The sequence below is a fragment of the Pelmatolapia mariae genome, linkage group LG6 (assembly GCF_036321145.2).
Source record: "Pelmatolapia mariae isolate MD_Pm_ZW linkage group LG6, Pm_UMD_F_2, whole genome shotgun sequence".
Taxonomy (NCBI): Eukaryota; Metazoa; Chordata; class Actinopteri; order Cichliformes; family Cichlidae; genus Pelmatolapia; species Pelmatolapia mariae.
Genome location: NC_086232.1, coordinates 37487346 through 37539667, shown reverse-complemented (window position 1 = coordinate 37539667; position 52322 = coordinate 37487346). Strand labels below are relative to the sequence as shown.

Here is a 52322-nt window from a genome sequence, read left to right as displayed (position 1 = left end):
GAACAAGGGCAACCTTTTAAGGATGAAGGAGTATGTGACAAATGGATACCAGTAAACCCCATCCCTCCTACTTCCCTTTACTCCTGTGGCATTGAGGATCTCCCATTCGCCATTATCAAAGAAGTCTTTACGATCCACGTAGTGGTCCACCAGGACAAGATCCACCATATTTCCATCATAAGTCCAGGAACCGAACTTCATGGAGCAGTTCTGTCGGTCAAAGGGGAAGAAGGTGACATCCATGGTGCAGGACGACTTATAGCTGGCGGGTGGAGTCCATGTTATGGTGCCATCCCAGCGCACAATGGCTTTAGTCATTAGTGAACCTTCAAAGCGACCATCAGCACTGGGAGAAAATGGAAAGAAATGGAAAAGAGAGAGGAAAAAAGGCTGAAGTCACAAAAGTGAGGCAAGGTAATAACACACAAGGCAAAGGGATTAATAAATAAATTAAAAAAACAAAGCCTGAGCACTGCCTCAGAATGTGGTACCAATGTGTGTAGAGTGTTGTGCAACTCACTTTTCATACAGAACAATATCAGGCAGCCATATTGTCTCCGAAGGCACTCTGATAGACGTAATGCCCCCATAATCATCAGGGTTCCACTTCAGCTTCACATCAACCCACTCCTATAAAAACACAAACAATAACACAATGACCCACTCTGATACATTAAGCCTACAAGCTAAGTGCATGCAGTTTCTGCACACATGGTACTGTCCATGGTACCATCCATGCGCAGGACCATGGACAGCACCAGGCTGCTCGCTCAGCAGGAATGGAACGGACACTAGAATATGTTTTCCACCAGTATATTTCGCCTTATTTTTAAGGAGAAGTATACTGGTGATTTTACTTGCAAATACAATCTAAGAATATTTTTTTTTGCCCTTGTCATTGTGGTTTAAAAAAACGACTTTCTATTTCTATCAAGAGCTCACTAGCAGAATTTTTACTAAATAATTTATAATTAGAATAATTAACACTAAAGAAACTGTACAATGTGGCAGATATAAAGTAATGTTTACAATCAGGTGTAAACAGCAATAAGAATGGGGCCAATTCTTAATACTTTATTGCTGTTCTTTTGCTGATCTGACGTTTGATATCTCCAGTAGAAAGTAACATTAGTGTGACACATTTTAAAGGATGTATTGGGAATCATTAAAAGGTTATTACTGACAGGCTGAAAAGGGAAAAAAAGGCAAAAGCAGTATGTAACAGTTAAAACTACCATTATCTATTGTATATCTATGCATATTTATTATCTTTATCTATTATACATCTTGTGTCAGCCAATTTACTATTCACCAAGGCCAGAGATGTATTGTTCAGTGAGTCCAACACAAGTTTTAGAAGATCATCTCTCTCTGTAGCGCAGTCATCCAGGATCAACCCTCCTCTTAAATGTACTTCGAACCTCTCCAAATTTAATAAAATATACAAAAGCGAAATTTAACAGTGTGTTAAAGATGGGCACATTTCTTGCCTCTCCTCACAATGTGCCTCTAGAAATATGCGTAAATGGAAAATGTTTTATTGAGATTTATGTACTCAAGTTTTATTGTCTTTTAGCAAGATGACACTAATAATAATAAATCGATAATTACTCCATAATAATCATTATTTTATATACACGCAATGGTACATTTATACCTTTATTTAATCATGTACTCTCACTCATTTCTTCTTGTCAAGGGACGTCAAAAAAAAACCCTTATCAAAATGTGAATTATAACAGTAAAAATTAGCTTACTTCAAGAAAACTGAAAATTAAAGATCCTATAATTTGTAAGCAGTAGAGCTAGTATTCACCTGCCAGAGCCAAACATTTGTAGTCATTAGCTGGTTCTTTTCATCCTGCAAGACAAAAAAAGAATAAAATACCAAGTTCATTATTTATAAATCTACTTACTTGAAATGATAAGTGAAGCTAATGAGGAGGTGAGCAGCAAACCCAAAGCTGGAGACAAAAAGCTGAGTGGCATTAAAGAAAGGACATAAGCCTAAAAAGGTTGATGGGTTAATTGCTTCTTCAGCTTCCTACTTAATAAGTGCAGTGGAACAGCTTTTGGGGTCTCGCACATATTTTAGAGTTTCTCACTTTTGAGTACAAACAATATTAGACAAAAAAAAAGAGATAGGTTACTCCAAATGAACACTTTCACTTGGAAAATAGTATATAATAACAACATGGTTTACTATTCCTGCGATCTTACTCCTATCTTGTGCTATACAAAATAATGAAACCCACTGTATAAAAACACATTTGAGAGGGTGGTAGAGGATTACTAGGAGAAGGTCAAAGACAGAATACATGTCATGTGTAGTTTGAGAGCAGAAAAAGTATAAAGTATTAAGAAAGATGAAAATCTATGAAATCGATTTTGTCTACTCTTGTGAGCTTGTGAGGCATACCTGACTGCAACATTTAATTCATTTGGTATAAATATTTGCAGTTTAGACAGAAAACCAGAAGATGGCACTCTTCTAAATGTTATCTTTTCAGGGAGAAGTACAAATGTGAAATGCTGATGTAGTAAAACTGTTGCCCTCTTTAGACTTGGGGCAAGCAGCTTTGTGAGCGCATACTTGTGTGAATAATAAATGAAATCTGATTCCTCTCAGCTTGATGGCCTCATTACTTCCTCTCCCACTACATGTACAAGTCCACTTTGGACTTCACTTTTAGTCTTTCTTCTTTTCTCTTTGTTGTTACTCTTCCTTTTGAGGTCCTTTAAATCCCTCTTGACACCCTTCTCCTTGTTTATCCTCACTGAAGGCTTCATCTCTACAATAGTTCGTTTTTTACCTCCATATATAACATTTACACCTATTGTATGCTCCATCTGTCTATTGCCTTGCTTACCTATCTTCTAGTTCTCCTGCTGCTATCTCTCCTCTTTTCTTATTTCCACACACCCCTCTCTTGTTCCTGTGAATAACCTGTTTCTCCTCAGAAGATTATAACAGGATTGTATTAACCATATTACATATTAATCTATGTTAATTTATGCAAAGTCACAGACACAGCTGTGTATTCACCTGAATCTACTTTGCTCAAGAATTTGATCAATACCAACTGACAAAATTACCCAAATCCTTGTAATTGTAACCTAATATTATATAAAAATATTGGGTAGAGTAAGCAGTGTCAACAAGCAGAGGCAATTTATAAAGCAATTTAACTAAATTGACATTACTATACACACTGTATACCTCCTGCAGGTTTGTGGATGTGCATGTTATTTCCTCACCACATCAACCAGCTGTGAGATCTTTAGTCCAAAGCGTACAGTGATGGTGTCATTGGCGTGCTGAACAGGCCGCACCCACTTCTGGTAACCTCTGAAAAGGTTCCTCAGCAGAGAATCCTCCAACTCTGCCAGCGACACAAAATCTTCCTGGACTGGAAGGAGGGGAAGAAGGTAGTAGGGATAAGGCCAAAAAGGAAAAATGTAAGACTGTTGTATGTCGTAAAAAGCAGGAGAAGATGCAGCTGTCACACACTTGTAAAGGAATAGATGTGCTTCTGGAATCAATGCAGATGACTACACACATCACATAATTACTCATATTTCACACAGACTGTACCTGAACATTACATTTGACCCCCCCCCCCCTTTCCCTTTGATGTGTGTAAGTACAATGATTAAACTCAGCTCTTTATTTACCTAAATTAAGGTCATTTACACTCAGTGATTTCACATTCTTTTGACCATTGTGGCTTTCAATGCTGTTCTTCTAACATGCTGTTTCATTACTGTGCAGCTGTGCAAACCTTTTATAAGACACCGCCACACTAGCAGCTTAGTAAGGCTCAAAATGATGATATTTAACAGGTTTCATTTTTACAGTGTTCACATTTACACACTAACATGTCATAGCAAGTTCAGCACTTGGAATCATCTCCAGATATTTTATCTCCTTAATTGTCAAATTACTTTTGAGCCTCTGAAAATAGAGGACTATGTGTAAAAATGGCTGTCATGGGCTAGCCAGTTAATTTAACACTTGTGTCAGACCCTCTGAATTAATCCACTGTGGTGGCAAAATTATATATAAAAATGTCAATGTCCCAAACTTTGTTGACCTCATTGTACATCATAAAGTGCATTACTTAAAAGTAAAACTAGTTGAACCTCTAAACAGATGGCTACTTACCTCATATACACCCAACATTCATGTGCAAAACAGATCTGCACATAACTGTCACACTTTTCCAAGTTTTACATGTTTAAGTTATGCATGAAAAAGCTCTACCACATGTCTCCGGAGTCTCAAAAATAAGTGGGATAAAAAATTAAGTCAGGGCCTTAGAGTCAGGCATGCACACACAGTCAGCCTCGGACTGACAGCTGGTCATGGCCGAGCGAATGCATCTAAGCTCCCAAGGCTGACAAGATGATCATACTGACATGATCACCTCAGACAGAACAATCGCCAGGGGAAACAAAAAGAGCTCAGAGCGCTTTGTGCAGTCAGGCACAAGACATAATAGTCAGTTAAAGAGTGACGCTCATGCTGAACAGGAAACAGTGCAATGAAGGAACAGTGCATTCATTTCAACAAGCCAGGAGATGGGTTGTGTTTTTTTAGGTAAACAGTTATAGAGAAGAACATGCAAGATTATGATGTGAATTTCAGTTTAGTTCATCTTTGCTAAAAATACACGTGTATGAGTTTGAAACCTAAACTGAGTAGAAAAAAACTACTCTTTGTGTGTAACTAAGATGCAAATGACAGCAACATTCGTTGGACGCTCAGAGCATTATGTGGTATTTGTACTTGAGAGTCACACAAGAGCCTCCCACAGTAACTCTGTGGCTTTATCAGCTCAAAGCTCGGAGCAATTGTCTGCATAAGAGCCCGATATTTGGCACAGCCTATGGTAGTGTTGCAACAGAAGCTGATAGACAGAAAAGAGAAGTTTGAATCAACAGCCTCTAAAATGAGAGGAATGCTGCAGAGGAGTGGAGAGTGCTGATAAGAGAAAGAGTGAGACAGAGTGACCCAAAGCAATTCCCTCTAGAATATAAGAGAGACAGAAAAAGGGGGAAGGGGAGAGGTTGCTACAGAAGGGTACACTAACTGGGGCAAGGGGAATGAGAACAGACAGAAAAAAAGATAGAAGTGAGAAAACAAACTCCCACTTCCACTTGCATCTTAATGCAGCGACATTGCTCTCTGCTAAGCAATGCAATCTCCTTTTCGTCCTACATTTTGGTATACAGTCGTGATATAATATTTTAGCTGGAGAGGGAGATAAGAAGGGCATCCCTATTTATATAATTATTAATAAATAATATAGGAAACTGGGTTTATTTTAGATTGCATTTAAAATGTAATCTGCAATAATTTATTCTGTTTTTGACTATGTTTGAAATACAGCAATAAAAAATCTCAATAATATATAATGGCATAGTGAAGACATTTGCCTAGAAAATTTCTTGATATCATGGTGCAACACTGCATGTTGCTTTTTTCTGAGGCTTTTTGGGAGGGCCATGGTAAATAATGATCTAGTGGCCACAATAATTCGAGCCAAAATGACTTAGCAAGCAAGAACAGCCTTGTAATGCAAGATGACTAGAGACCTGACAGTTGCAGTAACAAAAGTTCAGAAGTCCTCTAAAGTGAAGAGAAAACCTGCCAGAATGACAACGCTTTCAACAGCTCAAGCTTTTATGGTAGAATGCCTAGACAGAAGTCACTTGAGTAAAAGAGACTTGTGAGACTGTCAACTCTTTTTATTTTATTTGGTCCTAAAAATCTTACAAACTTGGTTTCTAACCAGATACTCACTCTAGATTTCATTACATTGGCCTCTAGTAATTCTATGCAGAATCTTGGAGTCCATTTTGACCGGGACATGTCCTTCAACATGCATATTAAACTAATATGTAGGACTGCTTTCTTGCATTTGTGCAATATCTATAAAAGAAACAGACTGAGTGGGTCTGAAAGACAAACAGAACTATTTCAGCAGAACTCCAAGCTCCAAGCTCACTCCATGCTTTATTGACTCCCTTGTTGATTCCTTATCAATCATCTCTGAGCCAGAACACAATAAAGAAAAAGAGGAAAATGAAAGGCTTGTATATGACTATGCATATGCTTGCATATGTGCAAAGGCTCCACTGCTATGGTGGAAAAGCATGCTGGCACTGGTAAAAATAATAAAAGCTTGGAGTCATATCATTCAAATTAATTAGAAAATCTGGAAATGGTTTTCTACTCCCATCCCTACTCATTATCTGGTGGGTACAATCCATGCAATGAAATGTACTGTAGGAATGTGTCTCTGTGTCACGGACAGAGAAACGGGTGAAAGAATAGCAATGATTGCAGCCAAATGCAGAGAGGTCCTTGAAGAAGTTCTGAAATGGATATACCTCATGAAGTGGTGATGCTGAAACTTAAAGCATGACAGTGAAGTGAAGCATCCAGCTAGGTCAACACTTTCATGGCTTCATCATTAACCCTACCAAGAGTCTAAACCTAACCCTATACAATATTTGTAGAAAGACTAAAAGATAAGAGTTTACAGATGCTTCCCATTTAATATAATGGTGCCTGAGAAGAACACCTCGGAAGTATTTCAATAAATTGCCCTAGTTCAGGCATGTCCTGTAGCGACTTACCTGTACAGACTCAAAGCTGTCATTGAATCTATAATGATATGAATGAACATTCTGAATGTTTGTACATATAACAGATATAAATTTGCTTTTTAAAAAAATATGCAAACATTTGATAGTTATTGGTCATTAATTGAGGGAAAAAACATGCAAAAGACAAAAAAATACAGTGTGGGTAAAACGTGAAGGTTGTGTGTGCGTGCGTGCATGTGTGTGCATGGACACAAATATACCCTGTATTTTTTTCATTTTTAGATTCCTCTTGTTCTCTGTTGGGTGTGCTGCCATAAGTTAAAGCACATGCTGTGTTCAGACACAGACAGATTACCTACTATTGCATCAGATCCCCACTCAGTTTGTAGACTTGAAATGGGGCAACAACACACTCAGCTGAATCTATCTATCTCCCATCTCAACAGGAAGCAGCCCATCTTGAGATTCTCATCAACAAAACCCCAGGAGCCCCTGTAGTCAAACACCACAGGGATGGATTCCTCTACAAGGGCCAACGCCCTCCCTCAGAGAGACGCTTACTGACCCTGCACTATGTGAGTGTGTGCATATTTGACTGAGCAAAGGTAAAGAGGAAAGTATTGATCAGAACACACACACTGTGATGGTTGGAAGGATGCGGTTGTTTCTCTGTGGGGAAATTATAATGCATTAGGTCGAATGTGTGTGTGTGTGTCTGAGAGAGTAAAAGAGGTTTGTTGATGATTGATAGAGACAAAGGAGTGACCCAGCATGCAAACATGCACCCTGCCTCCTCCTCAATTTGAAGCACCCCATGGGTGACAACTGGTATGATCACCTTGACGTGACTACCATCTGTTCACATAGAGCCACAGCAGGATGCACCACTGCGAGGGGTAATATGAGAGAAGGAAACTGGAGGGGAACACATTTTTTGGTCACAAAACAGTGCATATGAACAGAGGTTTAACTTTATATTCTAACTCCACTGTCACTGTTTCAGTCTCAGCAAGTTGACAGAGGTTTTGATGTTTATTGGTTTGTCTGTGTGTCAACAGAATTATGCAAAAACACCCAAGCTGAACTTCTTAACATTCACCAGGTCACTCATGACATATATGGTAATCACTAGGATTTTCGGGGGGGGGGGGTCTTTTTTAATTCACATACTAAAGAATCATATTTATAGAAACTACAAGTTGTATCATTTAACCACTAGGGGACTAATAAAGGATTATCTTTTCATTGTTATAATAATGGAAGAGTAGGAAGCGAGCTTTGAATGCTGAGGGGTAATTTCAGTATTTCCCCTCAGCCATGAAAAGTGATTTAAGTGACTCTGAATGTGGCATGGCTGTTGATGCCAGACAGGCAGGTCTGAGTATTTCAGAAACTGCTGATCTACTGGGATTTCTACTGGGAAGGTTAACAGAGGATGGTATGAAAAAGATAAAATATCCCGTGAGCAGCAGTTCTCTGAGTAAAACTGCCAAGCTGACAGGAGAGCAACAGTAACTCAATTAACCATTCATTACAACCAAAGTATGCAGAAGAGCATCTTTACACACACTCACAAATGTTACAACTTGCACAGCCACTGCGACATTTAGATGGTAGGGTGAGAATTTGGCATAAATGACATGAAAGCATGGATCCATCCTGCCTTGCATTGGATATTTTCTTGGCACACTTTGAGCATCATTTAAACACTATGTCCTTCCTAAGCATTGTTGCTGACTGCATTCATACCTCTATCGACACAGTGTACCCATTTTGTGATGGTTTCTTCCAGCAGGATAATGTGCCACGTCACAAAGTTCATACATCGGATCTCATTCCAACTGAGCACCTTTGTTATATAATGGAATGGGAGATTCACATTCTTGATGCGCAACTGACATATCTGCAGCATGTAATAGATGCTATAATGTATGAGCCAAAATCTCTGAGGAAAGCTTCCAGCACCTTGTTCATCTAAACCATGAAGTATTAAGGCAAAAGGCCAAGGCCACTGAGATGAAGTGGATTTACACAGGCATGTGCACAAACACACAAACAGATAAACAACTTTAGATTGTTAATCTGTGTCTGTGTGTTAAAGTAATATCTGCCCACGCTCACACACACACACACACACATGACAGTAGGAAGAAGAGACAGCAGTTTGATCGTGGACTTCTGTTCTGCCATCTCTGTGCCACAGTATTTTGCTCAATATATTTCATATCAAATTCTATGAGGCATAGCCCGCTCACGGCTTTATTATGTAAGGGAATTCTTCTCTCCCATTGCTGTGAATATGTATTGTATTTATATCGTCCCTTATTGTTCTACTGTAGTGTTATAAAGCCCATTCTTAGTCACACATCCCAAGGGGGGCGCTGTGAACTCACTCTTTAATAAATCATAAACATGCTCTTTCACCTGACCCCATCGTTTTGTCCTGCGCCCTGATTAAAAACTATAATTATATTTAAACTACACAGCATGATCGCCTCTTTTTAAAACACCTTTCTCACTGGGCAGAGCCGTGGCACGTTAGCCAATTAGTGTGAATATTGAGGATATAACGTGTTTCGATTTAACTAGACACAATTCTCCTGCTTAATCTTCTGTCAGTTTGAGCTTTTGTTTTGTACAAATTAGATTTTCTGTCCTGACAGTTGTGCAGCTTCAGCAGTTTAAAGGCGAGTGTTTCCATATTCTTACCTTGCATCGTAGCTTTCCCAAGAGCCACGCAGAACCACAACACCGCAACCGCAAACTTCATCTTTCCTCCTGTCATCAACGAGACCGAGTGGATATTTCCACAGCGAAGATCAAATTATCTGACTGTTCATCCCTGCATGCATCTCAGCAGCCAAGTGGGACCTCCGGAGTGTCACCACCGTGATGTGCAGTTTAAATAATGAAGGACGGTCGGTTGTTGGTGGCTTTGTACAACACGCACCGCCTTCACGCTGCGAAACACCACCTTGTGTCGAATATGTGTGTGTGTGTCTTTTTGTTTTGTTTTTTTTTCCTTGTCTTGGTTCTGTCGCCTGTTGGGTTTCTCTGCACCTTCTTTTCGTGCGTGTCCCGTCGCAGAGATGGATCCTGCCCGAGCCGAGATGGGCTGAGGGCGGGACAGAAGAGGGCTGGCTTGTCATACTGTGGGATGTAGGGGGGAGGACAGATCTGGTCCCCAATCAGAGAAAAAAATAAAGAAATAAAAAATGAAAAAATACATTTCTGCGTGAGCAGTACTAGCCTCTATGATTGGGAAATTACATGCATAGTCTTATTATTAATGTTAAATATTCCAAAGTAGTGCAGCTCAGTGCAATTCGACACTCGTCAAATACGAATGATGCCAAAAAAAAAAAAAAAAAGCATAATAAAAAAGAAGATTAAACTTGGCTGTATTGTCTCCAGTTCAGAGTTACAAGTTGTTACATTTTTTATTCAGCGATGAGTGTGGTGGTGAGATGCTCGCTTGAATCTGTTACCCCACCACAAAGTGATGGCATGCTGCACTGACTGCACTTCATTGTCACTTACACGAATGTTGCAAGTGTAAGAAAGAGCGGTGGTTTGCATATTCAACAAGTAAGGTAACTCTAAAAACGTTATATAAACGACAAAACTTGAAATAAATACCAAGTAGGTTGTTCCAGAGCTGAATTTCTAGTACATAAAATCCTGTTTGAGTTTTAACAGACAGTGTTTGCTTGCTAAGCTATGACAGGAATAGTACAACAAAGAAGGAATTTAATAATGAGAAGACTAACTTTAAAAGATACACGCTAAGATACACACCAGCTGCTGAAGCGACCCACTTTTGTTTCCTTTCCTCAACCCTTCTGAAGTTACATGTTCACACAAGGAGCAAATAATTGTGATGGACTGCAGCACTTATTGCTTTACTTGCAATAGTGCTGATGTGGTGAAGCACTTTGGTTTATGATTAATGGCTTAAGATAATCTTTCAGGAAGCAGTGACCTGTAAGTTTCCAAGAAGCGCATTACACAGTTTTATAGGTAGTGCATTATCATTACTCATCAGAGAGCGGAACTGATGCTTCATTCATTCGACTAGACAGAAAAAGACACTTACGCTATGCAAGCCATGTTATGTCCATATACATATGCATGCCGTGCTCCGATCTTTTTGGCTGGGTGTGGCTGTATAACACAAAGAAACGGAATCAATCATAATAATATAAATACACTGAGCAGGGGATGATAAAAGCATCCGGTGACTGGAACTATGCTGTAGACTCTGGCACATCACTTCCTGAAACTAAATCTGATTAGAGGTTATAATGTATGTGGGCATCGTAGACCTTGATTAGAGCCTGAATCCACAAGGCTGAAGATACTCGTGCAATTATTTTTATGTATTTTCTTATTCCAAAGCTATCACCTTTCACTTATAAAAGGTAAAGTAGGAGAAGAGCACTTACTGCAGCACAATCTATCTAATTACTTGCAGTACAAGCTGAGCAGATGAGATGATCTAACTATCGATTTTTTAAAAATTCTATACACTATTTGGATACTGAGAAATATCTATCGCCTTTAGTTATAATCACGTCACTACCAGTTGTCAGCAGTGTAACAGACAGAGAATTTGACCTATTGACAATGACCAGGCTTCCCAATAGGTCAAGCAATTTTACCCTTCTCATGTGTAATATAAAATGCATTGTGTCACTGTTTAAAAGACAACTAGTAGAGAACAAATAGAGTGTGAAGAATGGGGTTGATTTATTGAGGCACAACAGGCCAGAAGCCAGCCCATCTGACACAGAGCAGACATTTCGGATTCATTTGCTTTGTGTCATTTATTCAGGCAATCAAATAAGCAGTTGGTTGACTCGTAAACAACTCATGGTGATTTAGTGAAGAAGATGGAATCCCACTCTCTCTGCTAATTAAGTTTGAGCTAACAGCAGCTGGAAGAAGAACTGTAAGGTGAATCATCCTGCACCTACACACATGCAGGTCACATGCTTGAAAATCTGCCACTCGGCTGCTTTTGTTGGCTTTGTATGTCTCATTAAATGCCATCTTATGCCAGCACCTGATCACTGCTCTGGTATTGCCAAGATTTGCCCGGGGGGACAGCCCAGCCTATCTGTCTCAAACACACATAAACAAACACATTCCTGTCAAGTAAGAAAAACCTTCATGTTTATCTAACACACAAACAACCTATGCCTCTTCTGTGTCGATGTAAACAAACTGAAAGTGGATGATTTTAGAGTCTTGTTATCCAACGATGGTGGTAAATGTAGATTCTGGATGGACTTAAAATTGCAGACTACTTCAGTAATTAGTCTCATTCACTCCCAATCCAAGTTAATTAAGAAAATGAGTTCACATTAAGGTCATGAGTGCTGAGGGAAGGTCGGTAGAGCAGTTTGTGCCTTAATTATACAAGAAATTATCAAAATTCTTGAAGATCTGGAATACACAGATGAGTCCACAGTTTTTCTCTCTTCTTTTTTTTTTCTCTGCCGCTTAATATCAGCTTTATATCTATTATTTCTATTTTCCCCTCTTTTGATGAGTAAATGAATGGTTGACTGTAGCAGAAAATCCATCACATTAAATGATGGTATTCATCCCTGACTGCAATGCATTAAGTACATGTTTTTTTCTTATGAATGAGTATATCACTTTATGTTGCTTGACTATTCAGTCACCGTGGAATCAGTGCGGCCCTTTAAACCAGAGGTAATAGACCAAAACTTAATGCAAGGCACGTATACCTGACTACTCACACTTACAGACAAATTCGTTAACAAATATCAATCCTCTTTATCAAACTGCAGTCATTTTCACTTCCATTTAGCAGCTTCGCTTTGGTGTGTGTTCAGTGACCTTTTCACTCCAAACAGCAAGAGAATTAAAATAAGAACATTTGCCCCTGGCTGTGTACCCATGAGTTTCTTTCTTTATCTTTACATCAACAAAAAAAAAAAGATCCTTCTAGAGTTTTGGGGGCAAATATTGGATTTGCCCAAGAATTAAATTACCTTAGACTATGTTTTAGCTATAAGCTATTCTTTTTAGAGTTATTCCACATCATTATCTAGCCTAATATCTGACCAAACAGGTTATAACCAGATTCATTTCACCTAAGCAAACTGGATCAATAAAACTAGAAATCTCTGTATGTCTCCTTTTTATATGTATTTTTTGTATTTATTTATCCTTTTTTGTTTTATGGTAACTAATGTTTCATTCAATGTACATAAAACACAAAGGTCACATAATAATGTCACTAAAGAGTGTGACAAATGAAATGGTTTACAAACAGGCTTCCAAAGACCGTGACATCTCCTTTGTTGATGCCAACATGCCTCTGACTCATAGTAGTACTAGTATAGAAAAATCTGACCTGATGATGACTTCATGTTGCATGAGGTAATACCTAGAACTGCCCCACCTTTTCATATTTTTTTTCATAAAACAGTGAATATTAAGGACATTTCTTATTTTTCTTTTCTACTTGTATTGCACTACATCACTAGCAATTCATGCACATATAACTCTTTCTGTCTAGAGATTACTTATAGGGTTTCATCTTTGAAAATTGAACATGGGGTCTATATTCACCCACGGACACACAGACACACGGGGTAAAGAAGCATCCAAGTAAAAACTTAAGCAAAAGGGTGACATTGAAAGGCTGGTGCACAATCTCACACGCCAGCAATTACCCATTAATTGTGTTTCTAGGAAGTAGCGTTCCTCAGTAGCTATTGTTAATGGAGATAAAAAGGAGACAAAAAAGGATAGGAGGTGGGAAATTAAGCGAAAGAACCAAATGGCTAATAAAGGGTGAGTTGTAAATATCAAAGAGAAATGTTCTGAGCCATACTAAATCCATTCTTTTTTTTAAATTCTATGGTCAGGTTGTGTATTGTGATGCCAGTATAAATTCCCTGGTCTCAGAAATATAAAACAGAATACTACATGGAAATTATTTTACTGACGGAGCAGCAATCTTCTATTTGTTTCTCAGCAAAAGGTCTTGCCAGACTGAGTTTACAGAATAGATCTTAGATGCAAAAGAAGGAGACAGTTTTTAAAGACCCAAACACTAAAACCACTTACAAAGTTCTTTAGAGCTAAAGACTCAGGGTTTCTGCAAGGGATGGTGGACTTAGTATGTTTGCACGGGAAGGCTCAGGTGCTTAAAAGGAACAGGCGTTTCACTGGAAAAGTCTATTTGACAAGGAAATAAAGAAAGGATGGAAGACACAAAGGTTTGGGTAGATCGGAAACCAGAATGTTGATTATGACAAAGCGATAACTCCGATTTTCTGCCCCAGTTGCCGTGGCAGCCAGGAGCAGCTGCAGTAGCAGGAAAGCATTTGCTCTGCCATTCCACTCCTTCATTCCCCGAGCCAGTCAATTATCAATGATATGGAAATGCAAGGAAAATCCTGCTGGGCCCACTGCCTGACACAAGCTGGGGCCACAGGAGGGGGAAGAAGTATACACACACACAGAGAGAATAAAACAGGTTGTCTGGTTGGCCTATAGCTGATGTTAAAATCATGGACAGATTAGAAAGGGAAGAAAAAACAATCATAAATACACAGATGCACTCTCACACTTGCTTTTTTTCCCTCAGGAAGCAATCACATTATGTAGCATTCATTCCCTGGAGACTTACACTAACATTAACCACACACCAATCACGCATTAAAATCACCAACAGGTGAAACAAATACAGTAGCGTTGATTGACAGTAGCCTGCTTCTTGACAGTAGCACCTCTCATGATATGTTATCTGACAAGTGACAATGAGCTCTTAAAAGAGATGAATCTAAAGAAAGTGTGTAAGCATAAAGATGAGAGTGATGTTAAACTGTGGTGGCCACATGACTGAGAGCATCACCAAAACAGCAGTTCTGTGAGGACCACGATTGTCATAGAACGTTATTTCCCTGGAACTCGCGTCATGCCACACGCACATGTGGAAAGCACATTGGGTTGCAAAGAAGCTTCTCTGTATTTATATATGTGTATATATGGTATTCTGTTCGCATTCTGTAACTTCTGTTGGTGCTGTGCTATTTGGAAACCGAATTTCCCAGAGGAACCCACCCGAGGGATTAATAAAGTTCTATCTTATCTTATCTTATCTTATCTTATCTTATCTTATCTTATCTTATCTTATCTTATCTTATCTTAGCTTATCTTAGCTTATCTTAGCTTATCTTAGCTTACAAATGTGCAGCTAAACAGAAGGCTGGCTAAAGTACTGTAAATAGTATGCACTGTTTGAATTGTTACAGTTTTACATGTAGAAGCTGTACGGATCCATATCCACTGCCTAAATGTACGTGTACATGTTAAATGTAAGCTTCAAACATGGAGCATGGAGAGGTGAAAGAAGGTGGTCTGAACTGAATCACAAAAGGGGAAAAAAGGCAGCAGGAGGTGCATATACAGGCAGTGTGATGCTTGGGACAACATCTGCTCAAATGGTTGGTTGTCACTGCTGTATCACCCTATTCTATTCTATTCAGTTCATTTTTTTAAATATATAACATAATATATTACATAATATACATTTCCCACATTTCACATGTCATACTGATTGAGGATATGTGGGAATTTATGGAAAACTATGTCTAATTCACTGCCTCACCTTGCAACTAACTTGCGAACTCTTTGTTTTGAAAGGATAATTATATTTTGGTGATATGAGGGGGATGAATTCATATGATCTGCAGTATGCTCTGGAGCAAAGATTTTAGAATTGTATCTTTTGTCGTCAGTAATGACTCAGCATGGTGCTCTGAGAGCGCTGTGACATCATAATGTTTCTTTAATGACCCACACATTAGCAATCTCATTAAAGTGCTCTTCAGAGAACAGAAGCAGGCAAGAGAAACGTTTTTATAATAACACTGATCATCTCTGAGTGTCTGCTTGTCCTCTTTTTATATTTCAGAATAAGTGTTACACTGCCTCTGCTATTTAAGCTGAAATGAAAAGCGGTGTTCACCACACTCTTTGGTATGTATTTTATTGCTTCAATCGTGACATCTGCTAAGACTTACCAGATAGATTTACAGCGAACAAGGTTTATTTCCCAAAGTGTTCACTATAAATTCTCTGTTTGCTTACTGGAACAAAAACTTCTAATGCAAGATATTAAAGTGGAATTCCCTGCATGCAATACTGTTGATAAACTAATCATACAAAACTCCTTGGTCTGAATCTCTACAAATCAAGTGCTACATTCTATTTTCAGCATACATACAGTACTACAGTGTGTGTGGGAAAGTATATAGAAAAAAATATATTAAGGGAGCCTTGGTGAATCATTATTCTTTGATAGCTGCCACAGTTATCCACCCAGAGGGCTTCAGAAGTTTCTGATACTGGAGCGTTCAGGGTGGTATTATGGGGTTTTGTGTGTGGATTCATGTATGTGTGTCTGTGTGTGTGACAGAAAGAGAGAGATTAATTTCAAAAGAGGTCACATGGTGACAGGGCTACAGTCTAGGTGAGTCGGATGTAAAGGTATTTGTTACAATGTAACTTTAACATTTTTTTGCATGGGTGTCTAGGGGGGTGTTTGTGGAGGAGAACACACACACACACACACACACACACACACATATGTATATATATATGTATATAAACACTTTGTTATACATGTGCGTATGTGCGTAATGCAGTGAGCATAGAGAGAAAAATAAGGAAGAGTGAAGGAGTCTGACTGAGTCATACCTTAAACTCTCCATCCAGAACATTTTTGTGACAACTTTAGTGGTAGGAGAGCAGAAGGAGTGTGTATGTTTGTGTTCATATGTATGTGTGTAAATGCGTACACATATCAAGGTATACACCATCCACAAAGGCAGACAGTGAGTCGCACTGAGTCAGATCTCTGTCTCTCTATTAGAATATTTTTGTGACAGCTTCTGTAGAAAAGAGACAGCGAGCTAGAGATGAAATGACAGTCTTGGTTTTACTTATTGCAAGCTCCTGTCCTGTTAGTCGTGTGCATGACTGTCTTTGTGTGTGTGTGTGTGTGTGTGTGTGTGTGTGGGGGGGGGGGGGGGGGGGGGGGGGGGAGTTGTGTGTACTTGGCTGTTTTTGCATGTCTTCTTGTGTTGCTTTTACATTTTCTTAAGAGGTACTTTAGTTAGACAAAAATGTTTGCCAGTCAAAGTGTCACTTCAGCCTACTATATACATACTCAAGTTCATACGCAGCTGAACAAATGAGCAAATACTTTTGGCAATAAAGAGTATATTTACACACGCTTCAACCACAGTCAAGGCTACTCAGATCTTCTGATATGTGCATATTTAATCTTTTGTAATCTTCATATGTTACTTTTCTGCTCTACATATTTAAATTCATCATTGGTGCACTGGGGTTTTGGTAGGTGGTACACTGACCCAAACACTGACAGCTAATTATAGTGAATTGAAGTAAATAAATATATTTCTTTTTGAGGGTGTGTATTGTTATTTATGTGCAGGAATACCTATGTTTGACTTTACTTTTATACAGTGATGCAACTTACAAAATCTAAAGAAATCCTCTACCATTTCTCACCACCCACTCATCTGCTGGTGTAATGTTCCTAACATTAAATCAGTTGCATTATGTCCTTCTGGAGATTCAGCTCCCATCTGCTTGTGGCAATCATCTGTATAAGTACTGGCAGATGTTTTTTTTTTCTTATTGACAAATTTCATCCTGCACTTCTCCCAAAACTCATGGCTGTTTCTTAAGTTGCCTAAGAGGAAGACTGTCTGCTGTCTCACACTGCAAGATGTCCAGTGATACATAGCCTACTGTATCAGTGACTTTTTAGGTAAGTATACATTAGCCTTCACTTAATACGCTGTATATATCCATGCATATACCACTGCACCTACCTCTATATAAGACCAGTCACCCAATCAGCTTGACTGACATGTTGTTAAGATTTTTTAGTCCCTTTGCTCTTCTGCAGTTTTTTGGGACTTACTGTTACCCAGGATAGTTTATTCTGCATAGACTCACAGCATTTATGAGTATTATTCCAAAAAAAATATATAGATCAAACCAATAAACATTTCAGCCTTGTTGGTTGTTTTGCTAAAAGTATAAAGTACATCTCTAGTAAAGCCACTTCAATAGGTTTTCCAGTGGGAAACATCAGCGAGTGTTTACTGTGTAGTAATTAAGAGGCTTGAGTTAGATTTCTTTCATGTCACACGAGAAACTTATTTAAGACTTGAAGATTGTGTCCAAGTAGCAACAAAAAAAGCAGTTGGTCTAAAAAACCTAAAATAGCCAACATGGGACTTAACGGACATGCCTGAAAAGAAACAAACATGTAAACAGTGCAAAGTATTTACATGTCAGTAACATGAGCATCTTATTTCGCCATCAGTTACTCAAAATATTTTACAATTACTGAAAGAGTATATTTGTAAATGTAAAATGACATCTCACATAATATACCCTCTCCATGTTCTTAGTAAGACTGAGAAAAACAAAGAAACAGGTGCTCAGAGGTGTTGATCTGCAGGGGGAATCCAGCAATACAGAAAGTTTCAAATCTGGAGTTCAGAATATCTGACGACTCTAGCAAACATACTAAAACCACGAGAACAGATGTAACCAGGTGCTGACAGAAAGCCATATAAATAATATGTACAAAATAGATCTTAACAAGTTAGTTAGTCAGTTAATCAAACGAGTCACTTCTCAACAAGGAAAAAAATAAAGTGCACATTGTTTATCCTTCAAACCCATCATGTCATTGGTGTGTTGGTGTTTTGTAGGTGAATATAATGACCCCCAACCCTGATAATTAACAACAGTGAATACCATTAAATAAATGTCTTCTTTCTGAGGGTGTGCACTGTGATTTCTATTGCTGCCTACAAAATCTGAAGATTTCCTCCACCATGATGTAGAGTTATAACTAGCAATAACAGAGCAACACAATCCTTCATTTGAACTCATGTTTCAGGAAATCTAATGAATTTTAGTTTCATATCACACAATAACAAAGATAAGCACTTTATCTAGTTACTTCATTTGGAAGGAGCAGTTTTTAATCTCTACAACTGTTTCATTGGTTTGCAATTTTCCATTACGAAACAGCACTTAGTATGATATAATTTTGCTAACGCCAATAGACAGTGTTTTTGTACATCTCCCTCCCACTGCTCTGTCTGAAGTGTGCCTGTGAGAGTTATGCAGTTTAACATCGAATGTTAAAGCTTGTGATTTCCTGCCTCCGCTAGCCATCAAAGGAACACTTCTCTGCTACCATGGACCACATCTCTGTCTTTTTTTCCCTTTTCCTCCTCCAGTATCCCACAAGCAAACTCATTTCTCAAAGAGGGAATGTCAGCAACGCCCTCATAAGTGCAGCTGAAAAAAAGTTGAAAGATTTCCACACACACGTCAGTGCCAATTTTAAAACATGTGTTGTGAAGCTTCAGAAATAGAAATTTAATGTTTTTTTTAATTTCATCTGCATCAAGATCTCAGAGATCTCATGTATTTGTGTGAATCCACGTTTATGTAAACAACAGGCATGTGTGTTTGTGTGTATTATAGACATAAGAAACTGAACTGAACTGAAGAATAGTTCAGTATTTCTATCTCCAACTTAATACCACATTACTGTAATATTTGCAAGATTAAATCAACCGTTGAAAATGAACTTAAAACTGAAACTGAGCTGTTTTATGCTCAGTACCAGCCCAACTATCAGTGTGAGCAATCACTCTCAAAGCGGTAAGGCCTCAGATAACATGATTTAGTGCTACAATTGGTGAAGATGTTTTATTACAATGGTAAATTTAGAGCATTTTACATAATTTTCAACACTGTCATCGTCTCTCTCATACAGTTTACCGAGTATGCTTCTTCTGCCCTCTGCATACTATTCCTAAAATAAAATCTTTCACATATATCATAAATCCTTGGCAGCGTTTGCAGCATAAAAAACTAATTATGTATATGAATATTACACCAGCCACATTGAACCTAGCCCAGGGTTTCTTTGCTTCATACATTCTCACAACCAGGCTTTTCAGTAAGTCATGCCATGATTTAATGTGCCAGCACTGTACAGAAAGGAAAAAAATTCTAGAGGGACTTGGATGTAAATTTGTATTACACATCATAATATTTCCTATTAGGATTGAGCTCCATTCCCTTTTGCAAATCCCACTGAAAGATAGAGCATGAATCACCCCACACAATGTAATTCCAACTCTGCTTGACATCCCAATTTCATTTGACCTCCATTACTAAAAGCTTCCTGTTGTAGAAGGCACTTCATAGTAGTGTGTTAAGCTGCTCCATTAATGTTTTTCATTTCTCTTTCTTCTGCCTTTAAGCATTGAGCTAAACTGTTATGAATTAAATCTAAATCAAATTTTATGCAAATAGGGAAATCAAATGGCACCAAACTTGAAAATATTGCCAGCTCCAAAGCATGGGTTATTGATACTTTGCGGCTAGATGACTCAATACACTGCATCACAGAGTCCACAAAGAGTGACTGACTTATGCACGACACCTTACAAAAAAATCAGTAACTGAGGATCTGTGCATGTTCTGTATATCAAATCATATCATATCTGCCTATTATGTTGTTGTGTTGCTATGACCTGATCACAAACCGGATGGTGACCATTTTCTTCATGCTAAAAGCGTTTTTCTTTCTTTGATAAACAGATTATGAGGCTCCTGAGACAAATTCTTGATTTCTGATAATGCTTCTGATAAAGCTGGCATTTTCCCAGAACATCCACTACGTGCATGAAATTTGCAAACCTTGACTGAAAATGAAACATAAATCTCGAGTTTGATTTCCTGTGCTGCCAACTGTTCCTTGTGACCAGAGGGGCAGTTTGTTAGTGTGCTTCACACTAACAAAACCCAAACAACTACACTGGATCTGTCATGAATCGCTGTGTGCAGGCAGGCAACGAGGACCCAAACGCAGACTTCACAGAGGCAAAATGTGAACTCAAAAACACTGCTTTATTGCAGGCTCAGAAGTAATACAAAACAATATCAAAACTAAACTGGGAGAATTCTAAGTATACGGTGAGACACCGGGAAACACACAGCATGAGGGTACAATGCAACGACGAGTAGGAGCAGACACGGACACTAAATACACACACTCGGTAACAAGGAAGTGGTGCACAGGAGGGAGACACACCTGAATCTAATTGGCCAAAACGAGACAAGGGAAGCAAGACAGAATACACTAACCTGAGACACGGACCTTCAAAGTAAAATAGGAAACACACAGACAGAACTTACAGACAGACTAAGACACACGATACTGATATGGTACATCAAAAACATAAGGATAGGGATGATTAGACAGGAAAGGCGGGACCAGGGCAGGTACAGAGACACTCACCAGACACTAAACAGAGGGAGCACTGAGCACAGGAACCAAAACCTAAGAGCTAGAAATACAAAACAGAAATCAAACCTTAATATACATAAACCAAGATGAAACCAAAGAATAATAAAAAATAACAATACAAAATCCAAAACACTGGGTCACTGACCCAGGACCGTGACAGGATCAATGTGCCAACTCAAATTTCCTTTAATCGCAGTGTTTTACCTTTATTTTTCATACACAACATCATATATTTAATGTTACTAACATCCAGAGAAACCACAGAAGCACAGGCTTGAAGTGTTACCTGTGGCATAATTATGTGATAAAATAAAGTCACATAATTTAGATGAAATGGGTTTTTTTGTATGTATTTTGTATAGTATTTTTTTTTCTCTCTCTTATTTTCTTTTCTAAATGTACCCGTATATTGTTCACATGTTGAAATAAATTACTAATCAATCAATCAATCAATCAAATAGCTGTTCAGTAGAAGTGTTTACGGATATGTAAGATTTCCAAAGGAAGTAAAATGACTGAGACTATAAAAACCATAAAAAGATACCAAAATTAAATTTGCCCACCACCTTCATGAACACAGTCTTCTTAAAAGATATAAATTTTGAACCAGTGGCAAGTCATGTGCCTAGCCTACAGGCTGAAAAGTTGTCAGATTGGGTCAGATTTTTAAAACTGGCACACTGCTGCATTTCTTAAAGTGCAGTCTCTTTATTTTCTTTCTGAAAATGTGCAGTTGCATGTGCAGATTTGTGATCTCACCATGGCCACGATGTGTCACAGGTCATTAAAAACCAGAATTTTTAACCACCTACCCTGCAGGCCAGATTTGGCTCCATGTGACCGTTTACTCTTCCCCCAAATGAAAGTCAAGTGGAAGGGGCCTTTTTTTTGACATACTGTAGAGTGAGCTTCATACAAATGTTTAACTGCAAGTGGTCAGAAGTGGAAGTGGTGCAGCACTGCCCAAGGAAGGGGATGGTAGGGAAATTACTTCAATATGTGAAGTCACTGAAATATCAGCCCTACTGCGCATCTGTTTTTACAGCTGAAAACGATGGATCTCATGTGTGGAGTACAATGCAGATCAAGCTTACCTATGATTTTTTCTCTGAACCAGTCATCCACTTTTGCAAATGAAGACGCATTATAATCCTTACATAGCATTATGTTTTCTTTTACATGCAAAAAGATGCAATAAATATGATCACGTTAATCAATAGCTGTCTGAGCACTGCTGACAGTAAAACTTTATATCACCACGTTTCCATCATTACCAGCTGCCCTGCCTCTGTCTCTCATTTTGTCTCATTTATTTAAAAAATTCAGTGCACTTGGCATGAATACACACCGCAGGGAGCAGTTCAGGCTATTGTCCAATCTCCTTTGGCCATTTATCGCCTTTGTGGTTCTATGAGTCATTAGATTGTTTGGATGCATGTGTTTGTTTATTTTGCTTGGTTAATTAAAATGTCTGCTTGATTTCTTGATTGATTTAGATTATTATCAACAATACCTTTAAAAGTTTATTTAAATCTTTTTTCTGTCAGAAAAGTTATTGAACAAGTACTTAGTGATGAATAAGTTGAAGTTTGTATTATTTTGTTACATAGTTTTGCTGGACAGTGTACACAAAGATCAACTCTAGATCCAACTTGGTCACGACCCTTTAACAATAACAGCCTTGCACAACATAATACAAGCGTCTCACTGACTGTAGGCAAATCTAAACACTAACGATGATGTCTCTAACATAGATATGCAAACAATATACCGGCCAAATAACCTTTAATTTTTCTGTAGCACTTAGTTAATCTCTATAAACATTTGTTAAATCTTTTTGTGCCACTCAGTATGTACAGTATGTTCCAGACAAGCCTTTGCATGCCCAGAGCTCTGTCCCTAGCTGCTGGCCTCACTGAGGCTTCTGCAGCCTCTGAGCTACGGTCATGTGTTTCATGCTCTGATGGCACCAGAAGAGACTCGAGTAAGTCAAACTGCACTAGGATCTCTTGTAAGGCTGCATGTTAGTGTGAGTGTGCTGCAAGTTCCCACATGCATTATGCTTATATAGAAATGTTGTGCTTTACACATTCTTGTACACCAATGCAGAAAATCAGTGAAATTGGTGAAGTACAGTTTAGGGTAGGGCTTATGGTGCCTGCTTTCTAGTTAAAAGACTTAAAATATGTCACAAACAAAATGTGGTGCATGGAAAATATTATACCTTATTGTGATTGTTGAACATGTCAGTGCAAAATCATGTTCATTAATCAGCATTGTTAACAGCATCTATTCTTTTGAGGTTTTCTCCCATTCAGCTACAAAGGCTCTAGTATTATTAGAAGGGTGGGCAGTCATACCATAGATATTCCACAAATATAACAAACATTTGACTATTAAGAAACTTGGGGTTTGATAACATACATTATTTAATCTTGTGTCCTGGCTCTTAGTGGACTGTGGCTGTTTGCACTTGTATTATACTTAGGTGAAAATATTAGAAAATAACTGAAATAAATTATACATTTTTCTGAAGTTTATATTAGTATGCAGGGGAAAGCAGGAGAACTTTCAAATATTTTCATGTCTATCACAACTTCCTTAACCTCCTAGGACCTGCCATCCACATATGTGGACATCACATTTTGCGGTATTTAGACCAAAATACCTAATTTTGCTCTACATGGGCTTGATATCCACTTACGAGGACATTATACTGCTACTGTTCTATCAAAATTTTAAATGAATATCCTCATTTGTGGCTCTCATTTTTCTTAAAAATAAAAATAAGGTAAAAAAAAATCTGAAAATTCTTTGTTTTTACATTCATCGGGCCCCAATATGCCCAAATATCCAAGAGAAATTAAAAATGCATGTCGTGGAAGAGTTCGGGTCTTAGGAGGTTAAATATTCCAGGCAGAATGCCAGTCCAAGCATTTCACAAGGTGACACATGTCAAAAACAATAATAGTACTATTAGATTCACATTCTTTACATTCTCACAAGTGGGCCAAGCAGCTAAAGTAGTGTCAGGCAGCAAATGAGGCTCTGCGCACCCAGATTGAGGTTTCAAAGATTAAAATGCAGGATACAGAAAAATATATTGCCTGTCATGGCGAGTTCACCTAGATCTCTAAAGGTAGTGCAAATGAGCAGAGGTCTACAACAAGGGCTAGCTGCAGACTTGGGCTGAATAATTAGTTTGAAAAGGAGAAAGATACCCTGTAGGAACAAACAGAGAACGATTCTCACACTGAAAGGGAGAAAGAAGACCAGGAGATAATCCAAAGCCTGAAGGATGATGGCGCTGTCAATAACAATAATGTTAATAATAATAACTCAGATTTATATAGTGCTTTTCAAGGAACCCAAGGTCACTTTACAAACACACACACACAAAAATTAAAAAAAAAAAAAAAAACACGGTCAAAGGCCAAAGGCTTCAGTGAATACTTGACACTGTATCTGTTTTTGAAAAATGCCCAGAGACAGGGCATTGTGGATCTCAGAGGGAAGCATGTTGCACAGAGTGGGGGGAACAGTGCTGAAGGGTCTGTCCTTGAAGGACTGTGGTCTGATGTGGGGGATGGAGACTAAGCCTTTAGTTGAGGAATGAAGAGCAGGGAAGGAGAAGGTCCAATAGGTGAGGTGGAGAAAGAGCATGAATGGATTTGTAGAATTCTTTCTAATTATAATTTAATTTACAAAAAAAATCAACAATAAACATAAAGACAATACAAAAATACTCATATGATGATTGAATAATCATCAATAAACAATAAAACATTTTTAAAAATATAGGTTTTATCTTTTAGTTTTAAGTTAAAAGACAATTACAAACAACATGCAATGGTTAGTGTTTAAAGACAGCAGAATTTTCTGAGGTGAACCATCCAAATGTGTTTGACATATGAAGCAGGTTTTTCATATTTTAGAATATGACACTTAAATCTGTAACAATTAATTTGCAATGTATTTATTTAAAGGTCACAACTATGTGAAATGTATGCACTAAGTAGTACTCTCCAGTTCTTCCCAGCTGAGAGCAAAAGGCAGGATACCCCTTCTTGCTGACAGTCCCAAAGAGGTGTTTCACTTTATGTTGTAGAAGAAAAAACACAGCTGTGAAAATGTCTGCAAATGAATGTGTTCTGTAAGGAACATTAAGTATAGAATTACTGACTCATTGCAATATTCAAACAATGACTGCTATGTGCAGCTGGGAGATTGACCCTCTGATAATTATGATTATATGGCAATGTCATGTGTAATTATGCATTTTACCCTAACACTAAAATTATGTCTGAATAGCATAAAACAACATGCTCTTCCATATGACATAACAACGGGCTTGATTATACCTCTGGCAGCTTTTTGTTAGAGTAATGACACACATATGCAACAGTGTATGTCAGTGTATATTTAAAAATGGTTTAATGAAGTCATAGATTTTTTTTTAGCATCATCGCAAACCTTTTCCGTTAAATGCAACCCCTTTTATTTGAAGAAATACTCATTTTATTTTGAAATTCAGACAGTCTGACAAAGAATGGCAAAGCTCCTTTCCAAAAACAATATTTGCTTCTTTCAGCAAAGGCTGTCTATTTCAGGTACATTAAAATATAATATAATATGATGTGAAAAAGAAGGATAAATTAAATTCAACATATTAAATTAAATTAAGCTTATATTGCTGTACAATTCATATATAAATACATATATAGAGAGAGAGAGAGATAAAAATGGAGCTGTGCGGTAAAGCCAGAGCAATTAAATCTAGATTTTTATGAATAATATACCATTTTCTCACAATGTGCAAAACCAAAATTCAGATTAATATATCACCCAGCCATAGGTTAAAGCCATCAAAACTTCTGTGATACATGTTTCTTTCATCACGTTTGTGCTTCATAATAATCAAAAGTGACAAGAAAAAAGGAGATTAAATTAGTCGCCATGGAATTGGATGATAGAATCCTCTCATGAATTAATAGATGTAATGCTATTTCAGGAGCAACTAATCAAATACCATTTAATCCAATATTTACCAGGCCAACCAATTACCTCGTGGAACATTAATTAGAGAGAACATTTATAAACGTATGGTTTCTAATTACAAATAAAAGAACAGCCTGCCCTTATCTGTAAAAGCACTGCCAAGCATGCCAGTAGTCTCAACTGTAATTGGAAATGGCACAAAAAAGCAGCAAGCATGACTGGCTCTGACAGTGGAATTCTTGATGAATCAGACTGGGTAACGGGTATGACAGTTATCAGTCAGCTCAGAGGAGGAATGTTGCAGGGTTAAGTTCAGTTTTTGTATCATCTCTGCTGGAAGTACAAAGTTCCAAGCATCTGTTGAATGTCCGGGTTCCAGTCCTAAAGGACTATTCAGTGTGCCAAGTTTTGAGCTGAGCCAGACTCTTACAGAAATCTATTACAAGACAAAAACCAATCCATTACATATTTTGGCAAAATAAGGATAAGGCGTGAATCTGAGTTTCTGACTTCTTTATCACATTTCTTTTTTGCCAGAGGCAGAAATTTTATGAAAGCAGTATACAAAATTTCCCAAAAGGAAAACATAGGTCAAAATTAAGCTGTGTGAACTTCATTGCCCTATGGACTATAAAAGTTGGACGTCATGATTGTAAGTCACTCACTGGTTAGAAAAGCTCAGTTCTGATGAGCCAATTTTAGCGATATAGATGTTAGCATGTATGTTTTGAGAGCTAAATGGATCTGAGTAATAAGGTAGACTGGTTTTGCTTTTTAGGAGGGTGCAAATGTTAGAATTTTACCCACAAAGCTCTGTCTCTGAGGCTGTTAACAAATTTAACTACACAGGAAATCATTATGTGTCCAATATTTGTATTAAAGATGCTTTAAAAAGTACAAATGAACAAACATGGTCAAGAGGTAAAAAGGAGTTATAGAAAAATCTATTTTACCACGAAAGATGAGCTTATGTGTAGGAATCATCTTTGTTATACAGTTTACTTGCCAGTCGAGAACATTTTAGACTTCACTGTTTCTTTATTTCTATTTGCTGCAAAAGGGAAAAAACACAAAAAAGCAAAACCAGCATACCAGATAGTGCTTAGGACTTAAAAACTGTCTTTTGATTTGTCGACTGAGAACTGAGAGTCCATTAGTTACTTGTTTGAGATTGGTCTATGCACAGGGTGACTGAGGACCCTGACGGGCTAGCAGTTATGAGACAAAGCCAAAAAGAGGCTGGATGAACAGGCCCATAGTTCCCAGGACGCACACGGTCACAAATACCCAAAGGAAGATTCTATCAATCACCATGGCAACGTACTTCCAGTCATCCTCCACCTGTAAGTAAGGGAGGGGACAAAACAAGAGGTGTAAAAAGACAGTGTCAGTGGTTAGAAATGAGAGATAAACGTGAACAGAGATCATTTAAAAGCAGGTGAAAAGGCATGCACGGTGAGAGAGACGCACATGATTCAATATCTCAGTGTGTTTGAGGTTACAGGAGTCGATGAGGTGAAGTGTAACACAGAGAAAGCGTGGGGAAAAAAGGAAGACGGAAATAATAGAAGAGAAAACAGCTGAAAGTTTCTCGTAAGTCAACAGAAAACTGATACATAATTTACACAGGGAGAAATTACTATGATAATCACATTCAAACCACAACGTCAAAAAAAAAAATAAGCAACAGGCGTTTTGACAAAGCTGATTGAGGCACGAGTTTTGCATATCAAAGGCTCCTTTTTGCCTTGTGGGAGATTTCACCCACTGTATTTATAACTGACAGAGAGAGGAGGGAGATTGTTCAGTGCAAATCTAAAATTATTTGCTTCTAACTTACATTGTTGTAAACTTATAGAGCAGGTTACGCTCTGCAACAATACAACAGCTCTCCCTGCCAGCATATTTTTTTTGTTAGTATGGAGTGGTTTTGCATAAATACATTATGCATGCTCACTGTGTATTTGCTTTCCATGAACGTCTGTACATTTATATAAAGTATAGAATTACTGGAACAATGTATCTTCTGTGTGACAAATGTATGCCTACTATTTTTTTACTAAAATAGAAAAGCCAAAGTCAAACTGTGCTTTAGTCAAATGGAAACACAATGTGCATATAAACTGGAGTTAAATTCCACATCATATTGTGAGAATAACCAACAAAAAACAGCTGCAACTTAAAATGTTATTTGTGGGAGCAATGTTTCAGTTTTAGTTTACTGGCGCTAAAGCCAAGGCATAGACCTTCTTTCACAAACAAAAGAATCAGAAATGCAATGAGAAATGGTAATGATGGATTTAGATTTCATCACACTGGGACTTCTTTTATAATCTCAGTGCACAGAAAGAGGATAGATGAGCTAAACTAAATTTGATGTATATGAATTTTGCAACCTTGCTGACCTTTATTTTAGTAAAAGTCTACTTGGATGTTTTAGATGACAGCAGTTACCCCTTTCACCACTGTCTTATCAACCACTTTCAAACCCAAAGAGGGCAAAGGAAATGCACATGCTATGTCTTTCTTTTTAAATACAGCTTTTTATTTTGTTAATATAAGTCTTAAATTGAAACCTGAGTGAGTTGTTGTGTGTGTGTTTTGCTATAGGAACATCTATTTGATTTGTTTAACTCTTACTGTCCATGGACAAATGATAAGAATGCCTCACCTCTTTGGCCTTGTTGCGGCTCCTCATGTTTTCAGCAATGTACTTGACGCTCTCGATGGCCTGTTTAATCTCAGGTGACACCACAGAAAAGGCCACGACTGTGTTGATGCTTTGGTGACTCAGCTGACGTGTCATCTTCCCAGGGTCTGGGGTTTCTGGGGTTTCCATCCCATGCTGGCAAGGGCAGGGGCATTTCTTTCCAGTGCAGCCCTCCATAGTTGAGAGCTTGCTTTCACCAAACTCCAGACAGTTAAGCGATCCTCCTCCAAACTGTTGGGAATCATAATCAATTAAGATTAACTTATACACCCTCCTTTATTTCCAAATAGACATTGGCTTGTTTCATATGTAGATATTTAAGTGAGCCAAGCAGTCAAACATCAACTGATATTAAGGAAGGACTTGTTCCTTTTCACTGAAGCTTAGTATTCAAGTAGTACAAAAAAACTAACCAAAAAAACAAGAAAACACCTACAAATATTTCCAAAAATGTAGTGTTTTGTTTCTTTTTTTATTTCAAATATTGTATAACAAGACAAAACTGCACACGTGAACGCAAAGTTTTTCTTCTCACTCTTAACTAACTGAAGCTATTTATTTCATTGAACTACCAAATAAACAAATTGGTACTCTCTGTCCGGGCAGACACTTCTGCTATACTTTTGTTTGTATTTAACAAAATAAAAATGCAGACATAAGTGTACACCTTACTCAATAAATGGGCCACAAGTAGGGGTGATGTGGGACGCAAGTGGCCCCCAGGCTGCGGGTTTGAGACCCCTGAACTAAGCTCTCGTTCCATGATCAGTGACAGAATTGTTTTGTAAGAGTGTAAGGCTTTGTTTGTCACGGAGACCGTGAACTTTGCAGCAGAGCTAACTAAGCATTATTTGACCTGCTACAGAGTCATAACCTCAGTGCAAACAACGGGACGACAGCTATCACTGACACAACCTACATCACTTGTGATAAACCGAATCAAAAAAGTTTATCATTAAACTATTTTTGATGGCTAGGATTAAAGAAACTGTTCTTGTGAAGAACCACTTCCCAGTAGTTTAGTTTATTGGAATTGTTGGTGTGTTTGCCTATTGAGCCAGCTTATCGATTACACTTGTACTGGCCCTGAAATCAGCTGATTTCAGTTCATGTGCCGGAGGACAAAAATAGTTGCGTAGTCCGCAGCGTGGATATGGACATTACATTTAAATTTTTATTATTTCCATTGCACAAAAGGACAAGAGTTCAACAATAAAGTGGAAACTGCATCCAGAACAGAAACAACCGCATTATGCTGCTAACACAACTTTGGGTCTTTGCAAGCATCTGCACAGACAGCATGCTAACATGAGCAGTCAGGCTGCAGCCTCTGGTTTCTACCTGTTCGTGTTTCTACAGTAGAATCACTGTGACGATCACTTTAAAGTCTCTTTGTGCTGGTTTTCATCTTTGCTTTGTGTTGTCAGCTTTGTGTTCATACCTAAAAGATCACGTGTCCTCATTAGGACAGGGATTTGTGTTGGTGTGCGGGGCGGTAGCCTGTAGGTTTATATTGTTAATTTGTAGTTATGAGATGGTGTATTTCAGATCATTCATCAGTAACATGAAAGTAACGTAACGAGTAGCATAACAAATATCTTTCTCCTGAGAGTAATTAAGTAACATACTGCACAACTTTTAAGAAAGGTGTTCTGTGTAATACATGACTGTATTGAGTAATGACCCCAACACCAAGGGAAAATACTTCCAATACATTCAACAACCAGATGTTTTGTGAGCAAAACCACTTACCTGCATTAAGCTATTCTTCCGTTTTTTCCCTCCTTTTCCTCCTCCGCCTCCTCCTCCCCCTCCACCTCCTCCTGCCTCCCCACTGCTGTCCAGCCCCCCAACTTTGCTGTTCTCATCAATCGGTCTCCGCATTAGCATAATCCTCGGTAGCACTTTGAGAAACACCGAGCGCACCCAGCCCGGCATAGTGTGGGTCATTGGTGTGCGATAATGTACATTCAGCACAAAAACAGTGATGACGATGCTGAGTGTGACGAAGATCATTGTGAAGAGGAGGTACTCTCCAATGAGCGGGATGACCAGCGATGTGGAGGGGATGGTCTCTGTGATAACAAGTAGGAACACAGTGAGGGAGAGCAGGACGGAGATACAGAGCGTGACCTTCTCTCCACAGTCAGATGGGAGATAGAAAACCAGCACTGTGAGGAAAGAGATGAGGAGGCAGGGGATGATGAGGTTGATGGTGTAGAAGAGTGGCAGACGCCGGATGTAGAAGGAGTAGGTGATGTCTGGATAGATCTCCTCACAGCAGTTGTACTTGATGTCATGTTTGTAGCCTGGAGCATCAATAATTTCCCACTCGCCACTTTCCCAGAAGTCTTTCAGGTTCACCTAATACATGGATAAAGATCTTAAAAATCACAAAATCTGAAAAAAAACAAACATATTTAGAATCAACAAGCTATATTAAAAAGGCTCCCTTTTCTGTTAGTATAACCCACATAATGCATTATTTTCTTCGGGTAAATATGATAAATGGGAATTTGCAAGAAGTTGCAAACCAATTTTGAATTTAAAAAATGTCATGGAGCCACTGATTATCCACTGGACCTCCCCTAGGTCCAAGCAAAGTGGTTAATGCATGAAACAGTTACATTCTAAATGCTAATCTTAAAATTCACCTGTTTTTTTTATCTGTTTGTTTAATTTATTCATCTGCTATTCAAACTTGTTATATCCAGTTACCAATGACTGTTGCATTTTCAAGAAGTTAATTAAAATAAGTGTTTAAGCAGCACCAACTTTTAGTTCCCTACATGGTCTTCTACATGCTTGATTTTATATTTCTAATAATGGAACTCACACTGTTTCCTAGATGCTCAGGTCTTTAAAACTCTGTCTTTTTACCAGTGAGCAGAATTTTTTTTTGCAGAACTCTTTTTCTAAGGAAATTGTTCCCACGTAGACATATTTTAACAGTTTACGCCACTAAAATTAAAAAAAAGTATCCATAACTTGAAATTTCGACTTATTAACTCAAAATTTCGAGAAAAGTAGCTCAAAATTTTGAGTTAATAACTCGAAATTTCGAGTTAGTGCTGCCAATCCGTAATCTACATGAATGATGTCATTTCCTTGTTACCCGGAAGCTGAAGCCCTCAGCTACAAATGCTACAGCTAAGCTACCAGTATTACAGCCAGTCATGAATGCACAAATTGCTAATTATTTTCAGCGTGGCTTCACAAATTATGAAATCCTTGTGTTATTAGCTGAATTACATGGTGTTACTATCAGCAAATGCACTCTCGAAAGCGCCAATTTGTTGTGATCTGGTTTTCAGTGCGCATTCCACGTAGATTACTGATTGGCAGAGCTAACTCAAAATTTCAAGTTACTTTTCTCAAAATTTCAAGTTAATAAGTCGACATTTCAAGAAAAAATCTCGAAATTTTGAAATAATAACTCAAAATTTTGAGTTATGGATACTTTTTTTTTTTGTGGCGGAAATGGGCTTCCATATAACAGCAACCCATTCTTTACCAACATTAAAACTGTAGTTATTTTATCAGCTTCATGCACATTTAAAAAAAAGAATACATTATAGCAACCATCCCAGATATTTTCATCAAATAAGGATTTCATTTAAATGATTATTATTTGAGACTCCGTGCTATACTTCTATATGACAGTCATGCCTGAGAAATGACTACTTTGGCCTACAGCAATTTGCCACATATCACTTTTTTGTCGAACCCCATTGAAATTATGGTTCTCTGACTGTGCCACTGGCTACAGAAGACATTATACAGCCTGTTTTACAGACCTAATAGAGCTCTTCATTACTTGCAAAGTGACCTTTTGTGTAAAATTGATGGAGGTGCCCTTTAATAAAATAAACAGTGAATTAAAAAAAAAAAAAAAAACCTAATGGATTTGAAATGCCTGCTGTATCTAACTGGAATGAAGTCTGTACTAGGCAGAAAGAGAAAAAAATGAAATAGATAGTTTATTGTTATAAAAGGCTTAAATGCAGTTACAAAGACTGACCTTGGACCCAATAAGTACCAGGTCAATCTTGGCTTTGTCATAAGTCCAGGACCCAAACTTCATAGAGCAGTTCTGATAGTCAAAGGGGAAGTAGGTGATGTCCATTGGGCAAGATGATTTAAAAATTGCTGGAGGAACCCATGTGATAGTTCCATCAAACTTCAGCAAGGCCTTGGTCTTATCCTCCACCAGAAAATCTCCTACAGCGCTGTGTAAGACAAACATGAATTATAACAAGGCGTACAATGTTTTTCCATGGCAAACAATGCATGAGAACGTAGACGTGTGGTGTGAATAGGACACAGAGGTTAGGTGGAAGGTAGAGATGTCAAACAACGAGAGAATATGCAAGGAGAAAACAAAGGCACAGAAGAAAGGGGAGAAGATAAAACCAGCAGTTATGGAACAAAGGATTATTAGGATTAAATAGTAGAGGACAATAAAGCTGCATTATGTATTATTGTGAAACACAAAACGACCTTTGATTAACAATATGAACCTTTGTTGTAAGTAGAAAGAAGTAATGAGTCTACAATTAACTGAGCTAAAACTGAGAGAATACAATGCAGCACAAACTGTCCCTGAACAATACAGAGTCCCATTAGCATATTTCACAGCATTTTCTGTTGGAAACTCTGAAGGTATAAAAGACATTTGTGCTTCAGAGAATATGGCCATTAATGCAATATTGTAATAAGGCTATTCTCATGCTGAAATGACATAGAGGGTTCTTTGTCAGTGCTTTTTTTTTAAATTACCCGCAAGATTCATGAGCAAGGGGAAAATGTTAGGTGTTGCACAAAAGCGACATTAGCATTCATTTGGAACATCTCTTCTGCTGACTTGTGATAAATACATATCAACAGTTTATTTTTATTTCACTTCTTCACCTTTCACAGTTAGCTGCTCTTCTACCACCATTAGAGCAGCTAAATGATCTGTTTGCTGTTTCGCATTGGTCAGTACATTGAGTTTAGGAGTTATTTTAACAAAAACATCTGCCTGCTGCTGGAAACAGGGCTGATAAACCTAGGACGAAACCTGCAAACCCACATTAAAATTGCACGCCATATCCAAAACAATGAAGAAGAGGAATATAAAACACTTCTAATATTATACTGAAAAGTCTGAGTGGTTTTACCTCTATGTAAGATCTATTGGTAATAAAACATTTACTAGTACAAGTTCAAAATTTCAGACAGATTCTGGTCTGGGTTTAAAGGAACGGACACTTACAAGCAGGAAAATATAAATCACAATAATAATAAATCAATATAATCATTCACCTTTGCATTTTATAAAGAATTCTTTTAAATAATTATTTTTATTTTGGCCATTATTATGGTTTTAATTGTTATATTATAATCACTGATTGCAGCACATACTGTTGCCATAACAGAGATCCCAGCTAAGCTATATAATTTATGAGTGTTATGATGTTGACAGCCTCACTTGTTGTAGAGCACAATGTCGGGTCTCCAAATCTTGTTCGATGGGACTCTAATGAACTCAATCCCGTCAAACTCTGCAGGCTTCCATCGGAGCTTGTAGTCATTCCAAATCTGATGGAAGGGAAGAGAAAAACAGTTTTACCAGACTCAGGATTCAACCATCTGCTTTATATTTTGCATTGTGTGCTGCAGACAGTATTAGTCACTGGAGACATCCCCCTTCTTGGGAATATTTTGAAAAACATATTTATACTGCAGGCAGAACTTTCTTTGATCTTTTACAGTAGTGCTAAATAAGGGTATTATAGAGAAAACAAATCTGAAGGCTTTCATTTGCTTCTACATTAGCTCGTGAGTGACAAAATAACACTATGTGATATCAACAATAGCCTGCATAAAGAGCAGCGCATAGAGATGGGGCATATGAATAAATAGCTCCCTGACAGAAATAAATAAAGAGTGCATTCAACATATCCGTAGGTAGCATTTCATGAGCTGTATATCCATTAGTCTTGGCTATCTGCATGTCATTCAAGATGAATTCATTCATTAGAAAGGCAGATTAATACCCAGTTATGACCTGGAAGCTGTTTAATTAACCACTTCATGCAACACTGCCTTTTTCATTTGAGAGTTTGCATTGTGATTGGCTAAAGATGTAATTCATGATAGGCTCAGTTGTGCAGCTTGTTGTGACCGTAAAATTTCAGTATAAAAAAAATAGAAAGAAGAAGGAAAATATAGGTCTATTTAGCCTCAGTAAACAGGTACAGAGCATTTTGTTTACAACAATAGGGTTGCCAGTGTAATTATGGTTATATTGTGACTATGCCACTGGATGTCCAGCGTTCTGGGAAAGCACAGTTTTTTCTCCTGGTCATAATTAAAGAGTAGGAATGGTGAGAATATTAACCCAAACTATGGTTCAAAGGATGCAAAATGTCTGTGTACTCTATATACTTTTCATGTATTTTCCACACATTTAGCAAATGGGATTACTTTTTTTTTTTTTTAAACCCTATTTACCTTGGCTTAGTTATAAATAGCAACATGTTGTGCCAAACCTATATTTTTGGATATTTGGGAGATGCTCAGTTGTCTGAATCTTTATTGATTTTTGCTGAGGAAATGAGTAACCATCATAATTGTTGATCACTCACTCAAGACTGATTAATATGCAGGTATCATCCTGAAAACTGAGGCTTTTTCAGGGCAGACCAAAATTGCTTTTAAAAAAGGTCTGTCTGCAAATAAAATTAAAAGTAAAATTTACTGAAATGCTATTATTTGTTCTTAATATAAAAATCTTTTTTTGGTAAATTTAAATTTAACTAAGTCAAAGATGTTATCACTGATTAATTAGGAGATAGGTTTTATTGTTTGCTCTACTTGTTTCATTGCCTACTTAATAAACTTAAGGGAGAAATGCTATTTGTTCATTTTGATGCATATTTAACTCAACATGTATTTCACTATTTATTTATTTGATTAGAGTTAGATTTTTTAATAGATTGATGGCATCTCTAGTCTTTGATAGAAGCTTACTTTGAACCATGAGGTTCAGCCCGTGTGCCCACCTGAATGTGTCTACATATATACAGTACTCAAAGAACCTGTATGTATGTGTATTACATTAAAGTTTTCCTTCCACTTACATAAAGCAGTCAGTGGAGCTAGGTTTCAAAGAGTACACAGCTAGGATGTTTAACAATATTGTGTTAAGGCTATTGAATAAAGAATCCCCTGCAGTCAAACTGCAGAACAGTTGCAATAAATACATCAAAGGGCAGATTTCTAAAGTGGCTTCCACTGTAAACCCACTGCTGTGATCCAGTGTTTTTGTCAGTGATTGTGGTGTTGGCACTGCTTGTCATTAGCAAGGACTTGTTGTAAACAAAACAGCCACGCCATTACAAACAATATATGAGATTGTACGATACAGGCATTTCAATATATTTTAATTGGAATGCTCGGGGATAGCAGCACCACTGAATCACATCAGATTCTACAAAATGTTTGGCTTTGTAGAGCAATTAGCCACCAATTTAAGAAAGATAAAAATAAATCAATAATGCTTACAAGAAGTATTTGTAATCTTATGAGCACAGATTAATAGTGGAAGGAAAAGGGAAGAGGAAACAAAATGTTATCAATGAGGTGAAAGAGAGAAAATGTTATTGGCTGGCAACGTGAGGTCAAGAGTTCAGGTTCTGTAGCTATAGATCTGCTGAGCTGCAGAGCGTGACTAGCAATAATGCTAACATTGATCACTGGGCTGATTCCATTTCCGTGTTTATGTGAGCTATCTTTGTTTTCTTATCCACTCGTGCTCTCTTGTTTATTCCAACTAAATGTAACATTAAGTTAAGGGAAACAGACACAAACACCGGCTCACAGCTAAAAGACAAATAGACTGCAGCATCCCATACTGCTTAGTACGTGTAAACAATGTGTTAGAACATATGAACCTCATCAGGCTTCACTTACCTGGCTCTCTGCAGACCTCAAGTGTAAGGTAGGTCAGTGAAATTGTTAATGCATGCTGTGTGTAATGTGTTTATCTGTGTTTGTGTGTGTACATGGTTACTCACATGCCTGAGCCATAAATTTGTTTCCATGATTTGATTCACCTCGTCCTGCAGAGACACAGAGTAGGAAAAGAGCTCATTAGCCAGCAGATGTGGGTGTGTTTGTGTCTGTCTGCTTGTGCATGTGTGAGAGAGACTGTGTTGCTGCTTCAGCCTACTGAAGGGACTACAAGAAACGTGCACATCTTAGTCCTCTGTTATATATGATTAACCGAGAGGATCAATAGTGAGCAAGTTCCTAATAAATGAAAAGGGTACATAGTTTACATCTTCTACGCCTTGTCCTTATTCAGTTCTGATTTGCAGTCTTAATATTTTTACATTTATACAGAATCGACTTAAAGAACTCTGTAAAAGTCATGTCTTGTAGACAAACAGACAGATGAAAATGTGTGCATAAACACACACATAATGACACATTCATGCAGTGCTACCACACCCTGACATTCACATCCAGGCGCTCACCTTTAAATTAATCTCACCTTGCTGAGCAAGCAGATAGAGGTACCTTACAATCCAGTCTGGAAAAAGGCCCCTGCTGGCAATTTCCTCTTAATCTCAGGATTTCCACTCTGAGGTGAAAACCTCTTTTCACTGGGGACTGCACAGCACCCCCACCTCCATCACCAGTTTTGAATTTAACATTGCCAAAGCACAGCAGCATTGTATAAAAACACTGTGAGGCATTTTTAGAATCTGTGAAATTGAACAGACTAAATAAAGTCTGTATTCACTTTACGCTTTCACTTCTCTCATTCCATGGCTCATCTTCTTGCTCTTCAGTTTCAAAGGTAGGAAATGTGATCAAGATGTTCTTGGAATGACAACTCACTGTTCACACAGACTATCATAAAATGTTGAGAAGTTGCTAGGAGTGACAAATGCATAGATAAATTTGGACAAATACATAAAACAAGACAGTTGCAGAATGTGGAAAAATGCTTAAAACACTTCCAGCATTACATTACAGTCTTTAAAAACCTGTGCGTGTGCGTGTGTGTGTGTGTGTGTGTGTGTGTGTGTGTGTGTGTGTGTGTGTGTGTCATAAAGCTTACAACTTTAACCAGCTGGGAGATGGAGACCTCAAACTCCACAGTGACTGGGTCAGAGACATTCTCCACTGGTCTGATGAACTGATTATATCGTCTAAACAGCTTCCTGAAAAGTCGGTCCTCAGCCTTTGATGAGAGGCAGTCTGAGGGTGAAACAAAGATGTAACAGGAGAAATTCATCTAAGATAGGGATTTAAAAAAAACACTGAGAACGCAACAAAGAAGGAACTAAAATAAAATAGAAAAGAAAAATTATATATATATATATATATACACACACACACACACACACACACACACATATATATATATATATATATATATATATATATATATCAGACTCTTCTGAAATTCAACGCACCAAACATCAATAAGTCTTTTCAGTTTATAAAATCAATGTTTTATGATCTTTGATGAATCATCTATGAAGAACTCTCTTTAGATTACAACTTTTCTGCTTAGATCATCAGAGTAAAGAAAGTGCTTTGAACAAGTCTGTGCCATGAGATAACCTTTAGGGTGCTTTTCAGTATGTTTGAAATGATGAAAATTGAAGAATGATAAGTAAGGAAGCCAAGAGCAGTAATGTCAAGTTTCAATTCTGGCATGCTGCAAAAAAACATAATAATAATAATGATAATAATTAAAACAAAACATGTTGTTTTTCTAGTTTATTTGGATTTTTTTTATTTCCTTTACATTTCTTTCTGATCATTTGTGTAACTGAAAATCTGCAAAAGAGGAAAATAAGGTCATCATTTCATTGAGGACACAGTTCCCTCACACCCACCTTCCACCTTAACCTCTTGAGCAATGTTCCCTCTAAGCTGCGCACGTGCAAATCTGTGTTGCGCACAAAAAAAATCTAACCTGATTTGAAATTAAAATTAATACTTTAACAATTATGTTTTGCAGTGCTAGTCAGTAAGTGACTGGCTGCTCCCGTATGGGATTAGAACGATGCCACCTTATTCCATAGTCCAGCCAATGATGCGATTCACATTCGTATATATGCAGCTAATCAACGTGGTTGACAGGCTATGACAGCGTCCTTATGTGCCGACACCGGTGTTTTAGCGAGCAAAGCGGCGTGGCTGATGTGGAGTGAAGCCACGTTAATGACAACGTGTACAACCATTGGAGATGTGAGCAGGACAGACGGAACAATTATGGAAAAAGTGTGGACTTTATACCAGTTTTTAAATTGTGTTGATAGGCCACGTAAAACCAGAGTTATGATAAAAATATCTGCAATGTTTGGTTTTCTTCCTGAATACTATCGTTGTTTATATTTACTGCGGGAAGAAACGGTAAAAACGGCGTTTTATAAGGAAAAAGGCTCGAAAGCACTCTCCACCTGTGAGCAAAAACAAACTCCTCCCACCTTTCCTATTCGTCCAAAAAAGTACCATGTTGACCAATCAAAAAATGATATGGCAACATGACATCTAGTTGTTAAGAAACGGGGGGAAGTTTTAGGAGTGACGGCGGTGCTTTGAGATGTGAGTGATTTGAGACGTTTAGCACAAATCTTGTGTAGTTAGTGTGTAGTGTAGTCAACAGTTTTGTTGGTGTGTCAGAACAATGAGGCGACTGCTGAATGTTACAGGTGTTACAGGAGTGATACATCTCCTGTTGTCAGGCCTGCAGGTATCAGGCTGTTGTTCTCCTTTATCTCATAGTGGACAGAAATTATTTTTTGGAGTGGCACAAATAATTTGTGTGGCATCAAATTTGATGCAGAACAGCTGATTGTTCTGTAAACAGTTTGAAATGTTTATTTAAAAATGCCTTGGCTGCATTTAAAAAAAATAGCTGCAAAAAAACTTTGTTGTTTGCCAAACTGAGTTACTTTTTTAAAGAAGTAACTATATAATTAATTGCCCAGCATTGGTCATTATATACTGTATTTTGCAGACAGAGAGCTACAGACTCTCTCCCAGACCACAGACTCATAATACAAGTCAGAGCTTTTTTTAAAAAGAAAGAAAGTTGTGTTTTCAAAATTGGAGTTCAAGTTATTTTTACTTCCAATAGTGTTAACATACTACACAGGTCATGAACAAGATTTTTTTTTTTTTTACATTTTCATTGTAAGTGGGCTAAAGCAGTTAATTAAAAGTAGTCTAACATAAATGTAAATGCTGTAATTTGATTATCTTAATCAACCATGTAACTTGGATGGATTCAATGCTGGCGTGACCACAGTGCACACGTCTGATGTCGCTCACAGTGGTCCAAGGGATCGCTCAGGGAGTTTGTGTGTTCGCTCAGACACGTGAAAAATTAGAGGGAACATTGCTCTTGAGCAACATTTTCAGTCTCACTGCCTCTGTTCATTTCTCAGCACCTTTCTGGACTGCCTAAAATCTTACTAGACCTGTTATTGTTTAGCTCAGTCACTGTTCATCTGTCTGACCCAAGACTCAGCAGTTCCAGTTCAGAATCCACTGTAATCCAGGTGTGTGGCGCCAGTTGGCAGACAGAGTGAACAGCTACCTGCTACAATGTGTAGCAAGGTAGCTACCTAGTAGCATTGATTCCTGTGGTTTCTTGAAAGACAACTTACTTATGTACATATCAGTATTTCCTGTAGGTTAGCTACAGCTGAACCCCGAAGTCGTGGATAATACATAGTGGGGTTTCAAGCTTTGCAGTGCAACACGGTGACAGTGGATTTAGCATGCTTCAGTACAGTCTAAACAGATATTGTTGAAAATCCATTGACTTGACATGAATCTAGTAATGAACTAAGCACCACAGTAATTCATCATGAGGGAAGAATATTTTACTTCTGCCTGTTTGCGTAGCACTGTGGACGGGTGTTACCATACTGAAGACAGCATGGAATATAAACTAAGTTAAACTTAAATAAACATGTGATATCTAAATGTAAATAAATCACTGTGACATGCATGTCCTCTTCTCTTCTCCTGAATAATGGTAACTATAGTTTGGTAGGTGTTGGAAGCTGTCAGTGTTCACCCATATGAGAGCATGAGTTATTATAATTTATCTATATATAGGCAAGTGTTTGTCAGGACTGCAGCTTAAGGGGTGTGTACGTAACCAAAATATGAAGAGCTTATTTACTTCCAGGAAGGAACCTTGAAGGCTTCAGGCCGAGTATCTGTCTATTTAGTGGGAAATGCACAGCAAGCTATTTTAACATAGTGCAGAGAAGCTGCAGACTGCAGCCTGAGGACAGGAGATGAGGTGCTGAAAGTTTTTTTGTGCGAGGAGTGAGGGGAGCTGCTATTTCTTTAAGCTTGTTCCCCATTCGGGATTCAGATTTCAAACCTTTGGCTTCACTGTGGGGTAACGTGAAAACTCTGGACTCTCATGGAGTGTCCAAAACACACATGCTTCGGGGTCTGGAAAGCGATGCCAGTACAGAAGTACCTTAAACCTGCATTCCTATTAATGGTCACCAGGGGCAATTACTGTGGTTGCAAAAAGACTTCTGGTCCTATGCAAAATAGAAAAAGGATTTCTGACTTGACCTCTATTAACACTTGTTATTACACCAGTATGTCATTACAGTAGCCAGTGAACGTGTGGCTTTACAGTCAGATTCCACTGCTCTTATGTCACATCTGATTTCTGATTCTAAAACACCAAGAAGCATCAAAACAGGACATTACAAAGCAGCGGAACGCATCACAGCAGCAGTTAACAACTACTTGGTACAGGTCTATGTGGCATACCATCTATGTGGACTCCCCTGGATACTAGTAACAACAGTATAATTGCACTATATATTGCCTCTTATCTTATAAGTTAAGGTTATCATGCTAACCAGAACTGCCACAAAATAAAAACACCTTAAAATTATTGCAGCATTTAGGAACAGCTGACCAACTGTCCAAAAATCATTTGCCATTGCTGCATCTTCACCAAGTGAAATACTGGGTGAGTTTTATTGTGAGGTCACAGGAAAATATTTAACACCACAATCCATAATTACAATTAATAGCAGCTGTTGATTTTATGTACAAAAACAAACAAGTTCTTAAGGTAGTTTAGAAGAGTATAATTGATGAACGGGAATGGAAGAAGGTTATGAGCCAGGTGAACAACTTTCCTGTGCCATCACAGCAAAGCTGCTTAGCTGTGCTGTTGGCACAGAGTTACTGGCATGAGACAAAGTCAGATCACATTTGTTCTTGGCGTGATGAAAAGAGACCAAATATTGAGTGAACATAAATGTGTCTGGTTGTGCTATAAACAGAAACACTAGTTGTGTCTGTTTTAGTCCATGCTCAAGAAGTGTTTGTTTCCTCCAGGATTCTGTGACTATTAGACCACATTTACTGTTACCACCAGCAACTACATCCATCGCCTAATCCAGCAGAGCTAGAATCTTTAATATCATTACATTTGATCTAGAATTTATTCTAAAGAATACTGAAACTACATTCAGTACCAAGATAAATCGGTTACTGGGGTTGTGTAAGCTGTGCAAGTTTTCAAAGTGAGCTGTATCAAAGCAATAAGTTTAGAGTTCCCCACACAGCTTGCTGCCTTGAAGCCAACTGAGTCACATCATTTACACTCCTGCAGTTTGTGAGGATGATCACCCACTTTTCATCCTTCAAGACCCCCCAGTGCTCTTAGAGTTGTCACGCAGAAATCCCGCTCACGCTCCCCATCACACTCTATAAATATATCTAGATCAATACCACATTCGTCTCTGCAGGGCAGCTTGAATGGAGGAGAGAAGATGCAGGACAGAGTATTTTGCAAGGAGAATGAGGACACAAAATAAGGGACAAAAGAAACAGCTAAAACAGCAGGTACACAAAACACAACAATTAAGAGACAGAAGATAAAGAGACATCTAATGTTCAGGAGAACTTCTAAAAACTTGTCACCTCAAAGACACAAGCAGATTTTACCTTCGGCTGTTTCATTATTTATTTCCCAAACTTTTTTGTTTTTGTTTTAATAAATGCTATTCTTACTTGACTAACAGCAGTCAAATTGAGTTTGGGATACATGAGAGCAAAATGTTTTAATTAAAACGGACTTCTTTGGAGAAGTCCTTGAAATCCTGATGATGAAATATTGCTGACCCTATTACATCAAGATCCTTCGCTCAAAGGCAGAAGATAACCGTCTTTATGCACAGAACAATGACACCAGAAACCTAGCTGGTGTTGAACTTCTGATGACAGCCCTCTAGAGAGAACAACAAGAGAGGAAAAAAGGAAAGAAACACCAAGACAAGAAGTGGAGGGAGAGAAGAAGGGAGTAAGGGAGAGGAGAGACAGACTGAAAGCAAAGCCTTCTTGAGATGTCACTCAGAAGATTATGACTCCAGACTTCATAGCCTGCTGTCTGGTAGCTACTTAGCATGTGCTAATGCTGTGCTAAATAGAGTTTAAAGGGAGTATGGTAACAGACACTTCACATCTGATCCAAAAATGGAAACAGTCCATTGCACAATGACTATATTTTTCAGGATACAAGCGATAGACTGAAAAAGACAAAAACAGAAAGGAACGAAATTTGAATTAAAATATAAAAGAAATGAAGTAGAAAAAAATGTTTGACTAAAACGTGCTGTCACGGTGCTTCATCTACTTGTTAGTATAATTACAAAGACAGAGCTGCTCCCTGCTACACGTCCACTGACTAAACCAATTCTTTGATCAAAACCTGGCATTTATACACACACTCGCTCTCTCTCACAAACACACACATATGTATGCCTACATTTAGCTTGGTCAGATGCATTCCCCATTGAGACTTTAAAAAAACATGTTAACGTGAAATGATCTACTCACTTTGATCTGTATTTATCACATTTACCCTCACTTGCCAATTATTAGTCCACCAGTCAGAACTTCCCAATTTTTAATGGACACTTTCATCATAGTAGGATTAATGCATCAAATGGGGTAAAGAGTGGGAAAAAAATAATTATGTAGATAGGAACATATTTCACACACTTGTGAAAATTAAAATGAGATTTGGGAAAAGGTGCATAAGAAGAAAATCACGGTCACACATGCGCCTTTCTCTGTACTCAAGACTCTCTAACTACATTTTTAGGTTTTGCTGTTGATAGTTCATTAAGCTCTCTCTCATATCTTACCAAGCACATGAGTCTGTCAAGCTTAGCTTGATCCCCAAATATGGATGTGCTGTATATAGAGCTATACTAAAGAACAGCGGTTAAAAAAAAAAAAAAAGAAAAAAAAAAGATTCAGTAAGGCGTTGATCCCTAGCAGTTACACTAGAATTGTAATTTTAGCATGATTGGAACTGAAGGAACTGTTAGCATAACTAAAAATACGTTATGATGTGCAATTCATCAAATCCGTCTTTTGTTTATCAGGACACCTTTTTTTGCATTTGATTAATCTATATGTTTTTCAACTATCCTACAAACTGTACCTCATCTTCTGGTTTGGACCCAGGAACTGTCAATCACTGCTGCTTTTTTTGGACTCCATATAACATAAAATCCCTCAGTGGATATGCCAGGGATGGTATGAAGGATGGGATTTTGATGATTTAGGGACAATGTGTTGATTTTAAGCATTCTGTAGTTAGGATTATTCCCTTAATATCCATCCATCCATCCATTTTCTATAGAATATATTGGGCCATGCTGAGGACAATGGCCTCGGACTTGGAGGTTTTAATTGTCATTACTGCCGCTTCATACTTGGGTGGGAACTGCTCCAATGCGAGCTACAGGTCACCACCTGATGAGGCCAACAGAACCACATCATCTGCACAAAATCACCAAGGTGAAGGTCCACTTAGAAATTCTGCCCATTAAAATCTCCGAACAGAATCGGTGACAAAGTCCAACACCCCTTGGCAACAACTCCAACTTATTGCCAGCAATACACACCAAGATGTCGTTCTAGTTGTACAGGGGCCAATGACTTGTAACAGCAAGGCAGACACCCTATACTGAACAGCTCCCATGGGATACCCCGAGGGTAACCTTTTTCCAATATTAATTTAAAACAGTTGCATTTTCCAAAATAAACTAAGTTCTGCTATGAGTGCACTTTTTACTTAATAGTTGCCTAATTATTTCCTTGAGTGGGAGGAGTTACAACTTGTCTCGAGATAAGCTTTGAATTATCATATTTATATTGCAGATTCCTAGTTATTTTCTCTTTTTTTCCCCTCTAATTTGATTATTTTCCTTATCTTGGGCATGTCTTTAGTTTGGCCACCTTAACCTGCACTGCAAATATGGTGCACTAATCCACTGCTGTGATGGAAAATGGGGGAAAAAGAAGATTCTAAGGCCCTTTTATTTCTGCCTGCACTGCTTAGCTATCTTTCCTACAGAGATGTTCTAGTGACTTAAAGGAAGCATCTCAGTTTGTCTTTTGACACCACTGCACAGCTCTGTTCTTTACTGTTTAAGCGGATCATCTTTTTGATGGGACTCAAAAAATAAGGCAGCTACAGTGTATGATACAGGGGGGAAAGAATATCCTGGTTTGAGTTAACAACATATACACTTAATGGACTCAAAAGTACAGAAACAGGAAACAGGAGACAAGCTGGTGTAGAGGAAAACCAGACAGATAATGCTTATTGTTAAAGAAGAGACAATTTTATTGGCTGTGTGAGAGGCTGGTGTAAGAGTAAGCCATTTAGCCTTTAGCCTCCCCTGAGCATGCAAATGCTTTTAAAGGAGAGTGAGAAAGAATGAAACAGAAAGGAATGGAGATAGATGAGGGTTCTTTTTTATGTACAATGCTTATATGGTAAACACTGTATAAAGCTGAAGTGTTTATTTTTCCTGTGTGCCTGTAAACTGAGCTGAAATGCATTGAATTTAAGTGACAGAGATTAAGTGGGAGTGGAAAAGAGAGGAAAACAAGAGAAAAGACCGATGAGAGGAAAAGAACCTGAGAGATTAGTGAGTGAGAAAGAGGCGAAGTCACAGAAACGTGAGAGACAGGTGCAAAAAGCCCAGGAAGATAGGGTCGCAGAGCAGTGAGTGTGTGTATGTGTGTCCAGTTAATGGAATACCATGAGATGTGACTGATGCCTTTAACAGCAAAGGCTCCACACTTGTATTCAGGCAAAATCTACAAACAGCTTTGTTTGATTCGTCTTTTTTATTGTATTCTTTTTGTCCCGACGTTCTCAGCAGATGCTAATATTGGTCAAGCATAGCTCTTTTTGAAGGACTTATGACATTCATGCGAGACTGCACACATTTCGCAGTTCTCATCCATTTTAAACTTTTTTCACCTTTGAAATGAGCAGATCTAATAGAAATTTCCCTGAAGGCATGCTCACAAAAAAGTGGGTTACATGAATTTGAATATGTTTCATGGAAGAAAAGCGCTCAGCCTTTGTAGTTCAATATCTCAGTGGTCCTTTTCTCATTTTAGCATGTGCATTTTGTCATTATTAGGTGCGAATGAGTCCCTGACCAGGAATGTAAGTGCCCATATATTCCTTTCTCTGGATGTAGGAGAAATGTCATTTTCACTTTGGGCCATGCCAGAATGAGAAATATTTTACATGCAAACTGAGAAGCCATTGTTTGATGTTGACAGGAAGTATCTTTAGCTCAATATTCCATTAGAAAAACTGTAAAACTGTAACATAAATGATCGCATTTATCCACAAAATAAGTTTTAACAACTGACAATGGACACATTTTCACAAACATCACCCGAAGCCTTCTACTCTAAAAACTGAACTCTAACAAACAGGTTCAGCCTTTATGAAAACCGGCGGATGTGAAGCGAGGGATGCAACATGAGGTCCTCTCAACACATTTATCTGTGACTCAGTTCATATTTAGCCACGCCCCCTCTGCTCTGTGTTCTGCGCTATAAATGTTACCGTGATATAAGCCTCGTTACCACACAGCTGCAGTCATGCAGGCACACACAGACACAAACACACACACACCTTATCACCACAGTTCACTGACCGGATCATCAGTCATGCATTCAATTACATTATGAGAACAGCCTTTATTTGAATACAAGGGACAGTGCTGTGACTATATGCAAGCTAAAGTAACACACAATAGTAGCACTTCTGAAATCACCAGAGGCAAACTAAACATTGCTTGCGTAAATGCTGTTTACAGTTTTTGTGTTATCCAAATATATGGACACAACTGCAGCTAAAGGTATGGTTACATAAGTTTTTCCACGTTTTGCACATTCACAGCTTTCAAAAAGGATGAATTCATGTGAGTAATATTAATCAGTGTGTCACAAATCACTAAAGACCATTACCACTGCTAATTTGAGATTAGGTGCAGCTGTGGCTCAGCTGGTAGAGCAGGCCATTTACTATTTGGAAGGTTTGTAGTTTGTTCTAAGGTTCCTCCGGTTCACGTTGGGCAATATACTGAACCCTCTCGAGTGAGACGCATCCATCAGAGTGTGAGTGAGTGTGTATGAGACAGATAAAAAGTGCTTAAAGTGCATAGAATAAAGCACTGTATGAATGTGTGTGAATGGGTGAATTTGGCTTGTAGTGCAGAAATGCTTTGAGTGCTCAGAAAGAGCAGAAAAGTGCTATATATATACCCGTCCATTTACCAGTACAGAAGTTTGTATTCTGATAGTGTCTCCAAACTTAGTGCAAACTTTGTGCAGGCTGACTGAACACAGGGTCAGAAGTGAATGTTGAACTGCCCATGAGCCAGTTTTGGTTGTAGATTGTGCTGAAAAAGAAGACGAGTGCTTTAAAATGACCCTTTCTGAAGTGATGGAGTAAATGTTCGCGTGCCCAACTCATCCAACTCATTACTTGGTCAGAGGGGAGTAGTACAAAGCAAGTTTTATGGGTCAGGAAGCTATGTCGAGCTTAAAGTCAGAGTTTTGTGTGTCATGAAAGAGGCTCTATTTTTTTTAACCTGGTTAAATCACCATGGTAACTTGTGCTGAATGCATAACCTGCTCAAGAGCAGAGTTTCAATGTAAAATCGGAAGTGCCACGTTTTTATTTTTTATGTGCAGTATGTATTATGTCCTGTTGAATGTATTTGTGCAACTTGTTAAGCAGGAACTACAGTACCATCACAAATGAAACCCAACTGTAAAGTTACAGCCTACAGCTTTACTGTGCAGTGCACATTCACTGAAATCTGCACATATTCAGTTGGTGATGTAGAAAATACATAAATATGTTTAGACTGGATTCTAAGCTTAGAATTGAGCTGCCAAGTCTTTCTTGTTTACTCAGCTGGAAATTCAACTACTGGAACACATACCAAGAATGCATTTTCCCTCAATAAAATGAATTTCCCTTTGATCTGCAGACAAACTGAAGGAATTTCCACGTCTCTGTTTTCAAGCTATGGCACAGTAACCTTTAATGTTTAATTGTATCCAATTTAAAGTTCAGAGCTCTAATCTGCAGCAGCTCCTCTTAGAAACAAACAGTGCATTCTGCATTCAAATAATTAACTGGAATAACAATGGGTTTTTTTACCGCTCTGCGCACCAAATCCCAAGATTAACAATTTTCGACAGCATTAATCTTGTCTTATTTGCAACAGGATTTTATGATACTGTTATGTTTATGTTCCTTATAGATTTTCTCTCAATTATATCATCATCATCTCTGATTGGAGGAACCAGCACTCATTGGGCATGTGCAGAAGAAGAGTCATATGAGTCTTTATTGTATCATATTATTTTGGTCTCTGAGTTATGATCTAGTTTAGTTTTTTTGCTGACTTTTTGCTTTCTGTATATATCGCCCAGTTTTCTATGTGTATTTTCTCAGGATATCCAGAATGTTCAGTTCTTATTCAATCCAGTTTGTTCCCATGTGTTTTTTGGAATCCAGCCTAACACAGATGTAATGGTAACTTTATATAAGCCACATTAAAGGCTTTTATTTCTTTTGTGTGTCCATATTGGAATATGGAGGAAGTAACATTGTTGCTCCAGTTATTCTGAGTATTTCTTCTAAACTGGATATCTGAGCATTCCCATATTTGCAAAGAGGCCACAGGGGATTCCCAAGTGGGAAGATGGTTGTAGTTTTTTTTTTTTTTTTTTTGCACATACATAATCAAAACATTTTCTGCTTTTGAAGTCGTGATGATAAGAAGGTGAGGTTGGTGAATAAGAAATGTATTTTGTGAAAATCTTCATGGACATGTTAAATAATCTGTAAATGTGGGCCTGGGTGTCTCAAATTTAATTAAACTGTTTATCTTTGAGATGTTTAAACATTATTTAAGATTTTGATCACTTACGAGAATCTGTATTTTTATGCTGACATTTGTAAGTCAAACTAAATGTGCAGGTGGTCTCAGTTTTGGGAATCTGTAAAAACATGGGATTTGGTCATTAAATTATCACCAAGAAACGTGACATTTAATCTGATTATTAGAATTAATTTGTGTTCCTAAATTTATTTAAACGCCCCACATTGAAATTTTCCTACACTGTAAAGCATGAAAATCAGCATCATCTTAGCAATCTTGTGAGATACCTGGTCAAAATGCTTCAGCTTCTTTCTTAGAAGCTCACTGTCTTTAGAAGTGTTTATTAAATTTAGTTACAACAACAGATGAAGGGTCAAGTTTAGTTTTTTCCAAAATTCATGTGACGTGATTTAGGTACAGACGTGATATGGACTTGGAATAAAGAATGTGTATAAAGGCTGATACACCATAAGAAAGTCTGCCTGCCACCATGCATAAATCAGATAGCTGCTATTTATACCCTTGGAGCAAATGTTTACGTTAATGCTTGGAAATGCTGCAGCATAATTACTGTCGCTGAATTTATTCCACATAGTGGCTCCAGGTCAGATCCAGGCTCTCTGCTCAGCTGCGGTCAATGATTAAGATACTGGCTGCATATCAATAATCACAAATTCTTCCTTCCCTTTCATCATTCCAAGTTGGATGGCATCCTTATCTCCTTTCCTTGATCCTCATCTCAGTGCCTTTCCTTCTTTCTGCCCTGCCTACCCCTTTCTCTTCTTTCCTTCTCTCTTTCATCCTTTATCCTGGCTTCCTACTATTTCTTCCTTCCATTCTCATTTCCTCCATTCCTCCTCCTCACCTTCACTTCCTTCCTATCTTTGACATTTCATTCATATTCCCTTCTACCCCAGCTATCTTTCCTTCTTTCTTCTATGAATCTTTTTGCACCAGATCTTCCCTCTTTTCCAATCTTTCTTCTATCTCCCCTCTCTTCTTTGTTTTCATCTTTATCTTCTTCCCCTCTCTCTCATCGCCCTTCATCCATTGCTATCTTCAACCCTTCATTACCCGACTTCCTCGCTTCCTCACTGTCTAGCTTTCTTTCCTCCTTCTATCAGTCATTTCTTGCGTCCTCCCTCTTTTCCTACCTTTCTATATATATTTTATGAATCTTCTCTGGACAAAGCTGCTCTTGTCTGAAAAAACATACACTTTTGTATGTTTTTTGTTTTAGTTTAGTCGATTATTTTTTCTGCTAGTTAAAAATACCTTAATGATTATAAGTTTAACTTTATTACAACAATCAAACGAGCCTTCAACAAGATAACTTTAAAAGTATCTCATGCTAAAGATGTAATGTTTTGTTCCTATCCTTTGCTACAAACTATAAGAACAAACAAGAAATGAATACAACTTTTAATTAGTGTCGTAATTGGGGTGAAACGAAATAAGGTCATCAGATTCATCCGAAGACACGCATTGCTAGGAGGGTTTTTATCAAACGCCTGCAGCAGACCAAGCCCCCTCCTCCCGACTAAAACCCTCATATCTGCTTTCCGTGTGAATAAACAAAATTGGCACAGGCCTTGTATAACCTCCAAAAGTCTCGCTACCTGTAAACGGGGAAACGGAACTGTAATCTGTTTTGCTTAGTGAAATCACATCGACCCTTCAAAACAAAATTAGCATTCATCAAAATTCATTTGCCTTTCTCCAGATTTTTCCGCATTTCATTTTTGTTGAGCTAGTGTTAGAGTCGTAAGAAAATAAGTTTTAGTGCAAAAACCTAAAATTAATGTTTTGGCAGGAAATCTTTTGCATATTTTGACGATATTTTTGCTAATTATTCAAATGATAAAAACGATAAAAAGTTTGGAGTCGACATAGCGATGACCACAAAGCACTGGAGGATGGCAGAAAAAGACAAAGTTACTAAAAGACGCCTCGGAGAACGCACAGTAATTCAGCCTAATCACCCCAGAATCACCAAGTTAACTATCAACTATCAAGACACTGACGCGCAGAGAGGCTCCAGTGTCCTGGAGCCTTGAAAACCATGCAGCCAAAAATCCTCATGCGTCTTTGATCTGCAGAATATACTATATAACTCTACCTTGAATAAACGCCACTCACCTTGCGCCTTCAAACCCACGAGTAAAAGCAGCAAAGTCCATCTCTCCACAGACTGCATCTCTCCCTCGTGTCGTTTGGGGATCCTGTTCACTTTTTTCCTGAAGGAAGCCTGTCTCTTTAATCGATGAGACGGAGAAATAATGTGAGAGGGCGTGAAAATGTGCCTCTCTCCCCCGGTGTCGTCTATCTCGCTTTGTCGGTGCGCTCCTTCCTGATATGATCCCAACTTGACTTCGTACGTCCCTCCCCTACGAGCGCAAAAATCCCCTCTGGCGCATCCATACGGATCAGCACAGGGAGGGAAAACCGTCCCAACATGCGCAAAGTGATCCCAACACTTGCAAAAAGAGAAATGTCAAACATCGAAGAGGATATGAACCTAAAATTAAAAGTATGACACATTCAAACTTAAGTGCCACACGCGTAATATGCTGTAATAGTTTTTTGGGGGCGCTCAGTGTGAAATTGTTTGATCTGATCCAGATCCAACAGTAAAATCTGCGGATACTTTATCTCATTCCAGCTGCTACATATTGATTAGAAAGTTGCACGGCACACGCAGGACAGAATGATTTGTTTGTGAGACAGTCAATGAGTTTTAGTGTGCGCTCTCCGTGGTGCTGAAGTGTCACGTAACAGCCAGTTTACTTTATTTGACTCATTTTTAGCCTTCACGGCGTTTTCTTGCTTGAAATAACGTTTTGAAGCACACATACGCATAAACCAGCGAGTTCTAGAACAAGTACTGCATTAATCCAGCGAGTTTGCTGAATTCCAAAAACTGGAGCTAGACCCCTTTGCATGCTGTGTCTTCACCCGACCACTGAAGTGCAGCACTGCGCTGTTCTGAGGAGGAAAGTTTATCTGCTCGGAAGCATGCTTCCTGCCGCTTTGAAACACGCTGTTCGCATTATAAGCTCCCCAGGTTTCTGTTTACCAGCGCTGATTAAGTTTAATTTTAGCGCATGATTTTACACGCTTGGTTTGACGTCATCAAAGAAAGTCATTAAGGAGAGGAGGCTTAGCGGAGCAGTGCTGAAGTGAACTGAGCCGACACAAAAGCCTAAGGTGAGTGGCGAGAAAGGGAGTGACACATGACTCTAAGACGTGTCCGGGTGCTGTCCACACCTGCTTGGGGACACAGATA

The 52322-nt window shown here is 38.2% G+C and overlaps 2 protein-coding genes across 2 annotated transcripts in view; both read right to left on the bottom strand.

Annotated features, from left to right (window-relative positions):
- The window catches only part of LOC134629500 (neuronal acetylcholine receptor subunit non-alpha-3), a 12751-nt gene extending 2999 nt beyond the window's left edge, over nucleotides 1–9752 (bottom strand). Inside the window, exons 1-5 of the mRNA XM_063476871.1 lie at nucleotides 9325–9752; nucleotides 3259–3410; nucleotides 1817–1861; nucleotides 521–630; nucleotides 1–346 (exon numbers count right to left, since the gene is read on the bottom strand). The exon at nucleotides 1–346 is cut by the window's left edge and continues 168 nt beyond it. Of these exons, the coding sequence (XP_063332941.1) occupies nucleotides 1–346; nucleotides 521–630; nucleotides 1817–1861; nucleotides 3259–3410; nucleotides 9325–9400 (729 nt within the window). The 5' untranslated portion in view covers nucleotides 9401–9752. The remainder of the gene's footprint in view (nucleotides 347–520; nucleotides 631–1816; nucleotides 1862–3258; nucleotides 3411–9324) is intronic.
- Nucleotides 9753–24931: 15179 nt separating this feature from the next.
- Nucleotides 24932–51405, bottom strand: chrna6 (cholinergic receptor, nicotinic, alpha 6). The gene is made up of 8 exons (XM_063476869.1): nucleotides 51176–51405; nucleotides 37864–38003; nucleotides 36812–36856; nucleotides 34222–34331; nucleotides 32770–32977; nucleotides 30501–31112; nucleotides 28710–28979; nucleotides 24932–27379 (listed from the first exon to the last, which is right to left on the bottom strand). The coding sequence occupies exons 1-8, from the start codon at nucleotides 51231–51233 to the stop codon at nucleotides 27254–27256; spliced, it is 1569 nt and encodes a 522-aa protein (XP_063332939.1). The 5' UTR covers nucleotides 51234–51405; the 3' UTR covers nucleotides 24932–27253.
- Nucleotides 51406–52322: the final 917 nt, after the last annotated feature.

What these genes read in the sequence shown, in the direction of transcription:
- chrna6 (XM_063476869.1), bottom strand. Translation starts at nt 51,233, where the DNA reads ATGCAGTCTGTGGAGAGATGGACTTTGCTGCTTTTACTCGTGGGTTTG. An exon ending in GACATTGTGCTCTACAACAA is followed by an intron (nt 32,978 to 34,221) that starts GTGAGGCTGTCA and finishes TGTCTTACACAG; the next exon opens with CGCTGTAGGAGATTTTCTGG. An exon ending in GGAAGAATAGCTTAATGCAG is followed by an intron (nt 28,980 to 30,500) that starts GTAAGTGGTTTT and finishes GATTCCCAACAG; the next exon opens with TTTGGAGGAGGATCGCTTAA.